Consider the following 60,948-nt stretch of genomic DNA (forward strand, 5'->3'; position numbering starts at 1 on the left):
TTATATATCAGTCTAACAGAATGCTAGGTTTTTTGATAGTTTGGTGTTTAGTTATCAAATTTAGGGAATTAATTAATAGGCGAAAAAGGCTGCATCAAATTCAAAAACATGCCTCCCTATATTTGCTTAAAAGGACCATAATTATTTCTTTTTCCAAAAGTAGAACAGATAAAGGAATATTCATATTTGAACTAAATGTATACATATATATGGAATTAACTAGCACATTTTAAATTTCAGTGTATTAACACCAAAGTTTATTCTTTGATTTCAAGACATAAAATTTTAAAAACTTTAAAATAGAAAAAGAACCTAAATCATTTTTGATTGTCTTATAGTTTTAGAGGGGCAAGGACTTTTTTTATAGATTTTTTTAGATGGGCAAGGACTTTTTTTCAGAATTTAAAAGGATGGGCGTTAGCTTTTTTAATGACACAATATTAAGAATGCACCGGCCCATCCATCTGGTAAATATTGAACGATCCCTAATACGACAGTTAAGAAAGACGTTCACAAAACATGGACCTCATATCATATGATTCTATGAGAACAAGAAAGGCGACAGCGTTGTTTCTATTAATTCACATGGAACAAGAAGAGCAGGTATTACAGGCTCAGGATTTACTTTTACAAATAAAATATAATTTTATGTCAATTTTTCATATCAAATAACATTATAAAAATCATAAACGCGCCTCGTATACCAACACCGAGGTACACGTATATAGGGAAACCAACTTTTTCTTCATTATTCTGATTTTTTATGTATCGTCTGAGTTGTTGTCACACGAATGTTTACTCCATAAACATTTTTTTTTTCTACATGTATATGTCATATTTTGCTGCATTTGTTGCTTTCCCCACATCCGTCCTTTCCTTTTGAATAAAATGGATCAACGAACCCATTATCTTACCTTTAAGATAGATCAGTAAACATGGGCATAATTATGGGTGATTATTCAGACTAGTGCACACATTTTACAGTTCAAACAAGGGAATGCCGAGCGTGGCATCCCCTTGTATGTAACATATTAGGGACAAATATGGACACTATATTTGTATATGACACATGCAGAAAATGGTAAATTGAATACACATATTTGATACATAAACTATTTTTTTAGAAATCAACCAAATTATTCAGTAACTGGAAATACCCACGGTCTTCCGTCTTATGATTAAACCAAAAATTAAATGTACAATATAATGTATATTCGGCATATAATTTAAATGCATCGTAAGCTGTACACGACGTCTTTTAGACATCGTATGGCCATCGCGCCATCATCGTAATCCATCGTGTAGCCTTCGTGATCCATCTTGTAGGCTTCGGCTGAGATGTGAAGCTTAAATACCGTCTTCGGTTAATCTTCATATGTCCATCTTTTGCTATCGTATATACTTTCGGCACCCTCGTATAGACTGTTATTCATCGTACTTGCTTCGGTCACTTTTGGGTATTTTAACGAGATCGGGACCAACTTCGTACGAACTTACAATTTTCGCATTCGGGTGTCCATCATATATAAAAATCGGGACAGTGTGACGCGGGCATTAGGAGCTTCGCTATTTAAATTTTCCCTGGAATTCGGTATTTTTTTTAATTTATTTTTACTTTTTTCTTAACAAACTCGTATATTGCAACGGAAACATTTTACGTTAATAATGTCTATTAAGTGTAAGATATTAAGAACTCTACTGAAGCTCATAAGCGCCACACAACTTTTTTCAAAAGTATTTCTCCCTATGTTTGCGTTATACCGCAAACATTTGCAATATAACAGAAACTTTTGCGAAATAACGCAAGCTTTTGCAACCCTTTGCGTTAAAACGCAAACTTAGGAAAAAATATTTTTAAAAAAGTTGTGTGGCGCTATTAAATACGCTTCCGTAGAACTCATCTTCATCAGTACTAGAAGGGCAATTAATTGATTCTTTTTTGTCAAGGAATCACTCAACAGTATTAAGAAACAGTGTTATGTACGCAATACATTTATCACTTGACCTGGTAGAATGAATGTGTTATTAAATAATACAGTCTTCTTTTTAATTAGTTTTGTAATTTTTCCTGAAGAAACTGGTAACACAACTATCTCAATAACTACTAATCAAATTTGCTCCCTAACAATGTAAAGCAAATTTTCCGTAATTGCTATGATAATATATACGTTAACAGGCAAACGATCTGGTAAAAGGTACATGGATATGCAATATAAAAAAAAATAAGCCATTCATCTTTTGGAGTGAAAATAACAAACAAAACGAAAAACAGATTATAAGTTGTATGTGTAACGATAGATTCGTCATATATACAAGGATTAAAATTCATTATCATTTCGCCTACAAAAGACCCTTTAGTGGCGTTCTAATAGAAAAAAAGTTAAAATATCAAATACTGTTCAAACTTCAAGAGCATTGATGTCCCCAAAATTCCTAAGTTTTGCCAAATAAAGCTAAAGATAAAGCAACATGGACATATTCGTTACGTTCCAAACTCAATTTGTTTTAGGACTGGCTGTATAATACACAAAAAACCAAAATACGTGCATGTTCAAAACTAGACAATACCAATTCACACCAATCGTATTAAAAATACCCCACAAAAACCCATAGAAGATCATCAGAAGGGTTGTAAGATCCTGCTACACGTATGACAACCGTCGTGTTGTACATGACCATTGCAACTTCTTTGATTCGCGGAAATCGGAGATAAAAGAAAAGATTCATGCATTAAAAATTCGAAGAAAAACATAGCTTTCTTTGACACAGAAACCCTCAAGATAGAAAGAAGGCGTCGATAAAGAAGTAAGCTACAAATATATATATTACAAAATACTCAACCATATATTTTATGTACCAGTGCAGTAAACCCCACAATTAATTCCGGTGTTTAACCATTTTTGAAAAAAAGTAGTCTAGACTGATAAGATGGAAGAAGTAATCGAATTAGAATTGTTACAGACACAAAATCATTTCTTATATTAATTTCAAGGGCTGAGCTGTCATCAAACAGATACAAAGCTGCTTATTATTGTTTGCTTTTTTTCCGTAAGGTTTGGTCAGTTTCTTCGGAAGACGAAGACGATTTGGACTTTCAATAATCCTAGCTTTTTAACCTTTTTAACTAACCGAATCCACGTGTCAGTGAGTGCTTATATATCCCATTGAACCTGATATCTATGATATTGCCAAAAGTAGAATGTGTGCTTCAGGTCTTTCATGATTTTTTTCACGATAGTGACACAGATAAACGGAATCCTACTAGAATCAGTGACAAAAACAATGTTGATTTCCTCTTTCCTATTGTCATCTTTCCAATTCCTATCTCATTTAGATACTTCAGTAATCACAGTATGTTACGCTCGCGCAATTATACTATAAAGGCTAAAACAGGTTGTTTGCTCCTTTCTCAAGAACTTCTCAAGCAAACTTAGATTCTTGTTCGGTGTGAGTCAAGGCTCTGTGTTGAAGGTCGTACCTTGACCTATAATGGTTTACTTTTATAAATTGTTACTTGGATAGAGAGTTATCTCATTTGCACTCATACCACATCTTCCTATATCTATTTAAAAAAAATGACTGCAATCGACACTAAATACGTTGAACAGTTACAATCACGAATTGGTTGACGGAAACAATGTGGTTATGTCTCAACTCAATAGCGACATATGTTCTCGGTCTTTGATTTTAAGATGTCAGTATATATATAATCGTCTTATCTGTAATTTTAACGATTGTGAATTTCTGTGTGTGTATGGATTCACATGGTTGTTAATGTCTGCATAGCAGGAAACGCTAATCCAGTTCTAACTTCAAAGAAATACTAATATTTACGACTTTAAAAACCCCGTTTATTCACTTTCATATATGTTTTAAATATAAATTGTTTACCTTTTTCCAATGACATGCAATGCAGTAAGATATACAAAACAATGTTATCTTAAACTAATACTTACAGCTTTAGAGATGTAAACTGCTCTGTTTCAAACTTCGAGATAGAGGCTTGCTTCAGTTCCCCTTTTATTTAATATTTGGAATGTACGTAGGTTAAATCAACCATTTATGGCAACGTAATATGTCCGCACCTGACTTATTAAAGGTAACTTCTGCTCAGGGAATAATTTTATGATTTTGATCATGATGTATGGAGATCTAGTGATTTCCCAGAAGTCAGGGTGTTGATTATTTTTCTTCTAAAAACTCGATATAGTTGTATATCTGATAGAAATCCTCAATAATTTCATTTATAATACAAGGAACGAAAATAAAAAATATGTCTAATTGAAAAATTGGAGTTTTATTACTTTCTACGAATAATGAAATTTTAAGGAATGTTATATACCAGTATACACTCGATATATCATTACTTCCTAATATATATAACTTGTAGCAAGAACTAATTTGTAAAATATTCGATTTTCAAAAAAATAGTTAGCATTGGTTATAAATAATTAGAAGTATTAAAATGTCTTAATAAGGAAGAAATATGATTTTGATTAGTTTGATCTAAAGTGATGTTTTATACTTTTTCACACATAACTGTTTAATGTAGGTGTGCGATTATAACAATTAAATATGTAATATTGTTTATAAAGAATTTGGCCACACATTTTTATAACACGATTTGGACTCTTTTAGTTATTATTGATAAAGATAAGACATCATTTTGCATGATCAATAACATTTCAACAGAGGATTTGAAATTATAGTTTCAACTGTCTAGTTATTACCATAAGCGATCTCATTTAAACAGCAACACAGTTTTCATTTTCATATAAATAGACATACGGTAAGTATTTATATAAAGAGAATAAGTTACAGTTATAGAGGAGGTTAGGACGTTGCTAACGTAAAATGTTATTTTTCAAAACGTCAATCTATCGAAAAAATTGTTAATTTTTCGAAGGGAAATTATGCATTTTCGAGTGATTTTACTTTATAGCTTCAAAACGAACATCGGCTACGCTTTTTTAAAATGACATTTGACCTGATACTGTTTGGAGATTTTTTATTCCAATTTAAGTTATTTAAGAAATTGAAATTTAGGTTAATGTAAAACATTTCGACACCATTCTATCTCTTAATTTGGCACGCGAAGGTATAATTTTAAAGCATATTTCTATTCACCAGGTGAAAATAGCTTGTATGCAAATTTTCGTAAAAACTTATTATGGGATCGAAACTGTATCGTATGCTCTTAATTAACAAAGTATAACAGACGTGTGATTATAGAATATCTAAAAATAATTTCAAAAAGCCAAATGTACTGTTACGAAATTAAATGTACAGATAGAATCCATTTCATAGTGATCAAAATATGCGAAGTCAACCAACTTATGTAGGTCATTATTTGCATAATAAAAGACTACGTATATCATTAACACAAATTATCCTTCCTGAGCATCTTACATCACCCCTTTTTATATTGTTGGGTTCAATAACGTTATGATCTCTGTGTAACGTTTTGTAGGCTATTTTTTGTTTTTCGATCATCATTTAAAGTACTTTTGGACTTTTGGTAAACTCAAGGGGATGTGATACAGTTTCACGGGAGTTAACTCTTAGGACGATGGTATGTCATACTCCCCAGCAGGTTCAAAAATCCTCAAAAATGTTGCTTTCGGGGTCAAGTCATGCAAATAATTTTCCGTAATAAAAACCTGCTCGAATGAAAATTAAAATAAACGATATCCGAATTACACAACAAGTCAAAGGGAAAGTTTTAACCTGTCTTTCGATTTTTAAATTTTTAAATTATTAAGAAACTAAGGTTTCAACTCCCTCAGTCAAAGTTGGCTTTAGATGAATATGGCTATTTATTTTAGTTTTTTTTTTACAGATACCTCTTCAATGGTCTCGGTACTTATACATTTTCCGATTTCAAATGTTTGGCTTTGAGCGTTCCTGATGCAGGGAAATCCAGAAAAGCGCTTCGGACGCAAGAAATTATTAAACGTGTTGTTTTCAATTTTTTCAGCTGTTGATCTATAACATGGCGTTGTTCTTCTCATCTGAATTCATTTGGCCTAAAACCTGAATGAGGTCTGGTATTAAAAGTTTCTAGTCCTTTTTGCGTAAACCACGTGGTCGATATAAAGAGGGCTATTTTCTAATTAAGAAATAATTCAAGCAAGTCTTGAATTTGTTCGTTTGGTAATGACCAGCCCACCATGCGGACTTGCTGAAACCCATAAATATAAGAAGAATGCAATAGAATAGAAAAGAACATAACCTACCTCAAAAATCCATTTAATATTGTTCGAACTTGGAGCGGACAAGTAGCGGAATAACCTTCCGCCATATCATCCTGACGTCATCACTTCATGAAGACGTGCAATAATTACAACCTTCAAGTTATCAATGTATCTATAATATGTATGAAATGTAATTGGATTAACTAAAGGTGGCGAGTATATCAACAAAAATTGATATGAATTAAAACAATCTGAAGAAAATTTCACTAAAACCCCACTTAACTAAGCAACAAAAGTACAAAAAATACGTCGAGTTACACCTGGTCATTGATTAGTAACCAGGTGTATTGATTACACCTGGTCATGGATTATTGACTTAATTGTAATCATGGTACCTTTGATAACTAATTATTGTCTGGTTTGTTGTCAGGTCGAATATTCGAAAGTTAATAACATACTCACTTTGGATTTATTATTACTCGCAGGATACCAATTTTCGTAAATCAAATATCCATGAAAATTGGTGCAAAAATCAATATCTTAATACTTCGCTGGAATGTGACGCTAAAACTTTCACAGGGTAAAATAAATAACACATATTTGTTGTTGTGTATCATTGAGATCAAAAGTTGCCCTAAAGTTGATCATTAGGTGCAAAAAGTGTAAATTTTGACAATTTTTCGTCCTTTATCTTGACACCGAAGACCCAGGAATGCTGGTAAAGGTATCAAGCTGTAGCCTGCATGTAGAGTGGACTCAGGTTAACAAATTGCCCCCAACAGTTGTTAGGTGGGAATGAATCTGAGCTTGGTTCAGCAGTCTATAGAAGGTCATTTGGACCAAAAATACGGAATTTTTCAATTTTTTCCGATTTTTGGCTTCAAATGGACCCAAAACCAGAAGTAGTCGTTTCCTATGCGTATTTCAATAATTATAACGATCAGTAGTTATATGCTTGCGGGTTGGCACTATTTTTGCAAGTTTTAGGCATCTGAACGTCCTGTGTAAGACACAGAAAGGAAGCCCACCCCTCCAGAAAACCAATAAACATGACTATAGATAGCTTCAGGTTGACGGAACATGCATAACTTTCAAAATAAGTATCATAAAGCTGACTTCTAAAAGTATGGAGTGCCATTGGAGTCAAATAATGGTGGTCAGGGTACCGCATGCTAATTGTTAATTGTAGAGTAGTTTTAAGAATAAAGTAAGGAGATTCTGACTTTTTCTTTTAAGAAAATTAGAAGATTTCGTTTGACAATGAGACACTCTCCACTAAAAAACAAAATGATCGGAGCAAAAAATGACACCTATAGGTCATCGTACGACCTTCTACTTGAACAAAATCCATACTGCATAGTATTTTAACTTCAGTGAACCTTATGCTCATGCATGGTCATGATCCAGAATGTTTTTACTTTCTCTAGGAATCCTTCATTTTTATTTAATTTTTTTTAATTTCACTGGGTTTTAGTCTGTTTGTTTCGGTTTTCCATATTAAACCGTTGTATCGATATTTTTATTTATGCGTTTTGTCTATTGACATTTTCAGATTATATTTTCACAATTTTGAATTCTCATTCTTAAGAACAGTGAAAAAAACGAAATATGTCACTTAAACAAGAGGCTGTCAAGAGCCCGAATCGCTGAGCTGTTGATTGTTGCTTGAAATCTTTCATCAATAATTTTAGTTCATATTAATAAGTTTTTACCCCCATGTTCCATTTCATCCATAGTTGCTGCGTTTCTTGACGTACAAGGAAATAAAATGAAAAATCTACACTAGATACTCTAAAACTCATTAAGCCCCAGTTTGACTGAAATTTATTCAGCAGTTTCAAAGGAAAAGATGTTTTAAAGAAAACAAATTGAAGGACAAAATTGTAAAAAAAACATTTCTTTAAATATCAAATTACAAATTGTCCTTACAATCATCAACTCAGGAGCAATGACCTAAATATCAGATAGACGATTTGGCTGCTAATTGCTAGACAGGTATACCTTGATCTAATGCATACTTAAACTTCCCGTCTGGTTAGTTCTTAATGATTTAGTTTCTGACACATCAGTCAAAAACTGCATTTTACCCTTTGTTCTATTTAACATAGCGTAAAATAGAACAAAGGGTAAAATGCAATAAAATAGAACAAAGGGTTGCCATGTTATCTGAGGAAACAGAAAATAAAACACAAACATTATTCTAAAATAATTTGACTTACAGATTTTGTCTAATGCTTAGTCCGTTTCTGTGTATGTTACATTTTAATGTTGTGTCGTTGTTCTCCTCTTATATTTAATGCGTTTCCCTCAATTTTAGTTTGTTACCCCGATTTTGTGTTCTTGTCCATGAATCTATGAGTTTTGAACAGCGATATACTACTGTTGCCTTTATTTACATCTAGAAATTGACAATGAGAGTCGGTTGGAAATAAAACTTTACGACAAAAGACACATACAGCTTCCCAATTGTGATCTTTCCTTTTCTATGTTGCAACGTTCCAGCAGCGCCTGCATACGAAGTGTATATCCCAATTGATAAGATATTCCCGGGATTGTATTTGTCTGTTTGTCTTTATTTTTGTTTTAACCATTGCGTTGTCAGTTTATTTTAAATCTATGAGTTTAACTGTCCCTCTGGTATCTTCCGTCCCTCCTTAAAGAATCATGCAGCTTAAGTTTGATTTATCTTGGTTCAGCAGTCTCAGAGAAGATTTTTTAGAGTAAGAAAACGTGATCAACATATTTTATTAAACTGTCTTAAAAGGGACTAAACTCCTTAAGGCTCTTATTGAAAAGTTTGGTCATATTCAATAATTTTAGATCTTACTTTGCTGAATATTTTTGCTTTTCAGCTTATCTTATCTATATCAGTATTCAAGATAATAAAAAACAAAGTGCAATATTTCCTTAGAATTACCAATTAAGTTGCCTCAACCCAACAATGAATGAACTGTCAGATTCATCCGAAAATTTATGGGCTGATAGAACCTTTTTTTTAATATTTATTTTATTTTTATCAAAACACATAATGCATAATCATGATAATATACAAAGGTATATAAATTATTCTTTACAATGCAGATAATACAATGTCAGATAATTATAATTAAGTTAATTTTAACAATTCTTACAATTAATTAACAGTTTGAGTTTTCTGCTGCAAACTAATTTGTCTATGTTTTGTTTTATTTCTATAGTAAAATTTTGTAGAAAAAGAAAAAAATTGATAGAGAAAAGAAAAGAAAAAAATCAAAAAATTTGTCCAAAAAAAAACCCAACAACAACAAAAAAAATTCATTTACAAGTTGGAAATTTTTAGGAGAAAAAAAACAAGAATTGGTCATTTGCGGTTTGCTCTATATATTACTGCCATTATATGGTATCTGATTCAAGAAAGTCGGAAAGTAAAGAGCCAGATTTATAGGTTAAATTAGCAAATTTAAAAAACAAAAGTCTCATGTATTTGTGTGATTGTTCTCACTTATAAACACAGGAAGTGCCAGCTATTCCATTCTCTCTCAAACTGTTCTTAGTTTTGTTTGTGAATAGCTACATTTTTTTTTCAGTACAGTACAGATCATTTAACTTATGTTTGAATGCCTGAGGTAACAGAATTTTTTTCAAACATCGACTTGAATAAATATAATATTTAATACAGAGCAATATCTTATTTTGTACAATACAGTTTCTAACATCAAAAATACAAAATACAAAAGTTTACAATTATGGTTAAGTGTTATGTGTGCTGTAGATGAAGTCATCACTTTACCCCTATATTCAATTTTTAGCAGTGGCGGCCATGTTTTTTAATGAAATAGAAAATGAAACAAGCAATGTATTCTATTAACCCTAGTGATGATTATGCTTGCGTTAGGTTGGAATCGATACAGTAGTTTGAGAGAGAAAAATATGCTTGAAACAGTTAACATCTGACGGACAACGACGTACGCCGACGAACTATATCAGACGCCGTGATGGCAAAAGCTCACATTCCCTTTGGAAAGGTAATCTTAATATTTATATATATATATATATTTCATGTTGCTCTCGTTCTATAAACTTAGGTAGATATTACTCAGATCTATCATCATGATCTTAGTAGTGGGAGGACAAGGTGCCAAGGTAATATTGTATTATCATCATCATTTATTAACGGTCCCTCCTCACACATAAATAATTGCATTGCAGGTATTTTCTATACAATCCATAATGTTGATTGGCTGAAAACAACCCAGAGGCATTCCAAGATTAGATTTATGTCCAAAAAAAATCCGTGCTTACATTCAGGACGTGCTACCTATGACAACGTAACAACAATACATAGGAAAACAAACGAATTATTGGATATGAATCTTATTTTCATGGTTGTAGTATACTAATGTAATTATTAAAATTGTATGCACTTTTTTGATTTTTTAAGGTTGTGAAGTCGTTGATGGTGTGCACATTTTTATTATGAATATTCGCACTTCATACAAAGTGTGTTTAGGTTGGTTATTATTCGTTTGTTTCTCCGTCATATATTTTCTCCCATTTATTTGTATTGTAGTCCTGTCATGTAATGTTGTCATTTTAATGTTATAGTTAACATCATTGCCATTGTTATATTAAAGTTCGTTTCTGTGAGTGTTACATTTTAATGTTGTGTTTCTGTTGTGTCATAGTTCTCTTATATTTGATACGTTTCCCTCGGTTTTAGTTTGTAACCCAGATTTGTTTTTTCTCTATCGATTTATGAATTTCGAACAGCGGTATCCTTTCTTTAGGGCAACAATTTGTAACCCTAATGAAATTACAAAATGATTCATTCATCTCTGAATTTCTTTTTTGATGGTTTTGTACAAGCTCGTGTCATAACTAGAATTGTCTAATACTACTGCTAACATTAAATGAACCAATACTGGTCATAGGTGTAACAATGAAATATATTAAACAATCAATTTGAAATACAATATGTATGTTACCCACTGCTTTATGGTTTATAAAAAAATATACAATACGCATACCAAGTTTTAGGCATTTATCATTTGAATTTACCGGTCAAGTACACTTTTGTTTCAAAACGTATTTTAAACGTATCAATCAAATGCAATGACAAATTAATCAATGATGTTCGATCTTGAACTTGCAGTGAACTGAAGATTTTTTCCGAATAGAAAATTTGAAACAGTAAGGCTTTAAATTTCACATTGATATTAAAACGTATGTCTGAGTAGAAAGTTAATGATCCAGGTGTATGTCAAAGAACGTCTATTCCTTTTTAAAAAAAAAATTCATCAGAAGGTACCAAGACCTTGTTGGTAATATTACTCATCAACTTAAAAAACAATACACAGTTTTCTTGAAGAAGGAATTATGGGTACTTACGTTGTTTTTCATCTCAATAGCGTGTTATGGTATTCTTGTATTTGACTTTGTGAATATTTCCCTTACTGTTTAGTTTATGTTTTTTGTGATATTCATTTGTCGTTGTTCCGTCTTTGTGCTAATGTTCCATAGTAAATTTCTGTATTCTTGGCTTTCATTTTTGCTAATGTGTCTTGTCTATAGCCTTCTTGTATTTCTTTGTTCCATATGTGTTCCTTTTATAGTTATTAAGATTATAACACAATTTTGATTGCTGTACCCCTATATTATTGACTACATTACCTATTATGTTTGTTTGTTTTGTTCACACGTCGTTGTTTCTAAATAACGGAATTTTATGCGACTGTACTAATGGTGAGAGGTTAAGCTATCTATAAAACCAGGTGTAATCCCCAATTTTCTACTTAAGAAAATGCATGTACCAGGTCAGTAAAATGTCAGTTGTTTTCCTTCGTTTGATTTATATAAGCTATTGGTTTGCCATTTGATTACGGACTTTGCGTTTTGAATTTTCCTCAGTGTTCGGTTCTTTTATTATTTTACTTTTTTCCTACAAATTAAATGATTTCAATTCTCATATCTACGATAGAAGCAACTAAATAAATATCTACCAGTTGATATCAGAGTCCTGTGACGGCGTGCACAAAGCTTAGTCCACAAACGTAACGACTTCAATTACTAAAATCATTTACGACGTCGGCATTTTCCCCAGAAAATAAAAGCGTAACAAAAACACTGGACACTGAGTTCATGACATAACTTTTAACATAAACGTTCAACATAGCATATTTCTTTTCTTTTTTCTAAAAACAAAGCATAGCAAATGCACATTCTGTAAATCTTTAAAAACATATGATAAGGTCAGTGTAATGGACTTAATAAGCGACTATATCGTGGACCCTATTCAGATAATAGCGTTAACACGTTATTTAAATTGTAACATAATAGCTGGACATTAAAAAGATATAAGGTGTTCAGCCTCGACTACCTCTTGTTATGCACAATTGGAATATCAGTTCAATTCGAAATTTAAAAAAATAGCAACTAAATATTTTGTTTACCGATTCTTCCATTTTCTAATAGTAATTTTTTCCTAATGAACACATTCCAAACTTATCCACCATGGCCGTTTTTCATTTTTTATTTTTTGGGGGAGGGGGGTTCAAATTCGTATGACGTCATAGTTCGAATCCAAAAAGTTTTATTATACGAAAATGCAAGAAAATAAGTTGAATTTGTACAAATTTCAGATCAACAATCTATTTTATGCTAATTAAATGTTACAAGTTTCACATATTTTTGCTATTTTTCTCCATGTTCGTTTCATATTCTATCGATTTGAACTTTTACAATAACGTGGATTTTAATCGCTATTTTGCAACATTTTCTCATCAAAAGCAACTGCCTTCGTTTATAAAATCTCTGAATGTGTGTTTCATCTGTCATGAAAAGTAAGGAGCTTCACATTCTGTATATGATGTGTGTTGCTTTTGATTTAGTTCTCCGTTTTGATTTTGTGAATCTCATTATATTTACTTTAGTTATGGATCATGATTCTTCTTCATACTGTATCGTGTTTTACTTCCAATTGTTCACGTTCACGGTCATTATTTTATGTTATAAAATACCATGTACATGTCATGATGAATTATATTCGTTTTTTAAAGCTCTACAGCTTCTTATTTGATTTGGCCTGCCGAATGTTTTAATTTGAGCGAGTCACTGCTAAATTTTATGGAGACGAAACAAGCGTCTTGGGTACAAATTCATTAGCCTGGTATCTTTAATGTGTTTTTTTTTAGGTTAAGACAAGATAATACCATCAAGCTCATGTGTTCACGCTGCTCAATCATAAGTTTTATGGACTGCTGCTTGTTTTTCCCTCATTTTGTCTTTTATATTTTAGTGGTTGGATTGCTTCATGGTTTCGTCTTACTATACCTTTAAATAAATATAAGTTTATTGTCCTGTTTACTCGCTGTTTAAAGAATTGTATTTGTAACATATTTTTATAAATACAGTAGATGATTTGATCAACTTTAGGTACGACATCAAAAGTTCAATGTAGGATAAAAAAAACTTAATTCACATAGTTTTTCACTGACACCCCAACCCATTCCCCAACCCCCCTCTTAACTTAATTTGGAAAAAATTGATTTACCAATAGGGATATATGTAAAAATCAATTTTAGATATACAAAACTTGCAGAATTTTAACCACCCCCCCCCCCCCCCCCCAGCCCCAAACTATTTGATTTAAGTTTTTTTTATCCTGCATCGATCTTTTGTGTAAATTCACATTGCGATAACACGTGTCACGGTACTTGTCTATCCCAAATTCATGTATTTGGTTTTGATGTTTTATTTGTTATTATCGTGGGATTTTTTCTGATGCTTGGTCAGTTTCTGTGTGTGTTACATTGTAGTGTTGTGTCGTAGTTCTCCACTTATATTTAATGCGTTTCCCTCAGTTTTAGTTTGTTACCCCGATTTTGTTTTTTGTCCATCCTTTATTTTTGATGTCGTCCCTTAGTACTCGCAACAGTAACCCTCGTTTGAACATTCATGTATTTAGTAATGATGTTTCTATTGGGTGTTTGGTTGGATATTGTGTTATTTCGTGTCGTTTATTGTTTGTGTTTTGAGTTCTGTACTTTTGGTGCGTCACATATGTTTTGTTTGTCACTATGGTCTATTTTGTTTCCATTTTCAATGGATACTAGTTTTGTATTAGTCAAAATAATTATAACGTCGTCACAGCACTAATTTAAAATAGTGTCTCAATACCGTCATAATCATAAAAATTGTTTGGACTAGTATTGTGAAAATAATTATAAATTGTATAAATTGAAAGATTATATATTCATCACAAAGGTTTTTCACTGCTTGTCTTGTCCTGTGTTGTCATTAATGGAAGATGTTCGTTACTATTCTGTGGTTTACATGTTGTAATGACTATTATTCCATGTATTTGTGCGTTTCTCTGTGATAAGTGTTCTTGCTTATTTGTGTGTGGTGTTTTGCTATCGCATAGTGTTGTAATTTAAGCGATATATTTTTAACATAAACATATGAGCGGAAGGTTTGCCAAGCCATAAAACCATGTTCAATCCACCATTTCTTCTAAAAATGTCCTGTACCAAGTCCGAAATATGGCAGTTGTTATCAATCATTTCGTGTCTTAGTTGATGGCGTTTGTTTTAGTTGCACTACGATGATTCTGATGTTCCGTCGTTGTCCTCTTATAGTTAATGTGTTTACCTCGATTTAAGTTGGTGGTCCGGATATGTTTTTTCTCAATCGATTTATGACTTTCGGCCAGCGGTATACTACTGTTGTTTCTATAGACCTAGCAAAATCTTGAATCATTGGAAAATAAATCTAACGATTTTTTTTTAGAAGATATATTAAGGAGGCTAGTGTGTCTTAATTAAATCAATAGATTTTTTTTTATAGTTTGTCAAATGAATTTTGTCATACTTTTCAAAAAATCCAATTAAAAACATTGGTCACGGAACTTTTTTTCATTCCATAGGTTGTGCAAAATTGTCCCATTTCGTATAGATTATGCATGGAAAATCCATTGTTTGTGATAAAAGGAAACTGCACCATAGCATTTTAAGATCAAATGTGAGGAGATAGCTCTTAAAACATGCTTTCAGATAAGATAAAAAAAATTGATTACCGGACTTGTTTTCTTGCTTCATATAAAGATAGGTAAATTCAAAGTACTTTTTATTATAAAATGATTTCAACTGAGTTATCTCCCCTTATTTGGCAAAGTTGAAAAAAAATCAAATAAAAATATTGTGTTTTTTAGCAAATACAGCCATAAATATCATAAAACTCACAATTTCCTATATCAACATTAAAAGTCTTACACATGAATTACATATCGCTCTCAAAATATTCACATTTTATTAAAGATCTAGACAAACTATGATCTGCTACTTCAAAATCAAAGACGGAGGAAGACACCCGAGCCACTTTAAACATTATTTAAAAACAAAGTGTTGTGGTCTCATTGTAAATACCAAATTTGCATTCATTTTATAAGAAAGAAGAAGTAGCATGACTGCAAACGAGACAACTCGATAAACAATTCAAATGAGGAAACTAACGGCCTAATTTATATACAAATCAGCAATTGTCAAGTTTAAATTGTTTGACATTTTTCGAACAATTTTTAAAAATAGTATCGTGTTGAATGGATCTGTGTTTCTTTTTGAAAAAATAATATCTCGCATAACCAATATGACTGAATTTCGTTATTTCACAAGATTAGTTTTTGATCGTAGTTTTATATTACACAAAAATTGATCAGTTGGGCTGCTCATTTTCTAAATTTTGTATACTTTCAGATATACCATCAGCAAACTTTTGTGCAAACATATCAGGCATTAACGAGGAACTGTACGAAATTAAAAGTTGCAACTCGCCTCGAACTGAATTGGTATTGACATTGAATATTGGTGACTTTTCTTGATTGACATTTGTGTTGGTCTCAAGGTCGTCGATGCAAATGTTAGTTTTCTCTTCTATAAAATCATCTGTTGAACCAACATGTGTAAAATCTATAGCTGCTACAGGAGAATCTATCCAGTCTTTCGCTGCAACGAGAAGATTTCCACTTTCTACTATCTCTCTAATTTTCATCGAAATATTATTTGCCGTAACCCAGAATTGTTTGTTCGAGGTAAATGATGACGTCATTTGTAAATAGCATTGCACATCTATGGATGCATTCCCTCGGAACTCTTCTTCGCTTTTTATATATCTACGTAGATTAACCATAAACACGAAAGGTAGGTTAACTACTTCGTCCTTTTTCAAACATGTCTGTGTTAACTTCATGAAGGATGAGATGCAAACAGTTAAAAGTAATGCAGTAATTGATCCTTTACATTTCCGTCTTGAATCAAAAAAAAATCTGTGATGTTTCCTTGCCTAACTTCCATTTTAATGTCCTACTAGAACTGAACGAAGATTTTGTATGACCGAATTTCTTGACTGCATGTAATAATAACTCTGTTGCTGTGAGAACTTTTTTATCCTGATATGTTGGACCGACATAGCAACTTCCAACCTCTCTTATGGGTGTATCACGTGTCATTTCCTCGATCGGTTTACTGTGCCTAAAGACAATGTCTGATGAGGGAGTCATACCATGTTGAAGCTTATCTAAATTGTGAACAAATGATGTTATTATCTGACGGTTATAAATATAATCTGACAGGGCATGATGAACACCGATCAAAATGGTTATAGTGTGTGTCGATTCCACATCGGGTTCCAACATAACAAGTCGCCATGATTTGCCGTTTAAAGAAAAATTATTGAACAATGAGTCAAAATGTTTTTTCGACAATATCTCAAGGTAATCGACTATATTTGGAATTTCAACCAATTTCACAGTTCTTCCGTTATTTAGAAAGGATTTTCGTAACACAGGATGCTGAATAACCAAGGCAGAAATTGCATCCGATATGTGTTTGACTGTAAACGGGATTTTGCTTGAAAGAGTAATTTTATACGGAAACGTATCATCAAATTGTAGAATCCAAAAATAAAAATATCTTTCTAAAGATCCAAGTGTCCGTGCTTCTTTCAATTGTAGATTGTTTTGCTTCCTGTAACAAAATAAAAAAAGAATAAAAAGTAAAATCGCATAAATACAAACAATGATTTGTGAATAAAACAAGAAGACATAAGGTAAAAATGTCAAAAATAGGGGTACAGCAGTCAACTTTGGGTTATAATTTTAATCACTATAAAACAAACAAATATGTGAAAAAAAGAAACACAAAATTAACTTCATATTCATAACTTCATTTACAGCAATGTGCTCCTAACACAAAAACACTTCCAGCAGGTTTATAGGGGAAAGCGACATAAATCGACACTGCACAAATTGCATCATCACCATCACCAATTGTTTGACCATTCAAATTGTCTGTGATTCTATTCTCCAGTGATATTTTTCTTGTCTCAAAATACAAAAATAGTTGTCTTATCTGCAAATGTATTGATTATGTTTTATTTCCTGTTAAGAAATTGTTAGTGAATTAAGTAACGACTTTTGACTCCAAAGTTTATATTTTTCGACGGATAACCTTCTCTGTGGTAGGACATCTTAGTGCCATGTCAAGTGAGAGCAACGTAGAGAAGAAAAAATAAGCTTTATTTTATTGGAAAATTAACTGCAGTATTAAAATATCCTGTACCAAGTCAGGAAAATGGCCATTGTTATATTATAGTTCGTTTCTGTGTGTGTTACATTTTACTGTTGTGTTTCTGTTGTGTCGTAGTTCTCCTCTCACATTTGATGTGTGTTCCCTCAGTTTTAGTTTGTAACCCGGATTTGTTTTCCTCTCAATCGATTTATGAATTTCGAACAGCGGTATACTTCTGTTGCTTTTATTTATAACTTCTTTACTTGACAAAATCATTGGAAAACAGTAAAGTTTCTGCTTCGATTATATGTTTGATTTTACTTAAAGTTGTTTTACTTAACTGAGCTTCAGGATGTCCTACCACAGAAATTATAACCTGTCCTAAATTATTTAATTCGCAGTCAAAAGTCATTCACAAAACGTCAAACTCCAATGCCGAATCTGCAAAAACTTATTATAATGCTTTCATATAAATATCTTTAAAACACACAAAGAATATTCGCAAAACTGCCAAAATACTAAAAAGTTTATGTATTTGGGATCGAGGTTCGCTTTCATTTCGGAATGTTTGAACTGATTATATCTTTCTGAATCCAGCTGGGTCTGTACCAAGATGACTTATTTGTTGTTCGTACTAAATGTCCTTTTCATCCTGTTTCGTCTTTTGAAAGCTATTGATATCAACCGTTTATGTCTTCCTAAATATTTTCCATATGTTATCGTTAGAAGTAAAGAACTTGTAATATTCAGTTTTACTTTTTTGTCCTACCACTATACTCTACTAATATCACTCTTGGGCATATTTTACGGACCAAAGGCAGCACATTTTGATATAAGTTTTGATCAAACATTGCTTAGGGTATTGTGACCACAAATATTTGATATTTCTTTATCACTGTATTCATTAATATTCTTAATTATAGAGAAAATCAAGTTTAAAACGAAGGTTGATAATGTATGGAGCACCTTAAGTCCCAAAGATGAAATTAAAAATATTTGTGTAATGCTACAGTTGTATTAATTTTAATCCAGTTCATTCAGTACACTTTAGGTTACAAAATAGGTTGTCATATATAATTTTCAAAATGTGTCAAATAATCTTAAACCAGGCAACACATAGTAAAATTTATCAAGTTCCGTAGTAATCAAATACAAGCAAGAGTTGCATTAAATAACTCTATTCAGGAAACTAGTTAACTTGCTTGCAATGTATCAACTTTATGAAGATCCCTTGTATTTCAATTAACAAGTTAAGAGTCTTACCTTTTATATAGCTTCTCTATAATACTTAATATCCTGTTATAAGGGATTGTCAGAATCGTCCTCAAAATTGACATTAGTAACAAAGCACATTGAAACAGTTTTTGCTTTATTCTAATAAACATGGTATTCAATGTATAAAAAGGAAAATATTCCTGTCATGTAATAATGTTTTAGTGTAATAAGTTATAACATGTGAGGCCAGTTGTCGTGTGTACTACATTTATTTTGTCGACAACATATAACCACTCATTCGAAAACTAAGGTAGAAATCGTCAAATAGAGCAGTTCATTTCTATGTATACTGAATATTTAAAATCAAAATGTATGATTGACAATGTACATGGACTGCTGGTTTATTAGTTATAACGGTATTTCACATAACATACACATATGTTTGTCATATTTTTACGTAATTATGTCAAGTATCTCTGAATTTAGCTGTAAACAATATGTTTTTGGATAACGCTTGGGAAAATGGCTATGTTACACCACAAAATTTATTCAGAAATATGTGTGCAATATGAAAAGTTTTAAAGCCTCATAGAAACTTTGTATATTAATGTTAAATGTGTTTTGTGTTTCAGAAAACTTCAAAAATCTCTTGATTGTGATCTTTCGTTTTTTTTTTTATCTTTGCAAAAGTGTAAAAAAAAATCATAGGCCATATAATGTATTGTAACTTCAACTCAGTTACACAGTTGAAATCACTTTTTCTTGTTCATATATCAATTGTTCCGCAATTTTCAGAATGAATCAAAACAAATTAAACAATATTAGTTGTGGGGCACATCTCAAAGATTTTACCCAACTTGATACACTTGACAAGTCCTGCAGTGACGAAAGAAGACTGCATGTTCAAATCCAGAATAGTTCAAATTTTCTAAGACATAAAATATTTTCAATTTTATATATCTTTGTGAAATAAGGCTTTCAACTGTTCAAGTTGCAGACGTATTTCTATGCTCAGAGTAAATTGTTTTGTGCCAACTGGGTCTTTTTTTAAATTATTATCATAATCTTCATCAATACATGATTTGTCATACTCAACAAGATCTTGGAAGTTACGAAGTGTTTTAGTAACTTTTGTGCTTTCAGTGTTCATATTCATTATGTTTGTACTTATCAAGGTGTCAGACCTCAAAATGCAAAACCCCTTTGTATTCAGTTATGTTTTTATGTAAATGTTTACACAGATGATATCGCATATGTTCCTTATGTCGTAACTACAATCCGCTTCCCTTTTCACGAATTTGACATAAGTCTATGTACTGGATTTGTAATAAAATGAGCAACACGACGGGTGCCACGTGTCGAGCAGGATCTGCTTACTCTTCCGGAGTTCCTGAGATCACCCCCAGTTTTTGTTGGGGTTCGTGTTGCTAACTATTTAGTTTTTCTATGTTGTGTTTTGTGTACTATTATTTGTTTTTTTTGTCTTTTTATTTTTTAGCCATGTCGTTGTAAGCTTATTTTCGATCTTTGAGTTTGACTTCCCTTTTGCATCTTTCGCCCCTCTTTTACATCTCTTTAAATGTTTACACAGATGATATCGCATATGTTCCTTATGTCGTAACTACAATCCGCTTCCCTTTTCACGAATTTGACATAAGACTATGTACTGGATTTGTAATAAAATGAGCAACACGACGGGTGCCACGTGTCGAGCAGGATCTGCTTACTCTTCCGGAGTTCCTGAGATCACCCCCAGTTTTTGTTGAGGTTCGTGTTGCTAACTATTTAGTTTTTCTATGTTGTGTCTTGTGTACTATTATTTGTCTTTTTGTCTTTTATTTTTTAGCCATGTCGTTGTAAGCTTATTTTCGATCTTTGAGTTTGACTTCCCTTTTGTATCTTTCGCCCCTCTTTTACATCTCGTTAAGTTTAAATACTTTTTCTTAAGTGAACTTCATGATAAGCCTGTCTATCTTTTAGTGTACATCTATCATCTTTCGGTATGCAAATCTACATATGTTTAAGATCAAACAGTGATATAATGGCGTTCAAAAGGTCTTCTCTGCCAAAGAATAACTGGTTTTCTTAGACAGTCATATTCCTGACTTGGTACAGGTATTTCCGAGGAAATTTTGGATTAAATCTGGTTTAACCTCCCACGTGTATGACAAAGATGTTTATAGTTCTACTTTAAGAGAGTAAAGTGATCACCAGAAAAGTTAGTTTCGTTTTCTCAATAATATTTGTTTAGAAATGGGTCAGCGTTCGAGTTTAGACACCTGCCTACTTGTCATGGTTGTGTGTTGTCTTCTTTATGTCGCTCTGTTATTTTTGCCGTTGAGTCTCCGTCTCATTTTCTATCATACTGCTGGTGGAAGTTTCGTCTCCGAGGGTATACCTTTGCTAACTATAAACAGAGATACCATTAAAGCCACGAGAACGTTAACTATCTATGGATTCATTCATGCTCTGGACTAGCTTTGTGTAATTGTCAGTATTCGTAGATCGTTAGTGTGTGTATGTTGTTTTATGTAATTCGTACCAATTTCTTGAATAAAGCCGTTTTAACCTCTGTTTGCCATCCTTTCTGTGGCTGTCCCAAGTGAGCAGCGTGCAATTCAGTGGTTGCTGTTTGTTGCTTTTATTATTAAAAATTGAGAATGGAAATTGGGAATGGGTCAATGAGACAACAACCCGACCATAGAGCAGAACACAATATTTAACTGCCTTGTCATAAATCTAGTCGTTCGGTTTTTTGTTTGAATTGTTTCAAATTTTGTAATGCTAAGGCCTTTTATAGCTGACTATAAAGTATGGGTTTTATTAATTGTTAAAGGTTGTGATGTAACCTATTGTTGTTTATATCTACATCATTTAGACACTCTTGAGGATAGTTGTCTCATTGTCAATCATAACACAACTCCTTACTTTCTTTTAATTAATGATTACTTATTGCATAGGTTTGTTATATAGTATTCACTAAAAAAAACCATCGATACATTTTTGGTGTTGTCTTTATTAACTGTGAAATATCAAGATCCCCTATATTTCTTCCAGTAATAGATCGATGTGTTGACAACGATTGGTTGCACTGACGTTGTGTTTTATTAATTATCCTGAACGATTGATAAGTTGTTATTTTTTATTTGTGAATTTTTAAACTCGGGGTTGTGAAGATCAGCAAGCAAGGTGACTAGGGAATAGACATATGGTCACTACAGGTCTTCTTCTGACCGGCAGTAAAACCCTGTCCAAAGTGGGGTGTATGTTTGACTGTGCTGAATGTATAAGTACGCAGCCACGTCCGGTCAAATTGGTGATGTTAAATTCATGCCTCGTGTGAAGAGAGTGTCACGCACTTTGCTCGTTAAGAATCCGTGTAACGCCTCTTTGAGTGGCCCGTTACAAGGCTCGATTTCCGTCCCTTTCCAATTTATCCACGTTTTCCCGTGGTGGCAGTCCAAATTTCTCGACCTGCAACTTAGTTGACCGCTATTACTGGACCTACCTATATTGTAATTATTGTTAAGTGTTCTCGTACTGAACAAACATGAAATACTTGCCACTGGCATAAAGCAACCAACACTCAATCAATGTGTTTTTTATTCCTTTCTTCTGTTGATTGTTTGTGTTTTGCATGTTTTTAATTTTGGGTTTGTTTTTAAAGATGACATACATGTATGCTAAGGTTTGAGTATTTCATATGCTTGCTCAGGTTTTAGTATCTCAAAGGTCTTCCTATTACGTAGAGGTTGATTTTTAAACATAACATATATCTTCCTGCTTAGGTTTTTATATTTCTTATGTCTTTCTATAATATATAAGTTTCTGTTTGAGTATAAAGTAAAATAACAATATACCGAACTCCAAGGAAAATTTAAACCTGAAAGCCCCTTGTAAAATGGCCAAATCGAAGGCTTAAACACATCAAACGAATTGAAAACAACTGTTATACTCCTGACCTGGTACAGGCATTTCTTTATATAGAAAATGTAGATAAAACCTGGTTTTATAGCTAGCTTAACATCATTATGTATAGGATTTGATTGAATAAAACGTACATAGTTCTACCTAAGTTTTAGCTAGTATTTCGTACATCTGATTATTCGGTACAGGTATAGGTTTATGCTTGAATATGAAATGCATCTGTCTGCTAAAAATATGTTTTAGTGTAGCAAACATATCTATCTCAGTGGCGGATCCAGAAATTTTCATAAGCGGGGGTCCACTAACTGCCTTAGAGGGGGCCGCTCTGGTCATGCTTCAGTGATTTTCTATATAATCAACCGATTTTTTTCCAAAAAAAAGGGGGCCACCCCCTCTAAATCCGCTTCTGTATCTTTTTCTGATAGTAAATGCTATCTGTTGGAGTAATTTCGTTTTGTTTAAGCTAAGTATAGACTTGCTATTGGAGACTTCATATGTCTCTATGATAGTGATTAGTTTATCGTGTGATCTAAAGGTTTGTGTATATTTGATTTACTATGGTGTTTTGGATTTGCGGCTGTCTAAATGGGCATCTACGAATGCTATTAAACACCAGATCAAAAATGGCACAATTAAGCCTTCCTTTCCATATGGGTGGTATCTCCAAAAATTGTTAGGATATAAGCAGGCTCTTCCTTCTACTAGTTGCTGCCAGTGGCAGATCCAGAGGGGGCATAGAGGGCGTACACCCCCCTTTGCTTGAACTTTTTTTTTTAATGATTAATCAGACTAGACTTCGTGAACTTTGCCATTTCCCGTGTATTTAATTTTTATGCGACAATTTTTTACTTATAATGATATTTTTCGCTGGTATTTACTGAGTATGTCAAAGTCATGTGATTCGCTATGGTGGAGTTGACCAGTGCGTCAAAAAAAGTCACTCGGTCATTTTGAAATTCAAATTACAGTAACACATTGCTGAGGATGACAACTATGATACCTTCAAAGCGACACAGGATTGAGCAAGAACGTTGTGACTTCTATTTTAAAATTGAGCCAAATAGAAAGTAATACTCTATTACACTCTAATAAAAAAAATCCACAGCAATATTATTTACCTACGAAAACATGTTTAACCCCAAACGCCCCAGCCTATTTCAAAATAACATGGTAGCTGAATAATGATCAGTATAAGCTCTAGATAGATTTAAAGTCTAAGGTACGAACCATTTGATTTGAGGAGGCAGTATAAGGTATTTGAGAGAGAAAATTCAGATCAGGGGCGTAGCTGCCGTTAGGCAGTTTAGGCACGTGCCTACACATATTTTTTTCACAATTTATTTGTTTTTGTTAAAAAAAAAATAATAAACAACGTTATCTGTAGATGAAAGCCGATGAAGTTGTCAAACTCTTTAATTATCGAATGCAATGTGTACACTAGTCTGTCGTCCTTAGTGAATGGAATATTGGATAGAATTGAATGTTTTTACGATTTTACCTTATATAGAAACTATACACTAGAACTTTGGTTCAGATCATTTCTCTTCTATCAACAAACACTTGAATGAACCTCAACTTAGACACATGAGCTTTTTAATTAGTTGTTGTTAGTTTTCAACTAGCTTTCCACTTTGTCTTCACCCGACTTGCCAATGTTGGTCGTCCGTTTGGCTATGCAGGATGTATAAATACGCAGCCACGTCTGATCAGCATGGGGACATTAAATCCGATGCCTAGTTTTAGAGAGAATGCAACTCTTTGAGGAGTTCGCAGTTGGTCTACTGAAAGGCAAAATTTCTGCTCCTATCCAATAATCCCTCATTTTCCAATGCATGTCATTTTTAAATTTCCAGACCTTCGTCCTGGACGACACCTATTACAGGAAATTGTATTTATTGCTTTAAGATTCAAAAGATGGATGGTTGTTGTCTAGCCAAAAGGATAGTTCTATTATATAGTAGTATCAGTGTTTACGTGCCTATTTTTTGCCTAAGAAGGATCGTCAATATGTACTATTAGTTAAGTTAAACGTATATATCAATCAGAACGAAATAAATATGATAATATCAAACAGGATGTACTGCTAAATTAAAAGGATAAGCTTATCTACGCTGAGCAATGCATATTGTAAATAATTTTTATATTACGGATTGCACTGCGTTATTTAATTCACCAGTCAGATGTTATGGTACTTCATAATTCTTCGAACTTTTCATCATGTATATTATAATTATCATAATTAAATAACCAGTAAATTTAACATTTTTATACATAAAATTTGCAGCTAAAACGCTGAAATCCGTTTTCCGTAGGGGGGCGAAGCCCCTCTGAACCCCCTACAAGGGCTCTGGCCTGGACCTGCTGGGGGCCTCGAGCGGCCCCCAGACTCCCTGCCGATTGGTGCCGACAGTTGACTAAATACCTAGCTACGCCCCTGAGTCTCTGACTCTGATTTTTGCATAAATAAAATTCTGGCCGTATCTGGATTGAAAACAATAATATTGTCCACTTTTTTGCTATTAGAAACGAAAATTTCCAACAGAATTATTTAGCATTAAATGAAGGCAGTGTCTGCGTGTAGCCTACGAACGTCAATTTTGCTATTCGTACCCGCATGCAGGTACGCGCAAACACTGCCTTAAATAAACATGATGAATAAAAAACGGGCGTATTTATTTTTAAGCCGGGGTTTGCATGTCTGACCGGAATGTATGTTTCGCCGAACTGATATATTGAATACTTTTTTCAAGACCAGACTGCAATCTGACCGCTGAGTGTGGCCTTTATGTCTCCATTTGTCGACCGTCATTCATAAATTCGTTGTCATTCGTAGCCTTTGGTTTATTTGGAACCCCTCACCTCCCTTTATTTTGTTGGGTGAAACATATCAACCAAACATTTGGATAACAATTGCTTGTTTGACTTTTTTAACTCGTGTCGGTCGTATTGTAAATTTCATCGAATAGCCCGCGTATTTCTTGTTACAACAAGAAATCTGTGAGGTTATGCTAACTTAACATACAACGAACGAGAATTTTTCACGTCTATTTTTTACTGACAATTTATTTTATATCAGTACATAGCTTTGGATCCATACTATCATTTTATGATAGACAATCAATAGGGAGAATACAGCATAAAAAATGTCCAACCCTTTTACTTTACAGCAACTATAGAATGTGGAATATGCATGCCTAAGGCCAGGAACCGTTTAAAAAGTGCATTTTACACTTATTTTATGTTTTTTATCTCAAAAAAGGTCCCAAATAATTTTTCGACTCGCTCCGCTCGGCATTCTTTAAATACTTCGCCCCCTTTCCAAATTCCTGGATCCGCCCCTGGTCGCTTTAAATTAAAATGATTTCGGTAATGAAGTCATACAAATAAAACTATATATGAAACATGATTTAATTTCAATAAATATATTTGGTATGATTTTATTTCTTGAATAAACATTCTTGCAACGGAGGTTGTTCAAAATAAATATCTAAAGTTTGGATACATTCACTATATGTTGGATAGTTTCATTGATTCCATTGGTAAACGCTTGAGCAAATTGATCAGGTATAAAAGACGACCCATATGCTATACAGAAATGCATCTCACCTCGGGAAAAATAAGTGATGACATGAAAAAATGCCGACAGTTCTTGATTGGCATTAACATTTACTTGAAGGTCTTCAAGGCGAATGGTCGTCTCGTCTTCAAGGAAATTATCTATAGTACCAACGTGTGTCAGAGCTATTATTTCCCTAGGTATATCTATCCAGTCTTCTGCTGAAGTGAGGAGTCCCGCGGAATCGATTATCTCACGAATTTTGTCTGATATTTCATTGGCCATCAGCCAGAATTGCTTGTCCGAACTTACAGATGCGTCTAACTGTAAAAAGAAGTGTACATCTATACTAGCATTCCCTCGGAATTCTTCTCGGTTTAATATGTACCTACGTAGATTAACCATGAATGCGAATGAAAGATCTACAATTTCATCTTGTTTAAGACTTCCACTTATCAACCTCATGAAAGATGTAATGCATACTGATAATATCAAAGAATTAAACGACCCATTACATTTGCTACGCGAAACAAGAAAAGAACGTGTTGCATTTTTGTCAAGACTCCATTTTATTGTCCGACTAGAACCACAGGGACACTTTAATGGGCATAGCTTCTCGATTGAGCGGGAAAGTATTTCGACGGCTGTTGAAACTTTTTTGTTGACAAATCTTCGATCGATTCTGTAGCTTTGGATATCTTTGACAGCCACATTTTTTGTAACATCTTCGATTGGCATGGTAAGATTGAATTCTATATCTGTCGAAGGTTTCTGGCCTAGTTGTAACAGATGCAAATTGTTTACAAATGTTCTAAGTATCTCTCGATTATAAATATAATCCGATAAGCCATGATGTACTGCAACCATTACTTCTATATTATGTGTAGAATTGGCATCGGGCTCCAATAGTATAAAACGCCAAAGTTTACCATTCAAAGAAAATTCATTGAAAATTGAGTAAAAGCGTGTCTTCGGTAAAATTTCAAGATGGTTGGATTGATCGCTGGTTTCAATTAATTCTATATTGCTTCCGGTATCCACGAAAGACTTGCGCAACACTGGATGTTGTTTGACCAGACAAGATATTGCATCCGACACGTGTTTTACAGTAAATGGGTATTTACTGGATAGAGACATTTTATATGGGAATGTATCATCACATTTCAAAGTCCAGAAATAAAAACTCCTTTCTAGAGGTCCAAGTATTCGTGCATTTGTTTGATGAGTGCAGATTTTGTTGCTGTTTGATTCACTTCCATCCCTAAAGAAAAAAAATTAAGAATAAATATTATGTTTTATGAGAGTCTTGAGTGGGGTCTTTAATTCTTTGTCCTTTACTTTTCAAGAACATTTTTCTATGCTTTATCTATTTCGCCCATTGTTTTCTGATCTTTACATTTCAGCACCCCATTGTTCTCTTTTCTGTTTTTTGTTCCGCTTTATTCTGCACGATTTGTTCATTATGTTTTAATTTGTAAAATTTCAGTCTTACCAAACTTATTAAATTGTTTAGAAATGTTCTAGGTATCTTGCGACACTCAGATCATTTCTGTACGGCTTACAGTTTTTAAATTATATCCAGACCATCTTTTATAGATTGGAATGTTTCAATAATCGAATTATCTGCAAAAGTAAATGAAAATACCATAAAAAGTAAATCAGAACATTATCGAATTTTCTTTGTTTGAATTTGATACTCTGTCAAACGGGAAAAAAATACTCCAATAATGTCGTTGTTTATATCTTTAAATAGTTTCTAATGTGATCGTCATTATCATGATTATGTTGTACTGTTTTCATTGAGGATTTTAGGGCTATGTTTTTGGTGGAAGAAGACTTAAAGCCTTCTGAAGACCTATGGTGCCGACTTTACAACCGTTACAACCTCCGTATGCCGCATCCGTTTCTGTGCATTACAATTTCATAACAACTTCCGATTCTTGACATCGATTTTTACACATGATTAAGCATCTGAATCTTTTTATTTGTAAATTAGGATTGAAAAACAATCACTATCGTAAATATGTACTCTTTTATTTATGTAAATTATTAGATTTCATCTCATCTACCAACTTCCAAGCAAGGACCGAAGCTCATAAACCCGGCAATCAATTAAACACAGCTTAAGGATAAAAGCATGGCTGATTGCCAAAATTCAATGATGCAGTACTACCATAAAGATAATACTGAATAGTAGTTATTTCACTAGTTTATTGACATAATACGTTATTTTTGTATTCAATTAAATCATTTAAAGCACAATGTACTATTCTTTTTTTTCACAAAAACCAACAAACAGGTTGAGACACCCCCCATTATGAGTGGTGTCCCTTAAATGAAGGACTGTCCCTAAAACAAGGGGTCGTTTTACTGTTGAAAAAAAAGAAAGGACATTTTTAAGATGTTTAACTCAAAAGTGGGGAAATATATTATATTTTGAACAACTTTTCTAAATGAGGGGTCAAATTAATAAAGAAGATATAAGTTTAGAAACATCACAAAATTCTTTTGACATGTTTTGACCATTTAATACTTGATAGATGCATAGTTCTTGGGGAAAGTTTCATCAAATAATATGAATATAAAGGTGCTCATTTTTTACAGTGGGTTGTTATGTTCTTCCAATGAGGGTTACCCCTCATTTGGAGTGTTGTTCCCAACCTGTAAAAGGTCCATCTTTGTGCATAATTCTAAATTGGAAATTTCAACAAGCATCATATATTCTTACCCAAGAAAATAAACCCTGGTCTGCTAGCTACATGCTCATCTTTTCTACTGATTTAATAACTAGAATCATGCAAACAGACTTAAGAATAAGGCATGTAAGCTCATCATACAAATATGACACTTTTTCTAGACAATCCAGATTGTGCAAAATACTTCGCTAAAAATTGTAACCTTTAAAATTGTTGTCGCGCACTAAAAACCCCCATGGGAACTTTCAAAAGTTGGCAGGTATGTAACCAGTCTTACTATTTTTATGCCCCATTTATGGGCATTATGTTTTCTGGTCTGTCAGTCCGTCCTGCTTCAGGTTAAAGTTTATGGTCGAGGTAGTTTTTGATGAAGTTGAAATCCAATCAACTTGAAACTTAGTACACATGTGTTCCTTATGATATGATCTTTCTAATTTTTCTGCCAAATTAAAGATTTTACCTAATTTTCATGGTCCACTGAACATAGAAAATGATTGTACGGATGGGAAATCCATGTACTTATGACACATTCTTGTTTGAAGAAAAAAATACGTCATAACGATAATGAAACAAAGCAGGCTGGGTTAGTGGGACTGCTTTTGTGGTAATTCAAGTTACCTTTTATTCAGATTCTTCCACCTCAGAGCTATCAGCTCTTTGATTAAAAGATATTATAAAATATGTAAAAAAATTTAAGACTAAAATGTCACCTTTCAAAATACACAAAATCATCAAGATAAATGATGCGATCGTTAATCTGTCTGTAAATCAACACGCATCATTACTGATTCAATTTTAAAAATATGATGACTACTGTATGAAAAATTAAAACACGCAATATACATGTACAAAATATAAAATTTATCAGAACGGATGTGATTAATATATATATTATAGATTTGTACATGTTAAAATGGTTTGATATGACGTCCATCAATTACCAAGAACAAAGCATCTAGACTAAGTAAGATTTACCACTTTTTATAACCAGCTGTTTAGCGATTCTCATAAATATTTAAGTCCAGGAATCTAGTCTTACACTCTAGCATCGTTTGGTAGTATTAGTTGTGAAGGTAGTCTATGTCTGTGTACTACATGATATGATGATTATAGTGATTCAACAATAAAAATCAATTTATAGTTTTATTAAAACAAATGAATGAAGACTTTCATATGCTATTCATGAGGAGCAATATTGTCTTTTATAGTGTGTCTTTCTATGTTGTGATGTTATACTACTGTTTCAGAAAAGAGAGAAGGTTTGGTATCATCTTTTCTAGTTTTTTATAAAGATTATATTTAGACCGTTGGTTTTCCCGTTTGAATGATTTTACACCAGTAATTGTTTGGGGCCCTTTATAGCTTGCTGTTCGGTGTGAGCCTAGGCTCCGTGTTGAAGACCGTACCTTGATCTATAATGGTTTACTTTTATAAATTGGACTTGGATGGAGAGTTGTCTCATTGGCACTCAAACCAGCATCTTCCTATATCTATTGTCGAAAATGAAGATGTATTCGAAAAATCGTTTTAACTGTAAACAAGTAAATTTGTTGAACATATGTTAGTTAACGTTTAATATCTATATAGATGAAAAGTTTGAATTGTTTTGTTGCTGTCTAATTAAAGTATTCCCTCAACATCTTATTTCATTCCGATCAATTGTCTATGGCTTTATCGCTTACAATAATGTATTCCATATGACCTTATATGATAGATTTTTTCCATGTTAGTGAGTCACTCAATATCGAGATATTTTTTCTCAAGTTTCTATATTAAAAGATGATGCAACTAAAATCGATCTCGATAGAACAAATGTCAATCAATTATAATAATTGATAACAAAAATTCTTTTATTTCTAACTTGGAAACAAGTAGCGAAACGTCCATATGGATACGATGGTCTGTATTCAAATAATAACTTGTCATTGGTATTTTTAAACGCGGTTTTTATTTATTTTGTATTTTGTGAATTTCAAATGCATGTATTTTTTCTTCATATGCTTATAAAAAATCTTACCTTTCAATAACACCAGTTGCTTTCTTAGAGTTAGCCATTTAGTTGCACAGAAGTTTATACCAATACTTATTGACTGAGACCGCACTATACAATAAGTATTTGCCAAGTCGTATAATTTTATCAATCGGGAAAACGGGAAAACGAACGGGATGTGCTTTCCACAAGAAGGAAATCCGAATGTCGTTAAGAAAGAAAAATACAACATGTTTTGTCTATTGCCAACATATCTATATTATAATAGGCTGATTGTGTGTGTTAAAATCGACCTTTTCCTAGTGAATATTTGAAAACTAAAAAAAAGATAGCCACATTCATTTAAGGTCAACTTTATCTTAGATAGTTGGAACCTTAGTTTCTTGATTTATTAAAAGTAAAAAAATTAAAAAGTATGCTATAAATCATGTCAGTATGGAAGCTCTAAAATTTTATAGTAGAGACTTGTTGCAACGAATATATAATTAAGAAAACGTATGATTAGTAGCCGTACGGTGACCTATAGTTGTTAATTTCTGTGTCATTTGGTCTCTTGGTGAGTTGTCTCATTGGTAATCATACCTCATGTTCTTATTTTCATATCAGTAGTTTTGATAAGTTTGGTATAATTCTCCGTTCTCAAACGGGATAAAATTGAGAAAGGAAATGGGGAATGTGTCAAAGCGAGAACAACCCGACCATAGAGCAGACAACAGCCGAAGGCCACCAATAGGTCTTCAATGTAGCGAAAAACTCCCGCACCCGTAGGCGTCCTATTACTCTACTTTCCACGTTAAAGTTGTTTACAAAACCCGTAAATGTAGCTACGATCTCTGCAGAATCTACCACTGCACAAGTCATTATTAAAAAAAACCCGTTCATACGGCAACACAAAATTTTCGACGAACAAAAAAAAGCTTGTACGTTGCCCTCTAACCAATTTGGACGAAACACAGTGAATAATAAAACTTTAAGCATGTCAATTCTAGTGATTCAAAACATAGTCACTCGAAAATGACACTTACCAACGCACGAAGCCTTATACTTACAAATCTCTGTATTAACGGTTTATAAAAAAAAGTATTGTCCAAATGTGATTGTTTTGTAATCATGGTAGTCAAATTGGCAAATGGTGATTAATGTAAATGTGTAGATTAATTCAATCTCCAGTTTTCTTGACACCCCCCCCCCCCCCCCTCTTTCTTTTAAGGAGTGTACACATCACAATTGTATTTTTGTATAATGGATTTCAATATGGTAAAGCTGTAGGCGTAGAATATTTTTTTATTTCTGAAATAAAAATTTAAATTGTTATAGTTGATAAATCGGTATACTGATTTTGATCATGTAAGTTCATTATCAATGCAGGTTCCCGTGTTCTAAACAGAAATATTGAAAACTTGTGACATACCCTGTTATAGCCGAGTATAGTTATCTAAATCGGCATGGCAGCTGGTCCCAACCAGTTCAAGTAGGGACAGTCTATACTAACGCTAGTACAGAATGTCCCCGCGTACAAGTTAAAACAAAATAGAAATACGATAGTTTGGCATATTGGATATTGTTACAATATATGTTAAAGACGACAGTTATTAAAATATGCACCGGGAATGATCTAGATCGTATAAAATAGATGTTGTTATAATCCGGGGTTCTAGGCTGTTTCTTAAACAGTTGAATAGGCAAACCTGTTCTAGACAAATACTTTGATTAAAAAAAGACTGTTCTCACTAGCAAGGCATGAAAAAGCGATCCTGTTCTAACCAGCAGAACATGAAAAAAGAACCTCGAACCAGCACGGCATGAAAAAGCAACTGTTTTGCGGCCCACTCTACCACTAAAATTATAGCAAGTTTCCTCAAGCAATTTATGATAATTTGAGCTCATAGGTACTTTGAGACAGGACATATTTTTTTTAGCCCTCCCCCTTTTTTCTAATCTGAACAAAATTTGTTTTCAATTTCAATTATATTCACGTTTTTTTTTTCTATCATACGACATAATCATACCATATTTTCTATTTACTATCAAAATCAGTGATAGATATATATATTATATAATCCTTGGATATATATATAGAGTCTGAGAGGATCTGAGAGGATCAATGAGTAATTTACACCTTATTTACTATTCTGACAGCATAGTAGTAAACTCATCTGGTAACAAAGTGTAAACACAAGATATTCCTGACTTAAATCCACACAGTAGTTACATAGAAACTTATGTCAAAGAAACTTGTTGTTCAAGAAATCAACAACAAAAATGGCGGCCTAAATTATAGTCACATTTGAATGTCTGAAAATGCTTAGGTTATTGACATTACTGTTCATAACCACCTACATAAGGATACTGAGACCACCAAAGATCATCCTCAATGAACCACAGTGTATAACAAACTTTGAATTTAATTGCAACCCCTATCCTGAACCAGTTCCTGAACATCTCCTATTCAAGCTTGTAAACTCAACAAACTGCATTCAAGCTAAATATGAAAGACACAGTAAAGGTCTTCTGCAATATCTTGCGCTTATTTTGTTAATAAATGCAAATGACATCGAAATAAATCCAGGTCCCCCTATGAATACCACCACAAATAAAGATGGACAATACTTATGTGGAACCTGTGATGAATCAGTTAATTGGTCTCAAAAGGGTATCATTTGTGAAACATGCGACCAATGGTATCATGCAAACTGCCAAGGCGTACATACTGCCTCTTATCATGACCTAAATGAAACAAATCTAAGTTGGCACTGCTTAATTTGTAATGCACCTAACTATAGTGACACAGTCCATGATCTCCACAGTAACATTGTAACAAACAGTGACTCAATACATAGTTTAAGTGACTTATCTAACTGCTCAGAAGCAGATACAACTTCTAAGAGGAAACCACTTCACACATCTACACCAATTAGAAAACAAGCACAAAGGAAAACAAACAGTCCTTTACGTATTCTAAATATAAACTGTCAGTCTATTAAACTCAAACTATGTAGATTAGAAAATGTAATTGAGAGCATAAAACCAGACATCATAATCTGCACAGAAACATGGCTAGACACGAATGTTAAAAGCTCAGAGATTTGCCCAGAAAACTACACCATTTATCGGAAAGACCGCAAAAAAGGTGTTGGAGGAGGTGTCATGATAATTGTAAAATCATCTTTAAAATGCGACCATGCATCAGTACTTGACACAGACTGTGAATTAATCTGGGTTAAATTAGAAACTGCAAATAAAAGTATTTACATATGCGCATACTACAGAAGGCATGTATCTGACGAAGAAAGCTTAAAATACTTTGAGTCATCAATCTCAAAAGTAAGTAACATTCCAAATTCAAACATCATTATTGGTGGGGATATGAATTTCCCAGGATGGGATTGGAAAAATAACACCCTAAAAGAGGGAACCCAATATGCAACACTCCACCAGTCCTTTAAAGATCTAATTGACAACCATCATCTTATACAACTAGTTGAAGAAAATACAAGGCTAGATCTCATTCTCACTAATTCACCATCTCTAGTTCAGAGGGTAGATGTCCTCCCGGGTATATCAGACCATGATATGGTCTTCACAGAGTTTGACATGAATACCATCACATTTAAGGAACAAGAAAGACTCATACCACAATATAAGAAAGCAAATTGGGAAGGTTTCAAAGAAGACCTAACAGCACTACATAAACAACTGAGTCAAATGTATAGATCTAAAATCATAAATGCAAATGATATGTGGGTAAGAATAAAGAATGCTCTGCTCAAAGGAATAAAAGATCATATACCACACAAAAAATCCAAGAAGAAAAATAAACACCCATGGATAAATGGTAATCTGAAAAAGCTGACAAAAAGACAACAACGACTCTACAAAAGAATGAAGAAATCACAAGATCCTAAAGTAAAAGAAGAATATAAAGCCCTAAAGAAAGATGTACAAAGAAAACAACGAAATGCGTATTGGCAATACATCGAAGATATTATCACTCCTCAAAACGATGAGAAACCATTTGAGGGATCGAAGAAATTCTGGTCTTTTGTTAAACATAAAAGGAAAGAAAAGATTGGCATAACATCACTTATGAAAGAAGGAAAACTGTTTACTGAACCAGCGGATAAAGCGAACATCCTAAATGCACAATTTCAATCTGCATTCTCTGAAAAAAAAGCACATTCACCGGCAAAAGATCAATTTAAATCATCTAAGCGAATGAAAACTAAGAATACATCACCAACTATGAAAAACATAACCATAACAACAGAGGGCATAGACAAACTACTGAAAAACCTGAACCCAAACAAATCACCAGGTCCGGATGGAATATCACCTAGAATCCTCAAAGAACTACACAGTGAGACAGCACCTCTCCTACAGTTACTGTTTTCAAAATCCTTAGATACTGGAGTGGTTCCAAATGACTGGCGCTCAGCTAACGTGTCTCCGGTCTATAAGAAGGGCCAAAAGTATACTGCTTCAAACTATAGACCAATCTCACTGACGTCAATTTGCTGTAAGGTAATGGAACATATAATTGTATCATCAATTATGACCCATGGTGAAAACAACACAATTCTGTACAAATTACAACATGGTTTCAGGAAAGGAAGGTCCTGTGAAACTCAGCTTATCGAATTTATTGACGACCTAGCTAATAACATGAACATGGGACAACAAACAGATGTGCTGATAATGGACTTTGCTAAGGCCTTTGATAAGGTCAACCACAGCTTACTAGTAAACAAACTACATACTTACGGAATAAAAGGCAACACAAATAGGTGGATAAAAAACTGGCTGAGTGGAAGAACACAAACTGTTGTACTAGAAGGATGCAATTCAACATCAGTCCCTGTTGACTCAGGAGTACCACAAGGCTCAGTCCTTGGGCCAAGCCTGTTTCTATACTACATCAACGATCTGCAAGAAGATTTAAATGCTACAGTTCGCCTGTTTGCAGATGATACCATCGCCTACCTGACAATAACATCAAAAGACAGTGGAAAAATACTACAAGAAGACCTTGATAAGTTAGCTGAATGGGAACAATTATGGTGCATGAAATTCCACCCCGACAAATGTAACATACTGAGGGTAACAAACAAGAAAACACCAATTCAAACTTCATACAATCTCCATGGTCACAATTTGGAAGAAGTGCAGGCAGCCAAATATTTAGGTCTCACCATTCAAAACAACCTAAAATGGGACCAACATATACAACAGATAACTGATAAAGCAAATAAAACACTGGGATTCCTGAGGAGAAACATCAGAATATCATCAACAAAAGTAAAGAGCCAAGCTTATATTGGACTAGTAAGACCACAATTAGAATATGCAGCATCTGTCTGGGACCCAGCAACAAAAGAATCAATCTACAAAATAGAACAGATACAAAGAAGAGCTGCAAGATACGTGACAAATAAGTACAAACCAACTGCAAGTGTCACAGAAATGATAGACCACCTAAAATGGAAACCACTGCAACAACGAAGAAAGGAAACCAGACTAGTGAAGTTCTATAAAATAGAGAATAATATGGTAGCAATAGAGAAAGAAGGACGACTCACACCATCAGTAAGAATAGGGAGAAATATGCATCCAAAGGCATACCAAGTACCGCACTCACGTATTGATGCACACAAGACATCATACTTACCACAGACTATAAGGGACTGGAACGCCTTACCACCAGACATCCCACAGGCAGAGACACTAGGTGCCTTCAAGGCCCTAGTGTCAAACCTCTAGAGCCTTGGAGGCTCCTACTGTTTTTAGCCAGTTTTTAAAGTTTAATTCAAATTCACTGTATATAGTTAGTTCCACGGTTTTACTTCAACAATTTATTTACTTGGGTGTCTTCTCCTGCAAACGGAACTCGTCAGAAACTTATATAGCAGAATCTTCAGTTTGTTGAAGGCGGCTATTACCCGACAGAAACAGAAACAGAAACAGAAACAGAGTATATATATATATACAGGATTTTTCCCGCATTTCGGCTAGTAATAGCGGGAAAAGAATCAGAGTTGTCTACCTTTCACTCTCTGTTACGGGTGACTGAACCACACTAAACAGGATCTGCGTTTGCACTGAGCGGTACATGAGCTACCTGTTTTAGTGTTTGTGTAATATTTACGTGTTGTGAGCTTTGCAGATCTATACGACGGTCAGATAGAACGAACTTCAGATAGAATAGACAGAAGACAAACATTATCAGTATGGCGGATCCAGCTCATGTTCAAATGCAAATGCAGGGCGTTGCCCCACCGCAGGTACAAGGATTGCCACCAGCTTTAAATTTTCTATCTGCTCTGTCAGAGGTCAATATTCATCAGCATCTTGATATTCTTGAAGGTAATTTGATTCATTACTGTCTATTCTAGTGCAATTCATAATTGTTTACATATTTACATCAGTTTGCTTACAGGTCAATAAAGAGGGTGATATGTCAATGCATACCTGTGTATTTAAACTCAACAGGTGGGAACTTCTGGCTGTTTCGTCTGGGACTTTATATTATTTGTATAATAGTCCCAGCTAAGACCTAAAAATAGTAGTACCTGGTTGAAAAGTGTTTTCAATGAATCAATAATAAAATGTAAAAAAATAATGCCGGTTGTTTCAATGTTTGTAAACAAATGATTTGCCTTTTTTAATTTTCATATATATTCATGTCATGAAGTATCATTCATTGTATTCAAATAAACCCATCATACATATGATTTTACCAGGATTGAAATTTTTCATTCATATGATTATTGTGTAAATCAAGGAAAATAAAAGTAAATTCAAATAAACTCATCATACATATACAACGATATAGCTGCAGAACCATAGCTCTTAGGTCCTTACATATATGTTATTTTTTTACTACCTGCTGCTAGCATAGGTATAACATGTGCAAATGTATTGAGGATTGAAATTTTTTATTCACATTATTGTGTATTTAAGCGCGGAAAATAATAATAAAGTTAAATGAAGTATATTTTTCAGAAAATTAAAGACTAACTTGGATTTTAATGATCATGCATTTTCATCCAGTCTGCAAAAGACAGCAAAATAACAAACACATGAGTTTAATTTGATACAGTCTACTCAGTTACACAGTTTTAAATCACCTATTGTTGGTGGATGTCTATTGTCCATCTATGTCCATTTAAATCAATAGTCAATATACATCTCACAAAATGTACAATGTATTATAAAGCAAAGATGAGGGGAGCTTTCTCAAACGTCTTTCCTGACCTACATTTGTAGTTTATTTTGGCACTTTCTGTAACAGTAGTAACAAAAAACCAAATAGCAAAATCTAGTTAAGTTTTTAACATTAAGGGCATCCGATACAGTTTCAAGGGAGTTAACTCTTGGCGCGACGTTAAGCGTTCGAATTCCCGCAAAACGTAACTTTTTGCGGGACGTAATGCGTGTAATGTTCCGTAATAAGAAACGTAATGTGGAATTTTTATGCGCCAATTTCTGCTCCAATTTCTGTTTCTTTCTCCCTCATGCTAATTTCTACGCCATTAATATTAGTGCATTCGATTCTAACAGGATAACAGTCTAATAACATTATAAGAAATAAAACAAATTACTGTTTCTTTGAGATCTTCAACAAAATATCGTATAGTGAGCAATCTCAAGACGACTGACCCTTTTGTTGCATGTCAATTATCATTTTTATTATCATTCATCATCCATGATTGACATTTTATTACATCACAAGAAACCAATGATATTTTAAAACTAATACGGAAAATGTAGGTAAACGCCGCTAATATAAACAATGACACAACTTTTATAAAAGAACAAAGTTCTTATTTCTTCCACGTTGCATGTATTTTATCTAACAAAAGGCAATAGCCAACAATATCTTTATACATCCGTAAATATTTTGACGGGACATATTATGGTATATAAATGCCCGCGTCCGTCTGTCCGTCGTAAACATGGTACAGCATATTATTCAAAATCATAAGACGACGGGCGTATCATGCGCTCGTAGAGCAACTGTTTATTTTTGGTTTTTTTAAATATTTTTGATAAATATATTAGAGAAATGACGGAATGACACTGACAATGACAGCAAATACAATGCAATTTCCAATATAATCAATATTTCCGAATGGCATAACTCTTTTAAAGAATAGTTGATATGCACTGATTTTCGAGCGTGTCTATACGATATCAGTTTTATAGAAAGTTAACAAGAATTGTACACTTGAAAAATGTGATTAACCAGAAGGATTGGAAGGACAGACAGAGGAATGGACGTGCGATATTTTATGTACGCCTTATATGGTGAAAAAAATATATAGTTATTGACCAACGCTATGAGAGAAGGATTTTAATCGCAACTAATCGAATCGTAATTGCCAAATAAAAAAAAATCAAAGTTATAGTTTCATTGTTTGGACAAACGCATTCTTTAGCAAATTGAAGACTTCTCCTTTATAAGATTTTGCTTTTGTTTTCTGACCACATAAAACAGAAGATGTGGTAGAAATGCTAATGAAACAACTCTCAACAAAAGACAAACATGACACAGAAATTAATAAATATAGGTCACCGTACGGTCTTCAACAATGAGCAAATCCCGTATCCTATAGTCAGCTATAAAAGATCACGAAATGACAATGTAAAACAATTCAAAGGAAAAAGGAAAGGCCTAATTTATGTGCTACAATTTATGTACAAAAAAAGAAGATCCGTTTGCAGGATAATGCTGAGTTCACACGTAATTCGAATTCGATTCGCATTACATGCAACTAATTCGAATTAGTTTAATTCGCATTCAAAATGTTTTACGTACTAATGTAAATTCTAATTCGCGTTTAATTTGATTTACTGTCCAAACAACGTTAACTTTTAATTCGTATCAACAAAACCGGATTTCTCAGTGATTAAAACGTGAATAAAAGGATTTAAAGGATTATTTGTAATGAAACAGCAGCCCACCAAACAAAACAAAATAAATCTAGAGGTCAACATACAGTATGAAATAATATACATGATATACGAGTGTGTACAGTAAATGTACCTGTATGTCAAGTTTTAAATTGCCGAGTATTTAATTTTAAAAGCCGTAAATATTATCAACAGTCCGTAATAACTTTTCTTGTGATGTTTATTTCTCACTTAGACCACAAACAGAGAGAGGGATTTGTTATCAGGGGCGGATCCAGCCATTTTAAAAAGGGGGGGTTCCTAACCCAGGACAAAGGGGGGGTTCCAATTACGTTCAAATGCATTGATCGTCCAAAAAAAAGGGGGGTTCCAACCCCCGGAACCCCCCCTCTGGATCCGCGCCTGGTTATTCACATGATTTTATTTCCGGAAACAATATAACCAATTTATAGATAGTAATTTACACATCTTACAAGCAATATTTATACATAGGAAAAATGTCTCCGGTCATTTGCAGAGATAACGTCGAAATTGTCTGCCAGCGACGTCGTGCACTTTAGCGCTAACGTTGAGGTTACAAAGGGGGGACGCAATTTTTAGGATAAATCGCGTTTATCATGGAATCAAGCACGGTGACCTATATTTTTTATTTGGGATTTGGAGAAAGAATGACAAAATGCAATTTATGCAGAAAAATCATAAAAATGACATTTTCAGAAACAGTTTATTTCTATTTTTTAGGTTTAAAAAAATACCACTTTGAGCATCTGGTCCGCAATGACAAGCAAGGCTTGAATAATTGTATAGTTATTCATGTAGTGATTTATTTTTTTCCTTTTTGTCACTTATCACAGCTTCAGATTGAACCCAATCTTAATAATTTACGACGAAACATATCTGTTCCAAAAATGTTTTAACATTGCCTAATTTTTTTACAAAATTGCACAAATCCCCAATTTTTAGCCTCAATTTTCTCGAAAACAAGCACGGTGACCGATGTTTTATTTTATATCTCGCCAAGGCCTACAACATATTAGACATATTACAAATTTATAAAAATGACATTTAATAGAGAAACTGTATCAGATGCCCTTAAATTATATTCTGATCAAGGATCCGGAAATATTTTCACCTAATTTCGGTCATTTTCATATAACTTAAAAGTTGGTGCCCCTTTTCAAAAACAGATTGTCAAAATCTCATTACTGCATGAGTATGCTCCTTCTCGTAGCATCAACGAACTTGTTTAACTGTTGCATCGCGTTCACTTCGTGATTTATCCTACCATTTTCCTAAAATCGATCAAGAGCAATTAAGGGAAGGCAACAGTTTAAGAATAAAATGATTTTAATGACTCAAAATCGTAAATTTCCCAGTCATCGCTTACGTTTCTTTCGATTCTGAAGTCGAAATTCAAACCGGATGTAATGCGACAATACTAAAACGAACAATTCCGGACTTATTCCCGGGATTGGTTTTGTTTATCAAATTCACAAGAAAATATTTTACCTTTAATAGTGTAAGAATATTAATGAAAATAGTTGCACTTGCTTTATTTAGCAAGAAATCATTTTAAATTTACGATTTAGTGTCAAATCTGCGGAAGAGACTTTTAGGCATGCGTATCATAGTAAACAAAGCATGTGTGTTAGTAGTGAAAAAAATCATTTTTCTACGTAAATTAAATCAAGTTTTAATTTAATTTTAAATCATAATTGACAATTGTCTTAGCTGAAAAGTAATTAAATAATGAAGACAGTTGGTATTGAATTTTAATTTCTTTATAATATTAGTTCGGAGCTTGTGATTAATAGCCAGGTGTGAATTAAAAACACAGGTAAAGAGATTAGCGATCATTAGCCAATAGCTCCCCGAGGCATTAATATAGCTATTAGGAGGGCCCTCAGGATTATAACACTTTACTGGAGTGGCAGTTTAATTACATAAAATCGATAACAAAACAAAAATATGTTTAAAATGGCGATTTGAAACTCAATCTCAACGAAATGACCGAAATTATTTCTGTTGAAAAATAAAATTTGACCTAAATCCCAATAAATGATTTAGGACTTTTGAGTTTCCAAATCGGTCATGTCTGGCATATATGACCGTTTCCGGACCCTTGATTCTGATACATAGAATGCATTTAAATTTTATTTCATCTAGGTCCAGCTACAATGTACATGTACATGTATGCTCTAAAACTTTTCCAGATGCATATATTTGAAAAAAAACCATGATGAACCTCAATCTAGCTACTGGTAACTTTTTAGTATGCATGATAAGCTGCAAAATTAATGTCTATTTAAACTTGCAGTGTTACATTCTAATGTATGTAATATATTCATATTATAAAATTATGTAAATTGAATTTTAAAAAGGAAGAAACAAGTCAGCATACTTTATCAATCTGTGCTTATATCCACCATTTGTCCACATTGTAAAATATGTAGTATTGGTTGAAACATGTACATGTATACGTAGCTGTAAGAAATATTTATGTATTTTAACATTTTTATATGTCTCACTTTATTCATATATATATAATAAGTGATTAAAAAAATAATCATCTTTTAGCCTGCAACTCCCATAATTGTTTTTTTGGGGTGACTGTATCTTACAAGTGTCCTTGGAAAACACAAATAGGTGAAAAAGCACAAACAGTCGATACATTTCACTGGGAAAATTGAGTTAGTTTCTGTAGTTTTTCTTCTTTGGGGTATTGAAATGTACAGTTTTCAAAAACTCTCTATCCATCCATATTGTGAAGTAGATATTTTGGAAGAACTGCCTGATTAACCAGTCGTGCCAGTTTCAGAAGTTACTGTAGACTCAAATAAAAAATCTGTAGTAAAAAAAACTGTAAAATTAGAGATTTCTGTTGACTTCTCTTTGATAAATCCCAAATTTTGATATAAAACAGCACAACCACTAGAAAATGTATAAGTATTGAAAAGAGATGTCTTATTTTCTGAGATTTATAATGTACATGTATATCATTAATTTCCCTGGAGAAGTTCCACAATATTAAGATTTTAAATGTATTGGCGTACTAAATGAACATACATTTTTATGTCTGAATATCCATATCATTCAACAAAATAGACATAAAGTGTCAGTTGTTAAATATTTAATCATGTTTCCAAGGTTATACATGTATCAATTACAATTAATCAATTGAAAAGTGTTTGCTTGCTTAAAAGAGGGGTGAAAGATACCAAAGGGACAGTCAAACTCAAAGATTGAACGCCATGGCTAAAAAATTAAAAGATTCTGACAAAAACATAATACCACACAAGACACAACATAGAAAACTAAAGACTAAGCAACATGAACCCCACAAAAAACTGGGGGTGATCTCAGGTACTCCAGGAGGGTAAGCAGATTCTGCTCCACATGTGGCACCCTTTGTTTTGTTCAGTTGCATGTATTTGAATGAGATCTAGAGATAATCTGATGCCTATCGAAAAGCTATGAATTTATCAGATTTAAGTCTTTTTCCACTTATATATTTTTAAGAAATATGTTCACATGGTTAAAGAACAATTGCAAGTACAAATGTATAAATGTAAAAATTGAATTTTTTATATTTAGATTTTTAATATTGAAACAATGAATTCCTCCTATCTTCTTTCTTTTTATTAACACTAAAATAGACCTGTACATGCTGTACATGTATACCCATTGTTTACAACATCCTAACAAAATAATAACTATGAATAAGTTGATTTATCAGTCAAATAACAAGGAAGTAGCACTTGTAAGCTAATCATGCTAAGAGACCATTTCCTACTATCTACTGACTATAGATAAAAAAAAACATGTATAGATAGATGTTTTACATGTAGATGTTGAAAAACATACTAAGTAATTGATATAGATCTAGAGAAGCTTTAGATATCTTGGTAAAAAAATGTTAGTCAACTCCCTATAGGGTCAGAGGTATTGTCTATTTGTGTTTGGGGGAAAAAACATGGACTTCCAAGTTCGAACAGGGAAAAATTATTAACAATCATGACAATGGTACATTTTGTACAAGATCTACAAATATAAGTTGCATAGCTGAATTTTTTCATTCTATAGAAATCGTTGCCTTAAAGGTTGATAATGTTTAACCCTCTTTGCATTTTTGGCAAAAACAATTTTTTTTTCCCACAGAAAACACCAATTTTTTAGAAAAATCTAAATTCTTAGATTTGTGTCTTACATGTATATGCTTTCATGCATGCTCAGTCAACGTACATGTACTGCCTACCAAAATTTAAGATTCACAATATGAGATGAAAATAAAGCTCTAAAGAGAGCAAAATCACAAGACATCATACATTAGTTTCCTTTATTTTAAATGATGAAATGATACATGTACCTCTTTTAATTTCAGTTGCTATTGGATGGGAAAAGAATAACAAATACAGATTATGCAACAGTCAAGATCAACAATTCATGTATGCAAAGGAAGGTAAGTTGTTCATATTACATTTAATATACAATGAACATATACACAAGGCTTCACAAGCAGACATCAATGCAGCCAAACAAACACACATCAAAACATACAGCCAACCAACACACATCAAAACATACAGCCAACCAACACACATCAAAACATACAGCCAACCAAACACACATCAAAACATACAGGCAAAAAAACACACATCAAAACATACAGCCAAACAACACACATCAAAACATACAGCCAACCAAACACACATCAAAACATACAGCTAAACAACACACATCAAAACATACAACCAACCAACACACGTCAAAACATGCAGCCAACCAACACATATACAGCCAAACAAACACACATCAAAACATACAGCCAAACAAACACACATCAAAACATACAGCCAACCAACACACAAAGTGACATCAAAACATACAGCCAAACCAACACACATACAGCCAAACAAACACACATTAAAACATACAGCCAACCAGCACACATACAGCCAAACAAACACATCAAAACATACAGCCAACCAGCACACATACAGCCAAACAAACACATCAAAACATGCAGCCAAACAAACACACATCAAACCATACAGCCAACCAACACACAAAGTGACATCAAAACATACAGCCAAACAAACACCAATCAAAACATACAGCCAAACGAACACACATCAAAACATACAGCCAAGCAAACACACATCAAAACATACAGCCAAAAAACCATTCAGCCAAACAAACATGTAATACACATCAACATGTTCAGTCAAACATGCACACAAACAAATGTACGAATTGCACTTGTAACCACAAACCCACCAACACCTTGACTTGCACAATGAACATCAACACAAACAGCCAAACATTTACACATGAACATAACAGTGCCATATCTCCTCCACACACCAGTACTAGGCAGGAGATTGTCTCTTTCTCCATTGAAAACTTTATCATGTGAAGACAAACCAAAATAGTAAGTCAATGATATTTGGTATGTAATAAATTGCATTATCATTGACACATCTTATTTTTAGGGAGAGTATAAGGGTTCAACTAAACTTGACCTCATTTGCATGAATCAGGCCAAAGAAAAATTATGTGTGGTTCCAGTAACCTAGAACCTAGACCCCAGAACTTTTTTTTCATTTCAGAAAAATAAGATTTTCAAACGATCAAATTTTGAAGATTGTGAATTAAAATAATAAAATTTGTAGATTTCTGATCTGAATTTCCATCAGAAGTATCTGTTATTGATAAAATGCAAGAATTCATAACAATTTGTTGTCAAAATGCAACAAAATTAACTAAAAAGGTAAATGACTGTCTTTATTTTGCAACCAAACACTTATAAAATGGCCGACTTCCGGTATTGACGTGTATAATACCGGAAACAATTTCGGTAAACACGATTTTTTTCCGGATTTAGACAATTCAAAATAAAATTTAGAAAAAAAAAGAAGAAAAAAATTTGCCCAACCACCGACCCTTTTTTTTTTTAAAGTATGTATCTGGAACCACACATATATTTTTATTTGGCCTCATTATTAGGTTAAGTTTGTAGGTCTTTTTCTCAAGCAATAAGTCGAACTATGTTTTGTGCACAGAATGATTGTAAGTTGAACATGTCTCTTTTGTTCAACTGAACTTGATCTTATTTACATTAATCATTAATTTAATGACTTACAACATTACCATATATATATGATTACACACATGATCAGTAAAGCAGGTGAGACATTTCAGTGTATGCACCCTTGATCTAGAAATTATTTTAAACAATCCTTAATCAATATGATAATAGGCACAGCATAGTGTGTCTTTCTCTAATTATTTTCATATTTTATTCTTAGTCATGTTAGTCATTGATGTATTTTGTAATAATTTTTTTGAACTAGCACTAGAACACTTAGTAAATGTATGTTGTATAAATACATAACTTATCATTGCTTATGATCATCATTCTGGTACATGTATGTTTTATAAATACATAACTTATCATTGCTTATCATCATTCTGGTACATGTATGTTTTATAAATACATAACTTATTGTCATTCCCTGGCACATACTAACATGAACTATGTAAAGATTTATTAATTACATGTATAAATCCAATATACCACCAGGCTATAAAACATACTTGAAGTTTTCTGAATCTTTTTGAGCCTTTGATTTGATTATTGTTGTTTTTCATTAAATTGAATCCTAAGCTCTAAGATGAACTTTATTAACATCAATAGAGAAAATCAACTACAGGACAGCCTGCATTATTGTGTGACCAGCTAATATTTGTACTTCCTATTCTCATACATGTGTGAAACCTTTGTGTTGAAGGCTGTTTACAATGGAGAACAAGTTTTAGGTGTTTTCAAATTATAGAATTGATTTATACATGTAATTTAAATGCCTCAAGCTACAAAGTAATTATACATGTGTGCATTTTATGAAATTTACCAGTGAGAGGCACTTGAAAGCAAAAGTGGCATGTTACTTTAGTTAAAACGTCAACATGGTCAATAATAGCTATTCATATTCATCTTGGAATATGTTAGCTTTTTTTAAGCAAGTCTTAAAAAACATTTGAATATTATTTAAAGGGCAGTTTCATTTCTTCTTTTGAAATACTATACTCATTTTTATTGAAAAGTTGTAATTTGATAGAAATGTTATTAAAAGTTAATGAAAAATTACCAATCTTGTCATTGGTCACTTTCTGTAAATTAAGTTAATATATATGGGGTTGTACTGTAAAGGGCATGAAGAATGTATAACCTATAAACTAGTTTACAAGTCAAACAACTAAAAGTACATACTCACACAAAAAAGAATTTGAAGGGTGGTAATGAAATCAAATTATATAAGTTATCTAGGCATTTTAATTTTTAAAACATATATTCAAAATGTAACTTTTTTTCCATTTTTGTGAAAGGATATGTATACAAAATGCAGGTCTTTGTATATTTGATATAATATAACCAACATGGTAGTTATATATAAATGTAACATTATTCAAAAATGGTTAATGAATCCAACAGTGCGCGCTTACCACAGCGCTATCAAAAAATCCTGGGGAGAACACTGAGCTGCATTATAAATCTATTAAAATTGAGCATTAACATGATTTTTTTTTTTTAAATCTCTAAGTAGTTAATAGCAATTATTTTGCAAAATTTTGCAGTTTTATTTCATCAGTTATTGAAAAAAATAAGAATGCAAATGAATTAATACAATTGAAATATATATATTCCCTCAACTAATATAAATTTTCCACATTTTGTTATCCCCCAATATGAATACAATATGAATAGTTTGAAGGGATTTATAACTTTTCTTGGTTGTTTTGTTTTTGTTACTTTCATTTGTAATTATTGTGTTTGTAAGTTTTGCTTTGAAGTTCAGGCCTAAATTAGAATATTTTTTATATAATTCAATAAATTGCTGGTTAGATGTGACAACTTCAAAAGTAGTTTTCTCTGTAAATTAGTTGGAGTTATCTCTCTTATTACACACAATGAAAGTTGTGAGGTAAGTTATTGACCTGATGTAGTCAGAAGTTTGAAATCATCTGCTTTGCCTATATTTTCAATGTACTGTTTTTGGAATGACCCCAAAAAGTAAGGAATTGTCATTGTTAGAGTAAAATTCAATTGCATTATTGGATAAAGCTGGTATGAAAAAAGTAAAATCACAAAAATACTGAACTTCAGAGGAGAATCCAATCAGAAAGTCCATAATCACATGGCAAAATCAAATGACAAAACATATAAAAAATGAATGGACAAGAACTGTCATATTCCCGACTTGGTACAGGCATTTTCAAATGTAGAAAATGGTGGATTAAACCTGGTTTTAAAGCGCTAAACCACTCACGTTGATGACAGTCTCATCAAATTTCGTTATATTTACAATGATGCATGAACCACGGGCGGTTCTAGAAATTTTCATAAGTGGGGGCCCACTGACAGCCTAAGAGGGGGCCTGCTCCAGTCAGGCTTCAATGATTCCCTTTATGAGCAACCAAATTTTTTCACAAAGTGTGTAAGAATTAATTTCAGAAATAGACTGAGATTTAAAATAGTCCAAAAGTTATATAGAATTTCTAAGAATCCACATATAGTTCATTCCACTACACGATTGAATAATTTTGACGTTTGTGGTTCAACGTATTTTCTAATTCATAATAGAAATATATCATAATGACATATAATGACATATAATAGAAATATATCATATTGACATATAATAGAAAAATATCATAATGACATATAATAGAAAAATATCATATTGACATATAATAGAAAAATATCATATTGACATATATCATAATGACATATAATAGAAAAATATCATATTGACATATAATAGAAAAATATCATATTGACATATAATAGAAAAATATCATATTGACATATAATAGAAAAATATCATAATGACATATAATAGAAAAATATCATATTGACGGGATCTTTTTAAAGGACCTGATATTACACAGCAAACATGACACCTGGCCCACTTCCAACTATAATTACAGTATTCGTAATAAGTTTCATGTTTAGAATCAGGAAGGGCCAAATAGGGTCACCATTAGCTCTATGTAACTGGTATAAACAGTAATTAGTTCAAAGGTCAATACAAAAATTGCACCACTTGCGCATAAAAAACTAACCTTAGATTCAGTTTTATTTGTAAGATTTAAAGGTATATACCTAAGATTTAAAGGTATATACCTAAGATTTAAAGGTATACAAAATCTTAAAGGACAAGTTGTTTATAATACGTTTGTTGGTTGCAGTCTGTAGTTTTTTTTCAATTAAATCATATCGTCGTTTTTTGTTTGAGTTGTTGCACATTTCATCTTGTAAGGGTCTTTTATAGATGATGATACAATATGGTTTTTGCTCATTGTTTAAGGTCATACAAATGTATGTGGACCTTTAGTTGTTCAAATCCATGTTATTTTTACTTCGATAGATATTTGCCGTTATGGCCTGATTGTTTACATATTTTTAGACTTTTTGCACACATCTCCTCAGAGGACAGTGTATGTGGTATAAGTGGGAGTCAGTCTCATAACTTTAAACACTATTTCCTCTTTAACAACTAAGCTATAAATTGGATCCAATAACACTATAGATTTTTTTTAAACTTTTCAGAAGTTACTACCCACTAATTTTTATGACCGCCAATAACTGTAACGTTCATCAAGGGTACATTTGTTCCAACTTGAAATGTTAAGCTGATATCAATATTGAATTATGTAAGAAATAATTACTGAGATCACAAGTGATTTTTCATTATAATTGTCCATCTATGGACCTCATTAGAACTCTTTGACATTGACACAAAGATCAATGTATGGTGCCGGCCAATAAACATAATAAATTAGAGAAGTCATAATTCAGGATGAAAACAATGACACCCACTGCATATCATAACAGTAAACATTCGGAACATTAAAGCATCCTATAAATTCCACTCTGATATTTATAACTTTGCCACTACAAAATGACCACAGCATATAAACATGACAAAATATTGGATTAAATATTAATTTTCATCACAACAAATGTATTAAATAGTAAACAGTCCAACATCTGCTATGGTAACAATGTACTGTATTTCCAAAAATAAATGTAAAAATTTATTGTCATGTTTACCCATGTAAACACATGTTTATAATGGCACACCTCATATTTCAATACCTGGGATCAATAATTTGGACTCATATTTGTTTGTTTATTTAGGTTTTTTGGGATTAATTTGTAACTTTCTATGGGAAATCAATTTGAAGAGTTATTTGTAACTTTGTTTTGTCTTTTAAGGTAGCACAATACAAAGATTTTTTTACTTCCAATCACTAACCTTTGAAATGCTGTAACTTTCTTATGAATGCATAGAAAATAATAAAAGAGGTATATATAGATAGATAAAAGATTAATCTTTTAAATAAATGCAATATTTTTATTATGCAATCATTATGTAATCAATTATTATGTAATTAGTGGCAAAATCTGGGTAAGTTCACTTGAATGAATTTAGCTCTATCATCTCCTTAACTATACACAACATTTTAACAAAATCTAAATCAACACATCATGGGCTTCAAAAGGGTGTCTCAGATTGTCTCTATGGTATTCTATTCTCTCATAAATCTCTAATTAGTGTAAACATTCTGACCACATTAAAGAAGATAATGTTTAATTAGGTGTAAAATTTGTTCTATACATTCTATCTGAAATCTGAGACACCCTTTTGTAGATAATGACCATAGGAACAACATATAATAAAATCAACCCTCTAGGGATACCTATGCAGAAGCTAATTTCATTTGAAAGTGGAAATTTGGTGAAAAATATTTTAGACACAGTTAACATTATAATTGGTTACATAATTGTTGCATAATACTAACATTGCATTAATTTGAAAGTGTAACCTGTTAGCTATCCAAAACTACCACTTTTATAAATTTTCAAGCATTATTAAGAAAGTTATAGCATTTTAAAACTTGGGAGTTGGAGTTATAAAATCTTTGTATTGTGCTACCTTAATATGAAAATAAGTAGATGTGGTATATTGATGCCCACTTATATATAAACATCACAATTTTATAAATCTGACAAAATTATATTACAGAGAAAATTATGAAAAATTCCTGGTCTCTAAATTTGAGATACAATGTACATGTAATGTAAACTTCATGATATCTTAATTTCTTTGGTAGCTCAATTAATTATTATTTGTTTCTGTACAAAAAAAATGTGCCAACTCTGATCAACTCTTGCTGACATGTCAATTTTCTAGTTTAGATTAAATACTGTTTCATAAATGTTGAATGTCTAGAATATATATCATTTCACATTGAATTTATTTATATTGTAATAAAGACGATGTGAGGATGTTTTATGTACTGGTATATTTGTTTGTCTAGCAGCTATTTTATATCCTCCTTTCTTGGGGGAAAAGCTGTCTCTTTGGCCATCATACCTAACATTATTTTTTTTTAAACTATCAGTTAGACAGTCTTGCCCTACCTTTTGACTATTTATTGTGAGGTATTTATTACTTATATTTTATAGAAGAGACAATTTGATATTGAATCAGACATTAGTGTGGTGTGATAGATCTTTGACTATTGTTTTGTTGTGCTTTATTGACAGACACAATGAGAAAATGCTGTGGAAGATATATGTGATGGTGCATTGTAATGTTTTTGGGTGTTGTTTTTTTTTGTCTCATCTGCAAACTATTTGTATAAAGCACAGGGAAATTTGAAATACCATGTTTCTAAAAAAAATTGCATCACATCCATAACACAATCTATAAGAAAAACAATTCTCATATCATCACATTTAAGATTATAGCATCCAATTACCATGATGGTGAAAGGTCCTTAGGAGAACACTGTTCAGACTTATGAGTAATAAGATAACTAGATCCTTATTAATTCTACATAGCCGTTAGGTAGGTTTCACATATCCTCAACCTCATTCCACGGTTCATTGCACAACTTTTAGTTTTGCCCCACCTATGATAGTAGAGGGGCATTATGTTTTCTGGTCTGTGCATTCGTTCGTTCTTCTGTCCGTTCGTCCCGCTTTAGGTTAAAGTTTTTGGTCAAGGTAGTTTTTGATGAAGTATAAGTCCAATCAACTTGAAACTCAGTACACATGTGCCCTATGATATAATCTTTCTAATTTTACTGCCAAATCAGTGTTTTGGCACCAATTTCATGGTTCACTGAACATAAAAATCATAGTGCAAATTTCAGGTTAAAGTTTTTGGTCAAGGTAGTTTTTGATGAAGTATAAGTCCAATCAACTTGAAACTCAGTACACATGTTCCCTGTGATATATATGATCTTTCTGATTTAAATGCCAAATTAGAGTTTTTACTCCAATTTCACGGTCCACTAAACACAGAAAATGATAGTGCGAGTGAGGCATCCGTGTACTATGGATTGACACATTCTTGTTTTTTATGATTTGGTCTATTCCTCAGATATATAACAAGCAACATGCAGGTCAAATGTATTTAGTGTATGTAACAATTGTGGTTTTATTTTACAGACACAGACTGTTGTGTCAGACAGTGCTGTGGTCCAGCTCGTCCTTTTACCATGAACATCACAGATAACAATGAGCAGCCATTGATACAATTATACAGACCATTTAGATGTCAAGCTAGCTTATGTATGTGTTGTTACCTACAGGAGATGGACATAATGAGTCCACCAGGCCTTTCAGTAGGAGGTGTTAAACAGCTGTAAGTCTTACCTATACAAACACACATATATATGAATACAAACACACATACATTCACACATATGGTACTGTTACCTACAGGAGATTGACATAATGAGTCCACCAGGCCTCTCTGTAGGAGGTGTTAAACAGCTGTAAGTCACACGTTTACATGCATTCACACATATGGTACTGTTTCATACAGGAAATAGACATAATGAACCCTAAATGTATTTATGTAAGAGGTGCTAAACAGCTGGAATTCATTCATACATACAAACACATATAGTACAGTTTCATATACAAAATGGAAATGATAAGCCCTATTAAGTCATTTTCGTAGACAGTGCTTAAGAGCTGTAAGTCAACAATGTGTGACAGATTTGTACAGCTTCCTCTCCCTATTTTTCAGATGGACTCCTTGGAAGCCAAAGTTTGAAGTCCATGATGCACAGAACACACCTGTATTTCACATTATAGGAGAATGTTGCTTTTGTTGTCCATGTACAGATATCACTTTCCAAGTAAGAGACCCTTTTGAGATTTATCTCTAAATATATGACCATATGATAGTTGCTGTGTTTTTTATTGCCATTTGTTAGGCTTAAATTAAAATATTGTTTGTTTGCCCTTTACCGACCGACCCTACATGCCCTATAAATTCGTTCCCCCTGAAAATCTCTTATTTGTATTGAACAGCAAGATTTTATTTTATTTTATTTTTTTGTTCCTACCAAAAATCTTATATTTGTAGTTCCCGCTCAAAACTTTTTTTACTGGAATCCTCTGATTTTATCTTTCCTGTATAAGGTCTAGTCAGTTTGGTATCACGTGAGCATTTGACATGAACACTTGCATTAAGAGTTTCAAAGCATTTGTTTGAAATCGATGTTGAAAGCTTTGAAATCATGATATGACGAACGTTACTCTGTGTCTTTATACTTGAAGAGCAGGGTTAATTAAAAAAAAAGGTTCATCCAATACAAAATTATCAAAGAGTGTACAAAATATTTTGTAAACGGACGTTGTATCCTATGTAGGGATGGCCTTTGGTGATCCTTAGATCAGGATGATTATGCGGTTAACAATGCCTTCGACCACCATTGATATTTTATTTATATCTGACATGAACCAAAGGTCTGTAAAGTGGAGAATATTTGGCAGTAAAATTGCCAAGTTTTTCCATACAGATCATTTATAAATGCGATGTAAAATACGTGACAGTTAAGTTTCGAGTCTTGTAGCACTTTCATTGGAAACACAGGCACACACGAAAATTTAAACACTTTAGGGACTTTTTCTACTAGTAATGTATGTCTGCCCGGACAACTTTTTACCAGGAGAAAGTTCTCTCTTACAGAAATTCTTTAAGTCAAGATAAGCGTACAAGGAACATAGTACAGAATATTAGTGCAAGTTTTTTAAAACTCTTAAAAGATCCAGGCAAATTAACATTGAAAATATGCCGCACAGCCCTATATTTTGATATTTGAAAACAAAATAGTAGTGCATATGAATTATCTTCACATTCTACATGTTGATCAATCTTCAATCACAACTCTAGTAAATTATCCTCTCTTGTTAAATTATAATCAATAATGTAGTTTCCTAATGGTGATATAAATTTTTCTGGATGTTCTTCCTCTTTCAAAATTTCAAATTTTCTTTTAATTGGGACATTATTACTGTATGAACTAATTTTTCCTAACTCTCTGATGGCCATTTCTTCTCTTCTTAAATCTATTTGTAATGTTCCACTAAGTACTTCTATAAATGCCTCAAGAGATGAGTGAGATGGTAACTTTTTTTCAAAACTTCCTGGGACTATTATACATATAGTCCCAGAAACTTATTTAATAGCAAAAGCATACTTAAACAAAAGCAATACAAACAAAAATTACAGCATGCAGATTTTGTATCTACAAAATAAAATATTATACCTACCTGCCCACCCATTACAAAAAATATACTGAGCCAAGTTATTTTTGGGGAAAGAAAAATAAAAGATTTTACCTACCTACCTACCCTGTTTCAAAACATAGGGTCGGAAATGGGCAAACAAACAATATTTTAATTTAGGCCTTATATTTATACTTACTTGTAGGGTCATTTAATGTGTGAAAATTTTAAAGATATATTTGCTCCATATACCTAAACCATGTTTTATGTAAGTGACTGAATTAAATTGTTACATAAGAGGGGAAAATAGTTTTCTGATTTATTTGATTGCTGAGACAACATTCTGTCCATAATAGCGACTCATGATAGCGATAAGCAAGGTATCGTAGTATATATATTCTGTTAGTTTTACGATACTTAGCAATTAAGCTGCACAATAAATAAGGTACATTCCATCAGGAATAATATTCTTTCATTTAAATAAACACCCAGATGAAAGCTTTAAATCTGTCAATTAATTATTTTCTTCATCACAAATTTTATTTTATTAGATGACCTTTTGATATTGAAATATATCACGGAAATGATCCAAAAAGTTTTTTCAAGAGTACAGTTTGATTATAGTATGGTCTATTTACTTAAAAATAAGCACAAGTATTGATTCTGCTAGTTTTAATCACTTGAAGTAGACATGTACTCCGAACACTTGAGTTGTCTATAGACACTTAAATAATGCGATCTTCTTTTGCCAGAAAAGTGTTGTTTTGCAAAGATATTTAGAAGTTATCTGACTATTTATCTGTGTAACCAGATAGATAACAAAATTACCTGTTTACAAACATTGAGTTATCCTAAAATATAACTTATTTAATCTGCCTAAAATATAGGTGATTTATATATTATATATATGATTTTATATTATAATAAATGAATTTATATTAAAATAAATAATAAATACCATCAAAAACAAATGCTTGTTGCATATATTTTTTTAATATATGTAAAAATAAATCTTAACATTAAATATAAATTACCCATGCTTGTATTGACTTAACCCAATGTGCAGTTCTATTCCTCTTTAAAACACCTATTCACATTAATAAATACTATCCCCAAAAAATGCTTATTGCATTTTTTTTTTTATTAGATGTAAAAAAAAATTCTAAACATTAGATATAAATTACCCATGTTTGTATTGACGTAACCCAATGCACAGTTCTGTTCCTCTTTAAAACACCTATTCACATTAATAAATACTATCCCAAAAAAATGCTTATTGCATTTTTTTTTTATTAGATGTAAAAAAAAATTCTAAACATTAGATATAAATTTCCCATGCTTGTATTGACTTAACCCAATGCGCAGTTCTATTCCTCTTTAAAACACCTATTAAAATTATATCTTAAGTAAGGTAATGAGAATTGATTGACCTTTGAATATGAACATGTTTCACAACATGCAATAACTAGGTGTCAACACTGTGTTTGACATGTTCCTGTACATAAATGTGAACCTGTCAATATTTTACTTTCATTAATGCATCACAGGTTCGGACTATGAGGTATAACGATTGTTCATTCATAAAAATAACAACCAATGGCAATACTTTGGTTGTTTGAGTATGTAAGTGTGATGACAACTGTATGCTGAATGTGACAGTAGTTATGATGTCAGTAGCATGTTAACTTGGCTATCAGTGTGCTGAAGGATATGATTTGCTTCATTTTTTTTGTCAAGGCTATATATATGTATAAAGTTGACACTAGTTTTGTTTTCAAATTTTGCTCTTGTCTGGGTTTAGCAACATGTTAAATGATGAAAAAAATAGTTTGTGTGTTGTTGTTGTTGTTTGGTGGTGGGGATTTAGATACTCATTTTTATGTCCCATTGATGGACATTACGTTTTCTGGTCTGTGCCTCTTTTCCCTTTATTCCTCAGTCAATCTGTCCCACTTCAGGTTAAATTTTTTAGTCTAGGTAAGTTTTTGATGCAGTCGAAGACCAATAAACTTGAAACTAGGTACACATGGTTCCTATGATATCATTATTTCTAATTTCAATGCCACATTGGAATTTTTTAACCCCAATTTCATGGTCCACTGAACATAGAAAATGTTGTGTGAGTGAGGCATCCCTGTAAGTACTATGGACACATTCTTGTTTCTGCTACTTTTCAATAGAAACAAACTTTTACTTTTTTTTTCACTTGTCTCCAAAGACCTGCCTTTTTTTCCAAGAAATTTGCAAATCCAGCCATTCATCCCCAAACGATGGCTCTCAAACAAAGAATGATTATGGTGTCTAAAGGACAGTTGTGAGAGGATGAAATTGTGACGACAACTCTATGCTGAATGTTACAGTAATTATGATGTCAGTAGCACTTAAAACTTGGCTTGTGCTTATAACATCCTTGAAAAAAAATGTTTAAATTTGATATCAATTTATAAAATTGTAAACTTGTGTTCATAATCCACTTATTTTTTATCAGGTTGTAGATGCCCAAAAAGGTCATGAGATCGGACAAATTATCAAACATTGGGGAGGCTGTCGAGAAATCTGTGGAGCTGTTAATGATTTCAAAGTTACATGTAAGTTAACATATTATGCCCCGTCTACAGTAGTAGAGGTGTATTATGTTTTTGGTCGGTCTGTTTGTCCAATATCAGTAAAAACATTTTGGTAAAGGTAGTTTATGATAGAATTGTAGTCACATCAACTTTAAACTTACTGCACATGTACATAATGATGTAAAATGATGCCAGAGATCACTGAACAAAAATAATGATGGTGCAATCAGTGCATGGTGTTCTATGGACACATATTCTTGTTTAATTTATCAATTAAAAATATTTGAAATATATTATCACTGGTAAATGTGCATTTGTAGTTTAGAAAGGTGGTAAAAAAGTTATTTTTATGCCCCATTTATGGGCATTATGTTTTCTGGTCTGAGCATCCGTCCGTTCGTCCGTCCGTGCCTTCATCTGTCTGTCCCACTTCAGGTTGAGGTAGTTACTGTTTGTTGCAGTGTATATTGGTATCATGTCTGCTTTGTCAGAAGACACTTGGTTTCCAGACAATAACTTTAATATAAATTAATAGAATTCTATGAAATTTAAACACAAGGTTTATAATAACACAAGGAAGGTTGGAATTGATTTTGGGGGTTGTGGTCCTAACAGTTGAGGAAAAAGGGGCCACAATGGGCCCAAATAAGCATTTTTCTACTGTCCAAACAATTTATTTTTTTCAGTTTTTTTAAAGGCATAAAACATAATTCAAAACCACACATGAGTCTTGGGGTGGAAGGTGGGTAGACATTTAAAAAAAAATAGACTAGGATAATTACTAGACAAGAAGTAAATTGATTGGGGTTTTTAAATTCTCTTGGAACTAGATATTTACTAAAACACAACTCTAAATCAAAATATTGTATAATGGTTTTTGTTTTCAGTTCCTCAAGACCTAGATGTGATGAAGAAAACATTGTTGTTAGGAGCCACGTTCCTTATTGATTTCAACTACTTTGAAAGAAACAAACAATAAGACCATGCTCAATCAAATGTATATCTAAGGTCAGATGTTGTCAGGGATCCAGTATGAAATGTTTATAAAGTGGTGAAGGACCAGATCTGATAGAAATCCAGTATCATATATTTTAAAGAATAGATTTTATTTCTGATTTTATCAAAACTTGAGCTATATATTAATCTTATTTATCAGTCTGTTTTAGTAAAAATTTTATTTGCCATGTTATTTAGTTTTTATAGTTAAAAGATATGTAATTTAGTCATTATATTTGTATAGATTTATTATTTCCATTTTCATTTTGTTTTCTGAAATCCATGACAATACCAAAAACTGTTTTTTTTAAATTTTATACACATAAGAACAAACAGATAAAATGATAGTTTTGTTTATTTTTTTAAATTATTTGGCATTCAATTATTGTGCCAAGGAAATGGTGTAAAACAGAAAGAGACCAAGTTATTTATTTTATATTAAATGGATGTTTATATATATATTCATTTCATTGTTGAAAATGTTTTATTTTATTGCAAAACCTTATATGAAGTGTCTTGGAATTGATGATTAGTGATATTATTTCAACAGAAAAAAGAATTTTAAAATAGAGGATTTTCATGACCATAAATCAAAATGCTCAGAGAAGATGGCATCAGTATATATATTTTGAGAAATCTAGTAGTTGTTCTAAATCTGATTTGAAAATTCGATTATTTAAATAATGCTTCTTCAGATGAAAATTTGAAATATTTAGAAAAATAAAAATGTTTTACACAAACTTTAGTATATCCTTTAAATAACTGATTTCAATAAGAAATTATAGGAATTGATAAACAATTGTTGTTTTTGTATATTATTGCAAAATCTACGCATAATTAAGAAATTAAAAACCTGTAAAACTAGACTACCTCAAAAGATCTTATTACAGAACAATAAACAAGTTTATTTTACTTATCATAGATAACACTTCTTTTATTTTTATTTTTAATTTAAATTTTAAGGCAATGGATTTATTTTTTTATTTCTTTATGAGTTGTCCTTTGAAAAAGAAAAGCCAGTATAAAAAAAAAACATTTGGTAAAGAAGAGAAGTTTTTGTGTAATTATTACTCATTGTTTAATTATTGTATATTACTATATGAAATATCATGTACTATTTGCACTAATGCTAGAGCTTCTTCAATTATTTACACAGAAAATACAATCAATACAATATAGGCCAATAATCAACATGAAATATAATGTACATTTAAGTATTGTAGAGGTGTTATGTTATATATCACAAACGTTTTATCTGAATCTTCTGCTCACACGGCGAAACAATCATAATGTTAGATAATGAACTATTTGTATATATGTTTCTATAATGTTTTACTCTGTAAAATTATCTGCATCAGAGATGTTGTAAAAACTTTTACATTTCAAGATCTCTACAGTTTTATTCGACACTATATTAAGCTTTATTTATCTAAAATCAATCAATCTTGATTCAAGTAAATTGTTTTAAAATCTATATTTGTTAATTACTAATGTTGCATTTTATATTTTTAAAAGATATTTTATGTGAAACACTAAATTCTTTTTAGAAAGATACTGAAGATGTTTTTTTCAAAAGTTAATTTTACATTTGAAAGTAAAAACGTTTTATTCAGGGTTATATCATATATATTATTCATTTTAATGTAGTTATCCTTTTATCTTTAATCGTTTGTTGAAAATAAATATCTTGTTTCCTTTCGACTTTGTCAGTATTTTCTTAGCATCAGAAAGGAAGAATGACAGTTTATCATTGTTCATTTTGTAATCTTTAATCAAGAAAGTAAAAAGTAAAATTATAAAAATACTGAGCTCTGAGGAAAGTTCAAAACAGAAAGTCACAAATCAAATGGCAACAACAAAAGCTCAAACACATCAAACGATGGAATAAGAACTATCATATTCCTCACTTGGTACAGGCGTTGCTTATGTAGAAATGGTGAATTGAACCTAGTATTATAGCTAGCTAAACCTCTCACTTTTAAGGGAGTTCACTATGTTATGATCTTCATTGCCAGTTATTTTACATTATCAGGATATGTTTGTTATATTTGCCACTGGACATTTAACAACCAACTATCAATAACTATGGACAATAAACAATAACTGGAGATAAACACAAAGAAAATATCACTTTAGATGCAGACATCTTGAAGAAGATGAAGAACAAGAGAAAAACATTTAATTCCTTCAGAAAAACCAGGATGATTTATCTAAAATTTAACAACGAATTTGATGGAACATTGGCTAATTTTCAGATATGATTCATTGGCATAACTGAAGTTAACCCGAAACAGTTCAATGCTCACAATTTAATTCTGGCAAATATCTCAAATTTGAGGTATTCTAGACATAATTTAACACTTCCTTACAAGGATGGTTATACCATTTAGTAAAATAACATTAATACATATATATATATATATATATATAAGTATGTCTGAGTCAGTGACAACTCTACAACAGATGTATCCATCGGATCGCCATCAATGATGGTGATACATGGCTGTGTACATAATGTATATACAACTCGTCTAAACATCAACCCAACAATGTTAGATCTGTAAATTTGCTTTCGCAAATTTTTGGTTCTTCCCTCGCTGGGATTCGAACCCATGCTACTGTGATATCGTGACACCAAATCGCCTGCACTGCAGCCGTCCCGCTAGACCACACGACCACCTGGGCTCTAAAAAAAAGAGCTTTCGATGGCCGTGTGTTAACTGACAAGGAAAGGTAACACACGGCCAGCGAAAGCTCTTTT

General features: G+C 32.4%; 2 protein-coding genes and 2 long non-coding RNA genes across 6 annotated transcripts in view; 1 reads left to right on the forward strand and 3 right to left on the reverse strand.

Annotated features, from left to right (window-relative positions):
* LOC139522533 (uncharacterized) overlaps positions 1-4,103 on the reverse strand; it is a 14,369-nt gene extending 10,266 nt beyond the window's left edge. The window contains exon 1 of the long non-coding RNA XR_011664467.1: positions 3,957-4,103. This is a non-coding gene — a long non-coding RNA (uncharacterized lncRNA). The remainder of the gene's footprint in view (positions 1-3,956) is intronic.
* An 11,176-nt stretch (positions 4,104-15,279) lies between these two features.
* LOC139524515 (uncharacterized) lies at positions 15,280-19,261 on the reverse strand. Its single transcript, XR_011664811.1, has 2 exons — positions 18,998-19,261; positions 15,280-17,191 (listed from the first exon to the last, which is right to left on the reverse strand). It is a non-coding gene; the product is annotated as an uncharacterized lncRNA (long non-coding RNA).
* Positions 19,262-26,270: 7,009 nt separating this feature from the next.
* On the reverse strand, positions 26,271-37,604 carry LOC139524516 (uncharacterized). 3 transcript variants are annotated; one of them, XM_071319342.1, is made up of 2 exons: positions 37,584-37,604; positions 26,271-27,693 (listed from the first exon to the last, which is right to left on the reverse strand). In XM_071319342.1, the coding sequence occupies exon 2, from the start codon at positions 27,567-27,569 to the stop codon at positions 26,364-26,366; it is 1,206 nt and encodes a 401-aa protein (XP_071175443.1). In that variant the 5' UTR covers positions 27,570-27,693; positions 37,584-37,604; the 3' UTR covers positions 26,271-26,363. The 3 variants fall into 3 exon arrangements, with proteins under 3 accessions (XP_071175443.1, XP_071175441.1, XP_071175442.1); XM_071319340.1 differs by lacking the exon at positions 37,584-37,604 and adding an exon at positions 31,146-31,374; XM_071319341.1 differs by lacking the exon at positions 37,584-37,604 and adding an exon at positions 27,925-27,950.
* LOC139524517 (phospholipid scramblase 2-like) lies at positions 30,017-59,885 on the forward strand. The gene is made up of 7 exons (XM_071319343.1): positions 30,017-30,092; positions 37,062-37,478; positions 44,410-44,487; positions 52,552-52,747; positions 53,138-53,249; positions 57,113-57,212; positions 58,079-59,885. Exons 2-7 carry the CDS (start codon positions 37,343-37,345, stop codon positions 58,168-58,170), a joined length of 714 nt encoding a protein of 237 aa, XP_071175444.1. The 5' UTR covers positions 30,017-30,092; positions 37,062-37,342; the 3' UTR covers positions 58,171-59,885.
* The last annotated feature ends 1,063 nt before the right edge of the window (positions 59,886-60,948 follow it).

Source organism: Mytilus edulis, chromosome 5 (genome assembly GCF_963676685.1).
Source record: "Mytilus edulis chromosome 5, xbMytEdul2.2, whole genome shotgun sequence".
NCBI lineage: Eukaryota > Metazoa > Mollusca > Bivalvia > Mytilida > Mytilidae > Mytilus > Mytilus edulis.

Excerpts from the sequence above, each read along its gene's own strand:
- LOC139524517 (XM_071319343.1), top strand. The coding sequence starts at position 37,343 with ATGGCGGATCCAGCTCATGTTCAAATGCAAATGCAGGGCGTTGCCCCA. Across the intron at positions 37,479-44,409 it reads GCATCTTGATATTCTTGAAG|TTGCTATTGGATGGGAAAAG; the intron begins GTAATTTGATTC and ends TTTTAATTTCAG. Across the intron at positions 53,250-57,112 it reads GTACAGATATCACTTTCCAA|GTTGTAGATGCCCAAAAAGG; the intron begins GTAAGAGACCCT and ends ATTTTTTATCAG.
- LOC139524516 (XM_071319340.1), bottom strand. The coding sequence starts at position 31,183 with ATGGCTAACTCTAAGAAAGCAACTGGTGTTATTGAAAG. Across the intron at positions 27,694-31,145 it reads GCAACTGGTGTTATTGAAAG|GGATGGAAGTGAATCAAACA; the intron begins GTAAGATTTTTT and ends TTTTTTCTTTAG.